We start from the raw sequence: 72,089 nt of genomic DNA, 5'->3' as shown, positions 1-72,089 counted from the left end.
AGGATTAAGCCTGATTCGGTAGTATCGACAGCGAAGAAAAATTTCGCGAAGGTGCTTAGGGTGGTCCTGACGTTTGGCTGAATGAGCAGGGAGATCATCCAGGTAAGGCTGTACAATGTGTCGAATGTCATGGAACGCATCAGACATTGCACGCTGGAAGGTAGCACCGGCATTTTTAAGACCAAAAGGGAGCTTCTTATAGGCAAAAGTGCCCCATGGACAGATAAAGGCAGTTTTGTGTTGATCAACGGGAGCAATATTAATCTGGTTATAACCAGAAAAACCGTCCATAAAAGAATACATTTCACTTCCGGCACACTCGTCAATAATTTGATTTTGACCTTTTCATGTTTTAAGAGTCGAGAAAAGGACAAAAAGATGACTCTAGTCTCCTTCGAATGTTTAATGAGCACGAAGTGACAAGACGCTCACTGGCACCTTTTCTTTTAAGGAGTCCGAAAAGGATCAAAAGTGACTACTCTGGAGACTCTAGGCAAAGGGTTTACCAAACAATCCATAAAACTGCTTATACACCCTGGCAATCAGATGAAAACCAAGGACTTCCCGTACTGCAGTCAATCTTCCCGAATGCTGTGTTCAGTGCATTACGGCTTGTAAGGCGGCAGACTCGGCTTCCTGTGGATAAAGGATGATAACCTAGTGGGGTCTCCCTTTTATACGCGACGGTACGTGGGAGCTCAGTCCGTACTGGTACTTGTTGTCTCTCAGGAGGAATCACCCAACCATCAGTGAGGCAATAGTTACCAGGTTTTACGACGCCGGAACACGTCTCTAGCCTAGACCTCTAGAATATGTGCGTTAGATTCCAATGCGTTGTTAGATTCATTCGGTTTATTTTACAGTTGATCTTCAATTGAGTTTCAGTTTTTGGTCCTACCGTATGTGATCTCTCAAAACTTCCTAAATGCAAACTATATGCCAAAATTATATCATTTCGTTCAATGAATTCTAACTACAGGAGGGTTGAGATTTTCAAACAAACAAAATGAACAATAAACAAGCAACAAAGATCCTAATGCAGCTAATAACAAGAAATGAAACTTTTTCTTTTCTTTTCTTTTTAAAAGCAACAAATAACACTAAATGCTAACTAATATAATGCAAAAAGATCTTTTGTTTTTTCTTCTTTTAAAATGGCATAATGCATTTAAACAAATCTCAAGAGATATTAACAAGCATGAACAAACAAAATTCACTCAATGCAAAGAGAACCAAATCTGAAACACCAAGATGAACTGTTAAAACAAGGAAAAGCACACAGACCTTCAATGAACCATGTGATCTAAGTTCAAATGAAGTCAAGCAAAATCCAAACAAGCTAGAAGTGAATTGCTCGAAGCACAGAATAACAAGCTTAAACAACTACTAGACGGGTGCGGAAAACAACCAAAAAGTTGACTGGATAATCAAACCAAAACTTCCCACAGAAGGCTCGACATGCAAAGCCACTAGGTACTCTAGGGCTAGGATACAAAATCGATAGAAATAAGCAAACAACTGAAGGATAAAAGTAACAACGAGTCAAATAGAGGTCCAACACACTCCAGAAGCTGCAAAAGATATACAAAGACAAAAATCTGAGTTTAAAGAGCTTCCAACAAACACACTGGCAAAATTCACAGGACTGGCGCGACTGTCAGCCTGCAACTTGCGCTATCAAGGAATTGGCGCGAGTTGCTGTTGTGCAACATGCGCCAACTGGCGCGACTGTCAGAGAGAAAAACGCGCCAACACAGTTTGCTGGCCCAAAAAATAAATAAAACAGCCCAGGGTCTGGTCAACAGTACTTAGACAAATCTAACAACAAGAAACAACTTTACAGCTGACCCAGAAAGCTCATTTATGCAAGCAAGCAGGAGAAAACTAACATGCAAGACAAACTCCAAGCCGTTCGGTTCATAAACCAAACCGGAGATTGATTGAAGTGGCATTGATCTACTCCGCTAATGCAAAGCAATAGCGTTTCAAAGGCTGCCTGGCCGTGCTTCAGACTCCGTCCAAGGTTTATGAATCAAACAACAAATAGCTCCTCCCCAGTGGAGTCGCCAAATTGTTGGAGAGGTAAATCCCCTCTGCGGACAGAGGCGATCCCACTAGCCCAAAATGGGTCTAGCAACAATCAAATCACGCTACTATGCAAGTTCCTAGTTGCATACTGAAAGTGGATTACGAGAACCAACCTGGAGTCCAACGCTAATGTCGAAGAAGAGTTGATACTCCCGTTCCCTTGCTCCGGCAGGTCACAATCCTTGCGATCCCCGCGTATGGATACCTGCACATGCAAAGAACGAAGCAAATACAAGCATAAAATCCACTAAAATACAACTATATTTCAGTCAGAAAAGAAATAAACCAAACATTATCATGATGAACAATGAGATTGGAACCATAACAGTAGTCGTTTATTAATGAATAATCAACAGAGAAAGATACAACCAAGGTTCTGACGTTGAACCTCTCCTCTGGCTGGGCGAGCAACTATGTATGTCTTGCAATAGACCTTCTCTCTCTCAGACTTCCGGCAGCATAACCTCCCTATGCTTCAAGACTCTTACTATCCCTCAAGACAAGCATAATCACAACTAGCATTACTCAAAAACTAGCTTGTCTAATGCATGAGGACAGACTTTTATAGATGGAGAAGGGAGGAAGATACAATGCATCAGGACACCCATTGTGGATTGGCATTATCTCCGAAAAGCCGCTGTGGATAGATGTCAAGGATAGATGATGACTCTCGACCTCTATCAGATAAAATTTATCCTCAAAATAATTCGTGATCTGAAGGGAAAAAACATCTGGGCGCGCGTTTGTCAAAAATCATTACCAAACTTGGTTGGCGCGGGTGTTGTTCTGAGACAGAGCGCCAATGGTCGCACCCCCTTTTGAGGATCTCAGTGATTGGCGCGGGTAAGACATTGTGGACCCGCGTTAATGGGAAAAGGGCACTTTTCAGGGATATTTTGCAGAAGGTGTCTTCAGGGAACATAATGCAAGTGTTTTTAGGTTATGTCACTGTTCACAGGTCCCGAAATGCGTCCTCCAATGTACGGAAACAGGGGTAACAGGGATGGTGACCAATGGTGACAAATTACTGTGTAACACTGAGCATGGGAATGCCTGCCTCAGCTAGACCATGAAAATAGTATGAAAAAATAATGTATTGTATTGTATCTTATTACAGGTCTCCTCCCAGCATTGAATGAACTTCGGATCCTCCTAATAAAGCATTTCACCCGATAAACGACCTCATACTTTAGGGGGCAACTGTTATAGACATTTTTGTGCCTTACAGCTATAAGCATGAAATGTCCATAATTCAAGGGATCCAAAGTCCCTAAAGATGATGTTACAGCTCCTAAAGGAACAAGGTCAACCATTGACAGCTTCTCCCAGAAGTTCTCCACCAAAAACCACTCAGAAACAGTCAATTCAGTATCAATTCAAGAGCTCCACTAGCTGCCTGCGTTGCAAAGCACCCAAATGCACTGGCTAGGTGCGTTGCAACGCACTTGGATGCACTACCAGGGTGCTCTGAGCGGGAAATGATAAATGGCAAGCTCATTCAACGAGGTGGAAAGACCATGGAAGCTTCCAGAATCTTCTCCAGTGACACTTGCCTCAATGAATTCGACTAGTGATGAGTAAGAGGCTCTCAACCTCCAAGTGGAAGCAAGAACTGACAGAGAGAAGCCACAAGTCAAAACACAAGCTGACTCATCCTCTCTGCTTACATCTATATATGGATCCCTCATCCCAGAGATCCAGAGGCTGGAATTTTGTACTTTGCAGAGAATTGCTGTTGGTTTGAGATTGAGATTAGTACATTGGGTGGTTTATGCTTTGTTGGAGGAGAGGAAGGGATTCCTTTGCTGGGAGGTAGATGCTGGATCGGAACTCACTTGGTTGTATCTCCTCTTGGACTTTCTTATTCTATCAATAAACTATTTGAGTTTCTCCTACATGCTGTGTAACAATGATGTTTTGTTATGCTTACATGTTTAGCTTAATTCGATCTTGGGCTTTTTATGAATGTATATCTATATCTTCGTGTAGTTTCTCTCTCTTGTGATCTTGCAGGAATTCGGTGAAGCTGGGCCGGTGAAGGAGCAAGGAGCTGGAAGCCACTGAAGAGAGGAGTGATTGGATCAACAAACTAGCGGAAGAGACAGGTTAGTTACATCCTTTCTCCTCATTTACATTTCATAAAGAAGAAATACTCAATTAGTTTTCCTTGTTTGTTGCTAAGGCACTATCACACCTTAGAGTGGGATAGGGGCATTCCGAATGGATACTTTTCCCAACAACACTTCTTACCAGAATAAGCCTCCTCGGGTGTACTCATGCCAAGTATCCTATGAGGACAACGGTTCTGCACATATAGTACCGTATTACATGCTTCTGCCCACAAGTGAAGGGGTAGGCCCTGATCATGCAACATCGCCAATGTAGCACCCACGATCATTCTGTTTTTCTGCTCAGCAACCCTGTTCTGCTATGGGTTATGGGGAGCTATGAGCTCTCTTCGAATCCCTTCTGCACTGCAGAAATCCTTGAACTCACCAGAGATGTATTCACCACCATTATCGATCCTAAGATCCTTCACCTTCTTCCCCGACCCCTTCTCGACTAGTGCTTTGAACTCACAGAACTTTGAGTATGTCTCACTCTTCTTCTGCATGAAGAAGATCCAACACTTACGAGAGAAATCATCAACAAAAATCACATAATACCTGTGCTTTACTGTCGAAGCTACTGAGAAAGGTCCACACACATCTGTGTGAATTATCTCAAGGATCATCGTGGTGCGACTATCCTTCTCGTGAAAGGTGGCTTTCACAAACTTTCCCAAAGTACACCCCTTGCACTGATCTGACTGCGCAAGAGTTCCTTTAGGAAGCCCTGTAGAGATCTACTGCAGTATCTTCAAGGCTCCATGGTGAAGGTGACCCAATATCCTGTGCCACAGTGTTATAGACATTTTTGTGCCTTACAACTGTAAGCATGAAATGTCCATAAACCAAGGGATCGTAAGTCCCTAAAGATGTTGTTCCAGCTCCTAAAGAAACAAGGTCAACCAATGACAGCTTCTCCCAGAAGTTCTCCACCAGAAACTGCTCAAAACTAGTCAAATCAGGATCAATTCAGATGCTCCACTAGCTGGCCGCGTTGCAAAGCACCCAAATACACTGGCTAGGTGCGTTGCAATGCACTTGAATGCACTACCCAGGTGCGTTGAGTAGGAAATGACAAGTGGCAGAGTCATCCAACGAGGTGGAGAGACAATGGAAGCTTCCAGAATCTTCTCCAATGACACTTGCCTCACTGAATTCGACCAAGGATGAGTAAGAGGCTCTCAGCCTCCAAGTGGAAGCAAGAACTGACAGAGAGAAGCCACAAGTCAAAACATAAGCTGACTCATCCTCTCTGCTTACATCTATATATGGATCCCTCATCCCAGAGATCCAGAGGCTGGAATTTTGTACTTTGCAGAGAATTGCTGTTGGTTTTGAGATTGAGATTAGTGCATTGGGTGATTTATGCTTTGTTGGAGGTGAGGAAGGGATTCCTTTGCTGGGAGGTAGATGCTGGATCGGGACTCACTTGGTTGTATCTCCTCCTGGATCTTCTTATTGCATCAATAAAACTATTTGAGTTTCTCCTACATGCTTGTGTATCAGTGATGTTTTGTTATATTTGCATGTTTAGCTTAATCTGATCCTAAGCTTTTTATGAATGTAAATCTATATCTTCGTGTAGTTTCTCTCTTCTGTGATCTTGCAGGAACTTGGTGAAGCTGGGCCGGTAAGGGAGCAGGTAGCTGGAAGCTGTCGAAGAGGAGAGCGATTGGATCAACAAACTAGCGCAAGACACAGGTTAGTTCATCCTTCCTCTTCGTTTACATTTCATAAAGAAGAATACGAAAATAGTTTTCCTTGTTTGTTGCTAAGGCACTATCACACCTTAGAGTGGGATAGGGGCGTTCTGAATAGATACTTTTCCCAAAAACAAAATGGCGACTCCGCTGGGGATCGTGTCTAGTTAGTTTTGTTTGTGGTTTTTTTTGTTGTTTGCTTCATAAACACAAAAGTAGCATCGAACTGCATTTGCCATTATCAAATGCAAAGTAGCTGCTACTTCAACCCACCCATTGGATTTGTTTATGATTTGAATAGCTAATCCACAAATGCTCTAATTGCCCTTTGTGATAGCTCTTAGTCCTCCTTTAAATCATCCCTCTGATTGTACCTTACTGATTGCTTTTTTTTTTTAACATGATCGTCTACTCTTATATTATAAAAAACTGCATTGAGCAGGAGCTGTTACATAAGATGCGGGAAGAAGGAGAGAAGAAGTCCAAAATAGGGTCGCAGCCCTTGACTTCTGAGAGTTTAACTTAAAGAAAATATATTGAAATAGATAGCGACTGTACTGTCGGACAAAAAGGCCAGCTAGAAGGCAAACTTTGCTTGACATATGATTATCTACCAGAACTGATTAACCGAGTCTTCCACCTGGAGCTCCCTTTTGCTTGCCTTGGTAGATGCCTCTGCTTGCATACTCTCTGCGAGATTCTTTATGTGGGTGATGGCCTCCTCCAGGTGTTGACATTTCTCCTTGAGGCTTTCAATCTCCATCTTTTGTTTTTCTAGCTTTTTCCTCTTGGACCTGCTGTCTGCGTGGAAGTCATCTTTGAGTTCGTTGTGGTGTTTGATGAACCGCGCAATCATGAAGCAGTGCTCTTTACACAGAGTGCATGTGTTGTTTCCAAGCACTCGGTCCAGCGGATTCTCTTGCTGCTCATGGCCCTCCTGAGCTTCTTTCTGCTTTCTGTTTTCAGAGGGTTCTGCCATTGCTAAGAAGGAGTGAGTTAGCAAACAAATATTCTGGAAATGACACGGATTATACCTGAGTGCTGTGGAGATAGCGGGCTTTTCGTGGTTGCTCTGATGACTGCCTCGCTTGGAGCTGAGAAGAAGAGCACGGGAGAGAGACAATAGTGACCTGAAAGCGCGCTGGTTGCTTCTGTTGTTAATGACAAACAGGCTCCTTTCTGAGCGCACAACTGCCCAAGCCTGATTCTGGAGAAGCAGGGAGTTCTGAGACGATCTGGAGAGAGGGAGTGGTTATAAAGGAAAAGGGGATGCCAGCCATGATGGGAAGGCGAATTTTTTTTATTTAAGAGGACTGCGCGCATATCCTGCTCCAGATTCTTGAGGCAGTCGAAGAGGAGGAGGAGGGGACGTTTACCAGAAATCATGGGGAGGAGAGCACTGAGTATGCAGGGATGCTTTGTACTGATCGCAATGGAGCGGAGGAGAGACAGATTAGTGGAGGCGTAGTGAGGATCGAGGAAAGAGTGACTTATGAGATGACTGCTGTAATGACAAGTTCTGAGGGTGCGGATCGGGTGGGCTGTCTGACAGCTTGATCTCCTATGGGATTGCCTTTTCATAGGTCCTTTCATTCTCACGAACTTGTCCTTGTTGCCTGTTGACAGCCTTGGATGCTAAGGAGTCTGCCTCTGCATTATTTTCTCTTAGTACATGTAGGAAGGTTGAGTCTCCCATGTGCCTGAGATTTTCGTGAATCCTGGTCTTGGTGTTGTTGAGGCTTTCCTTAGTGAACTCCTTGCCTGTAATCATAGCGGCGATGATGATGGCCGAATCCCCCAGAATTATTACATTCCTGATTCCCAATCTGGAACAAATTGAGGTGCCTAATAGGAGGCTATAGGCTTCTGCAGCATTATTGGAGGCATTCCCCAATCCCCATTCGTAGCTGAGAATGGTTTTCCCATTGTGGTCTTTGATTATGCCCCCTGCTCCGGCTTTTCCAGGATTGTTCTTCGAAGCGCCATCAAAGAGAAGGAGAGGGCGCTTCTGATTGAGGATCCATTGTCTTACCTCTTCCTTGGATCCTCTGAGTTTCCAATTAGGCCGATTCTTATAATCTTTGGCCTGAGGGGGGTGATTTTGGGAGTGATTGAGGTTGAATTTATTATACCAATTTCTCTCTTCTTGGCCCCAGCTCGTCTGATCTGGAAGAGCTATGAAGTTTGTACTGAGAGTTTCTGAAATGCTGGCGATTGTCTTTGCAAGGATATTGGCCATGTGAGGCTGTTTGTTGTTGAAAACATGGTTGTTTCTAGCTATCCATAGATGCCAGCAGAGGGTGGCCGGGATGCATTTCCACACTCTGAGTAGATTGAGCTTGCCTTTCCTGGAGTAGGGGTAGCTTCTCTTCCAATTTTTCTGAAGATTGAAGACCTGATCAAAGCTTTCACGGGCTTCCATGGGGCTTATCACCTGCTTCCAGCAACTCTGAGCGAAGGGACAAAGAAGAAAGGTGTGTTGGATGGACTCCTCCTCTGCTCGACAGAAGCAGCAAATCGAAGGGCCTTGAATCCCTCTTTTCCTTAGGTTCTCAGCTGTAAGGATTTTCCCTTTAAGAAGCGTCCAATTGAAGTATTTCACTTTTGGAAGGCATTCTAACTTCCAAGCAGCTGTGTGGAGATTCCAGCTTGCTGAGGGGGATATGTTTTGCAAGGTTTTGTATCCTTCTTTCACCGTGAAGTTCCCTCCACAGGAGTCCCAGATGTATCTATCTTCGATCCCCTTATTGGTTGGAGCAGAACCAGAAAGGGATTGCTTAAGATTGTGCCATAATTCTCTGAGGTCAGGGGGGGTTTGCAGATCCTTCCAGTCGAGCCAGCTGTTTTGATTCCAAGCAGATATGTCAAACAAAGAGGTTAACTTTCGGTCGTCCATCCATTCATGCAGGGGCCGAAGGCCTTGGAGGAGGTTTCTTGGTTTTGAGCCCATAATTCTGTCAGTCCAGATCTTGGTGTCCTTTCCATTACCTGGGAGTTTGGAAGCATTTTCTCTAAAGTGAGGCAGAACTTTTTTGATAAGTCTCCACATCGGGGTGCAGGGCCTGTCCACAATTGCTTCAGTGAGAATGTTAGAATTCGAGCCTCTGAGGTATTTTCTTTTTATGGTCTCCACCCACCACGATCCATTACCTGAGAGAATCTTCCAGATCAATTTGAGCCCCAGAGCCTGATTGGAAAGACTTGGAATTTTAATGGAGAGACCTCCTTTTTCATAAGGGAGAGTTACCTGATCCCATTTGACGAGGCTGAATTTCTTGGACTCCTGTTTTCCTCCCTGCCAAAGAAAACTTCGCATGATGAGTTCCATATGCTTATGAATGCTGGCCGGAGCCATGATTACCGCATACTGGTAGATTGGAAGGGCTGAGAGGACAGCCTTGATGAGAATGGTTCTGCCTGCTAGATTGAGCCAAGAGACTCCCCAACTCTGGAGGAGACCTCTCATCTTTTCTATATGTTTTATCCAGACCTCAGCTTTGACAGGTTCTTTGGCCAGAGGCAAACCCAAGTAGGAGAAAGAGCTCCAATTCCTTTGCAAAGGGATGTCCAGAATCAAGGCTATCCTTTGTTGAATATGAAAAGGGACATTCCATGTGTATATTTTGCATTTCCTGTTGTTCAATTTACCCCCAGAGACTGTGAGGAAGGCATCCAAAACTCTTTTAAATCTCCTTGCCATTAGACTGGAGGCTCCCCCAATTAAGAGTGTATCATCCGCGAAGAGCGAGTGATTTATCTCCTTTATCCCTCTTTCTATGCAGATTCCCGTGATCTCTTTATTGCTGCGAAGATGTTCTAGATGAATACTCAGGGTCTCGGCCATGATTATGTATAGGAAAGGGGAAAGAGGGCAGCCTTGTCTCAGACCCCTGGTGCTTCTGAAGTAATTGCTAGGTCGACCATTGATCAAAGGGGCGGTCCAAGGGTTAGAGATGCATCCATTGATGATGCTGATGAAGTTGGTTGAGAACCCAAATTTTTTTAGTGCTGCAGTTAGGAAAGAGTGATCCACCCGGTCGAAAGCATTAGCCATATCTAGTTTGATTATCATTCCTCTCTCTCCTCTATTAAGGCTGCTGTGAATGGCTTCCTGGATTAATATGACATTATCTGTTATTTGCCTGCTTGGGACGAAGCCTCCCTGGTTTTCAGAGATTAAAAGAGGGAGAAATTTCTTGAGTCTGTTGGCGATTATTTTTGTTATAATCTTGTAGGAGACATTGCAAAGTGAGATAGGGCGAAACCTGTCAAATGAAGTGGGATTTGCTTCCTTAGGGATCAGAGCAATGTGGGAAGATTTTGTGTTTTCTCCCAGCTTGTGATTTCTGAAAGCATTCTTTATCATTCTCACAAAATCCTTTTTAATTATTTCCCAGTGCTGGCGGTAGAATGCAACCGTAAACCCGTCCGGGCCCGGAGCCTTATCTTGCTGCATGCTGAAGGTCGCCACTCGTATTTCCTCTTCTGTGGGATCTTGCTCCAGCTCTCTATTATGGTTCTCTGTCAATTTGCTCTCTATTGTGCTGAGGAAGTCTGCGCTGTCTATTTGTTGAGGAGCTGCTGTGAGGAGGGCCTTGAAGTGATTATGGGCAGCATTTTTAATTTCTTCTTGATCCTTCAGCACTTTCCCATCAGCCTCAATTTTATCGATTTGGTTGCCTGCTCTCCTGAGCTTAATATTGTTGTGGAAGAAGGTGGTATTTTTGTCCCCGGCTTTCAGCCAGAGACAACGGGATTTCACTCTTTGTTCCTCTTCCTCCACTCGGTTTTGGCGGTAGAGTTCCTTATACATATTTTTCTCCTGCTCTAAATCCTCGGCTGTGTATTGTGTGTGCTCTTTCTCTTTGTGCCAATGCTCCATCTTTGTAATCAGGTCTGTTTTTTTTTCCCCTCAGAGATCGCCGCCTCTTTTGCCCACTGCTTTATGGCTGTCCGTAATTGTTTTAATTTTGATTCCCAGACAAAGTAGGGCGATCCTATTACTTCCCTAGCCCACTGATTTTGTACAAGGGTGCGGAAGTCTTCATGGAGGTCCCAAGTTTTATTGTATTTGAAGGGGAGTGGCCCCAAATTTGTTCCCTTATCCAAAATGAGAGTCACAGGCTTGTGGTCCGAAGCTGAGGCGTGGATTAAGTGGCTCCTGATGGACTGAAAATTTCCTACTATTCTTTCCTGGAGCAGAAACCTGTCCAATCTCTCCTTGATATTGTGAGAGCCTGATCGTTTGTTGCTCCAAGTATATTTTCCATTTGACAGAGGGATGTCGATCAGATTTGATGACTGAATAATGGATTCTAGCTTATCTCGTGAGGAATCTGCATGGTAATTTCCACCAAATTTTTCTTCCACATGTCTAATTAAGTTCATGTCTCCCCCAAGAATTATCCGACTATTTTGAACAGAGAGGAGATCTGCCTCTATGGAATTCCAGCAACTGGCTTTGTCCCTGTAGTGATTTGGGGCATAAATGTTGTAGATGTGGTAAACTTCCTGAGTGCTTTTATTTTTCAAGTCTGTTCTGATCCACCAGTTGCATAGTTGTGAGTTGATGATTTCCCATTTGTTCTTGCTCCATAGTGTTCCTATACCTCCTGAAGCCCCATCTGAGCCTTTTGATAAACCTGAGAAATTTTTGAATTGTTGAGTTTGATGTTGAAAGTCCTGCTCGGTGATTTTGGTCTCCTGGATAAGGAGAAAGTCTGGCTGCTCCTGTTTTAGTAAGTCCTTGATTGCTTTCAGTTTTGTGGAGGAGCCCATCCCCCTACAGTTCCAAGAGACCAAGATCATTATTTACCGTTTGTTGGGTGGGATCCGGACTTCTCCTTTGCCTTTTCTCCACTCCCTTTTAACTTGCCTAGATATGAGTCCATAGGTTGCTGTGTTCCCGTTGCCATCTCCTTAGCAGCTGTTTCATCTCTGAGCTCTTTGTTTGTCTTCCTGCCAACTTTTCTCGGGGGATCTGAGGGCTGATTGGCTTCTTTCGCTTTGTTTCTGGTGAGGATTCTTTCAATGGTGGGGGGGGGGGGGAGGGTTCGAGCGGGGAGAGGCTGGCCGGGGGGACAGAGGGGGGGAGGAAGGTTCTTCGGCAGATAAGGATTCGAAGGGGTTGGAGGATGAAGGGAAGGCTGAGTTGGAGGGGGGAGGAGGGGGGGGGAGGTTTGATGCCGGAGGGGTTTTAGAGCTGATTCCCTGATTAGGAGAGGGCTTTTTTCTTTTTACATGTTCCCATGTTTCCTCAGCATTTTCCTCAATATTTGCAACTTCATTAGCTTTTAACTTACTACATCTATTGGCGAAATGGCCATACTCGTGACATACCTTGCATTTGAAGGGGAGCTGCTCGTAGTCCAGCTGCTGGATGTGCGTCCATTGGTCCACCTTTATCTTTATGGCTTCTGGCAGGCCTTTCCCTAGATCTACTTCAACGCAGATCCTTGCGCACACGTGCATGTTCTCGCTTGGTTCAGATCTGTCAATATATTTTCCTACTGCATTGCCTATTGCTTTTACTGATTCCTCCCCCCAGCAGTGAAGCGGCAGATGAGGGATCCGTACCCAAACTGGAACTGCATTTGGGATATCCATTTCCGGGTCGAAGTCCGGAGTCCTTTTGTTCAAATAGAGACCTCTTGTGTCCATGAAATAAGGTCCATTACAGAAAATGAGGTTCTTGTCTTCTTTTGACTCAAAGAGAAAAGTATAGTATCCACGTCCACAGAATCTGATGGTGATCTTTCCTTGAATCATTGCGCTCCAGTTGCGCTCCACCCATTTTTGTACTGATCTCGGGGAGGGCCAGAGACCGGTGAACTGACCAACAAGACCTCTTTCTGCAAGAGCTATTGCCGATTTCCTTGGAAGGGAGGGAGGTAGAATGACCTCAGGGATTTCGTCCAGCTTTTTAATGAACTTAGTTACTGAGGGGCGAGGTCTGTCATCTGAGGGTTCAGAAATTAGTGAGGCGAAGATTTCTTCAAGATTCTCTGAGGCTGGGGGAGGGGGGGCGGGCCCTGCCATTGCAGGCCCGCGAGAAGCGCTGAAAGAAACAGAGCGGGAGGAGGTGCTGGGACCCCGAGGGCAGGAGCCAGCGCAAAACGACAGGCACGGGAGGGGATCGAGGGTCAGAGGCCCAGCCAGGCAGGGCCTGGGGGGCGGAGGCAGGAGCGCGCGGGAGTTTCAAACCAGAGCTCGGGCCTCAGCGATCGAGAACAAGTTGTAGTTCCCTTACTGATTGCTTTTACTCGGCCAAAATCCATAGATTAAACTGCAAACCGTGACCCAGAACCCGGATAGAAGTCTCGTTTCTGCCCCAGCGCAGGCTCTGTGAAGAGGTTCTGCATTTCAACACAGGTCCCGAGAGGGCTACCTGCGCTGCAATTCAGTTTCTCTGTGCAACAGGTGCGCTGATCAGCCCTTGCCCTGTGCAGCTGAGGTTCTTTGCTTCATTTTGTTCAGTTTTATCTCTGATTTTTGCACCCTGTTATCAGTGTGTGTACCTATCTGAAAACCCCTTTTCTCTGCCTTAATTCCGCCTCCTTTGTACAAAAAGACTGTAGGTGTTCTTTGTGTATTTGTTACATCATTTACAGTTTTCCATTGAAAAGTAAAATAGTCATACTGTCGTCCTTAGATTTAGATCTGTCGTAAGTGTCGATTTTGATCTTAGGAGAAAGTTTCTTTGTTGTTGACAGTTGATTATACTTTTTACTTTTGCTTTGGTTTGAATTTGTCTCTTTCTAGTGTCAAAACGAGTGTTTATTTCAGAATCATAAAGTGTCGTAATCTTCTCTACCCTTTTGATTTCGGAAAAGAAGCTTGTTTGTGTTGTTCACTTGAAAGCAAATTCAAATTTGTACATCAACTTTCTTTTTAGGCATCAATATTAAGAAAGTGAAAACAAATACATGCATTTGTGCATTTGCATATTGATAGTTTGTATGGTTTGATTTAGGAAAAGTGCATTTACAGTGTGCTCTTTGCTCTTTGAGAAAAGATTGTGTCTTTCTTTTCCCCTTGTAGCTAGGATTTTCATTGTTGAAAAGAGATAAATGCTTGCTTATCATCTTTAGATTTCATTTAGGAATTACATCTACATCTCGTGGTGATCCAAAAAGGCAAAATTCTAAGAAATATCAACTTAAAATAAATTGAATGAATCTAACAACGCTTTGGAACTTAACGCACAACATAGAGGTCTAGGCTAGAGACGTGTTCCAGCGTCGTAAAGCCTGGTAACTGTTGTCCTCACTGATGGTTGGTGATTCCTCCACTGTGAGACGATAAGTGCCAGTACGGATTGTGCTCCCACGTACCGTCGAGTATATATTGGGAGACCCCTATAGGTTTAAAACCTTTTATCCATAGGAAGTCGTGTCAGCCGCCCTACTGATCGCAATGCACCGAACACAACATTCGGTAAGATTGACTGCCGTACCGTAAAACGTATTCTGCAGTTTTGTGATTGGTTTGGCACACCCTCTACCTAGATCTCCAGAGCAATCCCTTTCGTTCTTTTTTAGACTCCTTAACAGAAAAGGTCCATCTGAGCACTTGTCACTTCAGGCTCATTAAAAATCGAAGGAGACTAGAGTCATCTTTTGTTTTTTCTCGACTCTTTAAAATTGAAAAAACAAGTTGTGTCCAAGCGTCGTAAAATTTATTTTAAACGGAATATTAATACCCTTTTCCTACGTTGATCTTAGGTTGAGAAAATGGAGTCTACCAACCAAGGAATTCCCCTTGGTGGAAATCCTAGTCCCTTCTCCTCTTGGGGAGATGTTGGTGCACCCCATATGGCCACATTGTCACTTCCAGGACTGACAATTGGCTTGCCGGTCTGGCTCTTCTCAACCAAGGTCGTTCAGAACACCACTATTCCTGAACAATCGAATCAGCAGTTAGACCAGTCCAGAGTTACCCACCAACCTTCTACTTCTTCTAATTCTTCCTCTCCTCCTTCTTCTTCGCTTGATGGGGCTGGCAAAGCCGAGAGTCAAGTTCCTAAGGAGAAGAAGGAAAAGAAGAAGAAAGAGAAAAAGAAGAAGGAGCCAAAGGCGAATGGGGGAAAACGAGTGTCGTCTAACGAAAATCCACACACTGCACTGACCAGGCCTAAATCGCCATGTGTCATTTGCAAGGGAGACCACTTTCACAAAGATTGTCCCTGCATCCCTCGGATACTAAGGGACTGGTCTCCCCGTGTGCACAATCCGGTGGCGTCAACCTCAGATAGCCATGTTGAAAGCACACCGTCAACTAGCGAAGTGAAGTCCCAGGACAAAAAGGGAGAGCTAGATCTCCCTGTAAACTGTGCGAAGGCGATCACGCCATCCACCGTTGTCCCTTCTTAGATGAAGCTAAAAGAGTTTTGGATGATCGTCCGGTTTCACCGTTACGACTTCCTCCTGGATATAAAAAATTCTTGCCGAGTCCTTCGTTAGTTGAGAATCCAGCTGGCCTGCTCAAGTGGTCAGCTGAAGCACCGGTCATTGAAGATGAACCAGCTGAATCCATACCCGACGAAAGTCAAAAGGTCGAGGCGGCAGTTGACCCGGTCTTGCCTTCAGAGGTTTTATCTTCGAATGACACAGTCACTGAAGAGAACAAGGATGACACCGTCCAAATTCTCTTCATCAACACAAACTCTGACGAACAAGGGGGCAACCTACCCATTCCTTTATCGCAGGAAGGAAGTTCGTCAGAGCTGTACCCGGCCGTCTACTCAGTCCCACCACCAAGCAACCTAGTTGTCTCCTTCGACTGGGATCAACTAGGCAGACCCCGTTTACCAGCAAACATACCATTCAGAATTATCGTCCAAATATATAGAATGGTCATGGCTGGTACCATCATAGATGAGGGGGCTTCTGTGAGTATCCTTTCCTCTATTGCTTGGAAAGCGCTTGGTTCACCACCGCTTTCGCCTGAGATGAGAAATCTGACAGGCTTTGATAAAGGAACCAGTCGACCTTTAGGGATCCTCCCCAATGTGCCCATAACATTGAAAGGGAAGACAGTTCAAATGAACGTAATGGTCGTTCAAGGACCCTTGGATTATAACCTACTCCTTGGACGAGACTATATTTATTGCATGGGAGCCATCGTCTCCTCACTCTTTAGAGTAATGTGTTTTCCGCACGAAGGAAGAGTGGTCAAGCTCGTGGACCAGCTTTCATTTCCCGGATCACGCATCGCAAATAGTCATATACCATCCCTAAATGGTCTCTTCACGCAAGAAATGTCTCAACCTACGGTCCGTCCTCCCGATGAGTGCGAGTAATTCAGAGGGATATGACTGGAACCCAGGGGGCATGCGTCCTGGTCTGCTTCGGCAGGAAAACTTCGGGTATAGGGTAGGTTTCCGCGGGAGAATATGACTAGTCTGTACCCCATCCGTGATTGAGATAGGGGTTATTCTAGAATAAGATTCTCTTGTCAAAGTTATGTGTTTGGCGCTCGTTGTCACTCACCTTTGTTTATCTCGGTAGACATCGCCGAAGAAGTGTTTTGTTTGAAAGATTAATAGAACAATCTTTGGGTGACCTGAAAGAGGTAGGCCTCTCTCGGTAAAACAATTGTTTTGGCGGAAGTGAAGTAGAGGTAACCTTGAAACTCTGTTTTATACCTGGGGGCATGCAAACCTTTTGGAGTGCAAGCAAGGGGCGGCTATTTATTTTTTTAAATTTTTAGGTCCTCCCTTTAAACCTGTAGGCTAACCCTTTAAACTCGTAGGATTAGTTGTTTCCTAACTTGCATAAAGAAAGGATGTGGGGCAAAAATCTAAATGTTGCCGTTTTATATGAGACATTCTTATCATATGACTGGATTATCGAGCAGTTTTAGCACGTAGTTCATGCTCGTTAAAAAATAAACATAAGACCGAGCAAGTGTTTCAATCCGCGTTTAAGCTCGTTAAAAAATGAACTATCCTCCGGTAAATAACCACTGTGAATGAAGATTTCAGCCATTAAAACCTTGGTCGTGTTTGCACCGTCACCTCCACTTTTCCATTGGCCGATCATTCACCTCCATTTGATTGTTTACCCATTTTGAGGAACAGCTGCGAAGAGTGATTTCACTAGCCATCCTTGTGACACTGCCGTGATTGGAAAATTCCAACCATTACCTGGAATCAGCTGCTACCCATTTTATCACTCGTTCCTCAAAAGACGAGTCTTCTTTAAGCTCTTTTCATCTGACTCATAAAATATGAAAAGATTGCCGAGTTTTGGCCTTCCAGCTCGTTAAAGTGACCGGAAGTGCTATCCCTCCTCTAGATTTTAATCTTTTTGGACTTGAGGGATTATTGCACAAAACGATCGAGCGCTTGCTTTGTTCGGCTCGTTAAAACTATCGAAAATTCATCCCTTCTGTATTGTTTTATACTTTTTCGGACTTAAGGGATTAGATGACGAAAAAGGAATTTTGGAGTTACCTTTACGTACCTTTTCAGACTCTCTAAAAATGAAAAGGACCGAGTTATCTTTGTCATTAGACTCGTTAAAAAGATTAATAGCGACAAACTTGTCTTTAGACGAGAACGAGTTTCACTATCGCTAGGCTCGTTAAAACATAGCGATGGGTTTGCCCGAAGGGCAAATTATAGAACAAGCATATGTTATCCTCCTCAAGCTTGACAAAAATAAAGAGGTACTGGTCAGCAATGACTGGGGAAAAATTGGGAAGAAACTCAAAGAATCTTTGTTGGTAGCAAGTCGCTCTTGAACATGACACTTCCACTCCGTGCCTGAGTCGGGCTGGGTTGTTTCATTCACCAGTCACATCACCATGGTCTCGCCATACCATCCACATTTGGGGTAAATGCTACCAATCCATCACATAAGTGTCACCGACATGTTCAAGAGAAGTCATCCAGAGAAGTCACCCGTGTCCCATCCACTGCCATACATTATACTTCATCCTTTCATGACCGCCACCCTGAACCATATATCATCAGATTGTTTTCACCTCCATCAAAATCATTTGCTCCGTTCCGTGTCATTGATGCGGGATTCATCAAGGCCCTCCTTTGACGGATCGCTTCTTGTCGACATCAGCTCATTATCCAAGAAGTTGATCTAGGGACACCCCATTCAGTACTTTGAAGCTTGCATGCCTCAATGGCAAGTTTCTCACTTCCGGCGACAGGTATACATCAATGACCTTCGACCGAAAGATTTTGCGTGGTGTTCGACGCCAAGTCCTTTATTCACACCACGTGAATTGTACTGCAGTACCTTGAGGGTCATCATCCTTATCGGTGATTCCTCTCGCGCTTGTTAACAGTTTACATCATTGACTGGTAATCAAGCGATGTCTTTCCTGTTGGAAATAATACTGAGAGGGGGGTGAATCAGTATTATCTGATCAATAAAAATTTTTCAATGCTCAGAAACATATACACTACTTCAGTTAAGTGAACCAGCGTATACACGCTACTGTGTCTAAAGAAACCAGCGTATAACCATAAATCTTATAATTCAGTTAGTTTATCTTCATTTAAATGCATTAGGACATTATTCACCATATTAAGAGTAAACAGATGCAGTATAACATAACAGATCATCACACAAAAGCCACACACATGAACACCATGATATAAGGTGGAAACCCAATGTGGGTGAAAACCACCTGCTGCAAGTCGTCTCTATCTTTCTTTAATAAGAACTTCAGTTTACAATCTTTTGTACTGGTGCAGCCTTATACTAGTACGCAGGCTACAACCTGCAGAAGGCTTCAACCTTCTCTCATTCTCCAAACTTCCTTGGAAGGGAGCTCCAACCCCCTTTGCTCTTGTACTAGCTAAGATACTAGTATGTAGGTGCAGGCCTACAATCTTCTTTCCTTCAGGTACCACTTTTCATACATTTTCAGACTAGATATTCCTGAAGCACAACATTACAATCTGAAGACCACAATTCATTCAACTTTCATAGCAGATTACAAAAACAACCAATACTCGCATCAACAATCTTTGAATCACTGAACCACTGAAACCCTGTCAAACCCAGTCACCAGAACACAGAGCAGACTACAGAACTCTGCAATAACAGTCAGACCTAGCTGCAACCCAAAAATCAAGCTCCAAAAGATATACGCTACTTCAATGAAGGCAACCCCCGTATACACGCGGTTTTACCGAAGACAACCTGCGTACAGATCTAAAAATAATTTTTCATAACTTGCAGCTGTACCAGATATCAGTTATACCCAGAACATAACATTGCGTCAGTATGCAGATCTAGAAATACGCATAATAAAGATAGTTCATTTCAAACCATTTGATCCCGATCTCTCCTTAGATCTTGTTCTCCATCAACCGATGAGATCTCTCCTTAGCTCAGAACAAGCAATACATCATCAACCAATAACCTGCATACTGGATCTAATACTTCATCAGATATTCAAGCCTTTTTCAGATGCATTTGCCTAATGATCTTCTTCTCCTTATATAGCCTTAGGCCTTGCTCAATACCTCAGGCCAAAACCATAGTAACACAATACCATCAACTTCAAAACTAGGGATCAACACGTCCGTCGAGACACCAAGGTCCAAAACCATAGGCACAACTTCCAAGGAATAACCGCCGTGGACCAAAGATAAGTTTTCCACATACACGCGCTTTTACTGAAGCCAACCAGCGTGTACACACGACTTGGTATATAGTGAACCTGCGTATACGCGACTTGGTATATAGTGAACCTGCTTGTATACGCGACTTGGTATATAGTGAACCAGCGTGTATATATTTTTCTTCATACTTGTAGACTGATCATCAATTCCTTGCTGCTATCCTTCTGCACTATGATTTGTTATCAGTGTGATTTTCCATCAAGGACAACACTTGTCTCATAATGCCAATAATCTCCCCCTTTGGACTTGATGGCAACAACACCAAATCAAATCACTCTCCCCCTTTGTCATCAAGGGCAAAGGGCTGTGCTCCCCCTGAGTACATGCTGATATCTTTGCTTGGCTGTGCTGAAACATGCTCCCTCTGACTGTAGGCAAGATCTGCAAGATGTTCTTGAAAAGAACCAAGACTTATACACCATAAGGGACCTTCCTATCACCAAAAGACTCAATACATACATCCATACTCCCAACCAAGAGGGGATACATTAGAACCAACCAATTATATTACATCATTCATCCCAGGCATAGTGGGGAAACCAACATAGGCCGTTACATGACCTTGACACCATAAAAGAGATATCACAGAAGAGATACATGACATAGAGACAACAAATCTAGACCAAGACTTATGAAAGTCACAAGCAGCATCTGATACACATCTTTTAGATCAGCAACCAAGATTTCCTTCTGAGCTCCTTCTCCTGAAACCAACAACAATTGTGTACTATAACCAAAAGCATCTAAATGCCAACAATGCTTTATGAGACTTTAAGCTGCTCCCCCTGAACCTGTGCCTGTTGCACCCCCTGAAACTATGCCTGAAGAATTCTGGCATACCCATCTCAGACCTTCTCCAACTGGAGTCTGCGTTTGCTGTTCAGAACTCCATATACGCGACTTCTCCTGCATAAAACAGCGTATGCACGCGGATATGCTTTCTGCAACACGCGTACACCATACACGCGACTTTCCCAGCATAAATCGGCGTATATACGCGGATATCCCTTACGTAACTTGCGTATACCAACTTTTCTGTAGAACAGACAAGCTTCAACAGCAGGATGAAGCATCAACTACTCCCAGCTTTTGTCTGAGATATTCAAAAGTTTCCCTGGGCAGTGGTTTTGTGAGAATATCAGCAACTTGTTCCTTAGAAGGAACATACTCCAGCTTGACCTTCTGTTCAAGCACTTGTTCCCGAAGAAAATGGTACTTGATTGGTATGTGCTTGGTCTTTGAGTGCATGACTGGATTCTTTGAAATGCTGATTGCACTTGTATTATCACATAAGATAGAGACTGGTGGAGTGCAAGTGATTTGAAAATCCTGCAAGGTCTGCATCATCCAAAGAAGTTGTGTGCAACAAGATGCCGTAGCCACATATTCTGCTTCAGCTGTAGATAAGGCAATCGAACTTTGTTTCTTGCTGAACCAAGATACTAATCTGGAACCCATGAAGAAAGCACCACCACTTGTGCTTTTCCTATCATCCACACTTCCGGCCCAATCTGCATCTGTGTAAGCATGAAGAGTGAGATCTGTATCTCTAGGATACCATAAGCCATAGTTTTGGGTCCCTTGAAGATACTTGAAGATTCTTTGACTGCCTGAAGATGAGTTTCCTTTGGGTTGGCTTGAAATCTTCCAACAATTCCTACTGCATGCATAATATGTGGTCGGGTACCTGTCAAATAAAGCAAACTCCCAATCATGGATCTATAAGTGGGTTGGTGAACTGCTGCTGATTCGTCATTTGCACTGAGGCTGCATCCTGTAACCATGGGGGTACAAACTGGCTTTGAATCTTCCATGCCATACTTCTTCAAGATCTGCTTGAGGTACTTGGTTTGAGACAAGAAAATACCTCCTTCATTTTGTTGGATTTGCAATCCAAGAAAGTATGTCAATTCTCCAAGTAATGACATTTCAAATTCTTTCTGCATAACCAAGGCAAAGTTCTGACTCATAGCCTCTTCATTGCTACCAAAGATAATATCATCTACATACACAACAAGTATTAGCAATTTGTTATTTTCAACTTTCATATAGAGATTGCTATCTGCTGATCCTTTTGAAAAACCTTGTTTGTGAAGATATTTGTCCAAACGATAGTACCAAGCCCTTGGAGCTTGTTTGAGACCATAGAGAGCCTTTTTCAATCTGCATACAAGGTTTGGATCATTCCCAAGAATGAAACCATCTGGCTGTTCAATATATACTTCTTCTTCTAAGTCTCCATTCAGAAAGGCTGATTTCACGTCCATTTGGAATACCTTGAAGTTTTGAAAGCTTGAGAGAGCAAGGAACATTCGGATGGCCTCAAGTCTTGCAACAGGAGCAAAGGTCTCTTCAAAATCTATTCCTTCTTGCTGCGCATACCCTTTACAAACAAGTCTGGCCTTGTTTCTAATTACTTCTCCATTTTCATTCAATTTATTTTTGAAGACCCATTTAGTCCCTATGACATTTTTATCTTTTGGTCTAGGAACCAATTCCCAAGTATTGTTCTTTTTGATCTGCTCAAGTTCTTCATCCATTGCTTTGACCCAACATTCATCTTTACATGCCTCTTTCACATTTTGTGGTTCAGTGGAAGAGAGTAATGCCAAATAGCTTGAAGCTTCTGCAATTCTTCTTCTTGTTTGTATTCCTGCTTCTTTCTGCCCCACAATCTGAGATTCTGGATGATTCTTTTGAACATATCTGGATGGAGTCTTCTCTTCTATTCTTGTCTGCTCCTCTGGTTCTTCTTGAGGTTCTTCTTCTTCATCATTCTGCCTTTGAGGGTAGCCTTCATCTTCTTCAATGTCTTCATGATGAACTTGCCTAGGAATATATCCCTTCTCATCAACCACTACATCAATGCTTTCAACAATTCTGCCAAGTCTTTTGTTGTAGCACTTGTATGCTTTGCTATGTGGAGAATAACCAAGAAGAATGCCTTCATCTGCTCTTGGTTCAAGTTTTCCAAGTTGCTCATCAGTATTCTTAATATAACATTTGCTCCCAAAGATTTTGAAATGCTTCACCGAAGGAGTCTCACCACTCCAGAGCTCATGAGGTGTTTGAGTGCTGTTTACTCGGACATTTGTTTTGTTAAGAATAATAACCGCAGCATGTGCAGCCTCACCCTAGAAAGTTGCGGGAGTACCTGATTCATCAAGCATAGCACGAGCCATTTGTTGGATTGTTCTGTTCATTCTTTCCACAACCCCATTTTGCTGAGGAGTTCTAGCTGTAGAGAATTCTCTTCTTATCCCATGTTCTTCATAGAAATCGAAAAATTCGTTTGAGGTAAATTCCCCACCTCTGTCAGATCTGAGGCACTTAATTTTGTGTCCTGATTCATTTTCAACCAAAGCTTTGAAGGATTTGAATTTTTCGAATGCTTCATCTTTGTGCTTCATAAGCCCTAACCAGACAAACCTGGAGAAATCGTCAATGAATAATATCAAATATTCTTCTCCTCGAGGTGTCCTTTTCCTAAATGGACCACATACATCTGTATGGACTAGCTCAAGAGGTATGCTGGCTGATCCTTCCTTCTCTGGAAAGTTAGTTCTGGTTTGCTTTCCAAACTGACAAGATTTGCATATAGTGTTGTCTGGAATTTTGATATCTGGAAGACCACGAACTGCCTGATATTTGTATGCTTTCCTTATTTGTGAAAAGCTTAGATGCCCCAACCTCCGATGCCATAGCCAGTGTTCATCATCCTTGCTCAAATAGCATTGTTGTGGTCCTTCTTCAAATATGTATAGATTATTTGGAGTCCTTCTTCCTTTGATCACTGTTTTACCTGTATCAAGGTCACGAACACAACATCCATTTGATCTAAATATTACCTCTGTTCCTTGATCGCACATCTGACTGACACTCAGAAGATTATGCTTCAATCCATCAACATACAAAACATTTCCAGCTTTGACCTTCTCTTTCAATGGAGCAACACCTTTTCCTTTTATGGCTGCAGAGATATCGTTTCCAAAAGAAACTTTCTTCTCCTTTTCTAATGCGGTATATGACTCAAGCTTTTCTTTGTCCCCTGTCATATGCTTCGAACATCCGCTGTCAATGTACCATAGACTTTCTTGACCTTCTGCATAAAAAGCTATCCCACATCTTTCTGGTTGCGGTTCCTTTATTCTCCATGTTCTGAAATTTGAGGTTTGTTCCTTCTGAGTTGTCTTCCGGAACCTGCTCCTGCATTCAGAGTCTTCATGACCAAAGTTATTACAAATAGAGCATTCAACTTCATTTTCAAGAACCGAAAAGTTGTTATAAGTCCTTTTCATGGTTCCAGTCATTCTCCCTTGCTTTTGAGCTTCTCTAGTCATGATTGTCTTGTAGGCAACACATTGAGCTGCTTTGTGACCGAAGTTATGGCAAGAAAAGCATTGGCCATTAAAGAAACTTCTGCGATAATCAGATCTATCATCCAACCGATTGTAGCTTCTATTCACATTCATTCTTGGAGCAAATTGGGAAGATTTTACTTGAGGCTGATTGTAGCTTTTGTTTGTCCTTGAGGCAGTTTGTCCCCGAATTTCTTGATGGTGTTTATTTGTTCTTGAGATAAACTGTCCCTAATTCACCTAATGACTTTTATTTGGCCTTTGCTCACTTCTCCTTGCCGCATCAAGATAGCTTTTAGAGGTAGATGCTTGAGATGTTTCTCCATTATATCCAAGACCTGTCTTGATCAGAGGAGATCGCTGCACATTGATAATCTCATCCAAGGTTTCAGATCCTTTAACAAATTTAAGATTAATCGCTTTTGTTTTCTCAATCTCCTTTCTAAGACAAACAATCTCACATTCCAATTTTTCAAGATGTTTTTCCTTTTCAGCTAGTTGACATTGTAGAGAATCAATAATAACACTCTTCTCTTCTAAGCAAACTTTGAGATCTTTCATTTCTTCACAAAAACCTTCTACATCTATAGCATCCATATAGTCATCATCTTCAAAAGCCATTAAAAGTTTATATCTATTACCTTGTTCATCTTCATCACTATTTGAAAGACCATCACTATCTTCATGAGTGTAATAGCTTTTCTTCTTTTCATTTTGTTTCTTGTTCCATTTAACAGGTTCCTTTCCCTTGTCATTCTTATCTTTTTGAGGACATCTGGCAGCATAATGACCTACTCTTCCACAAGCAAAGCATTTAAAAGGTAACTTACCTCTGAACCTTCCAGAACCCCTTTGAAGATTTCTGACAAAATTTGATTCCTCTTCTTCATCTTCTGGCACGTGACTTGCTTCATAATAATCTTCTTTGCCTGAAGCCTTGAAGGTAGCTTCTCTTCTGTCTGATGGACCTCCCTTTCTCATTTCATAAGCGGTTAGAATTCCGTGAAGCTGAGACATAGTGAGAATTTGCAGATTTTCCTTTTCTTCTATGGCAGACACTTTAGATTCAAACTTGGGGGACAAAGATCTTAGAACCTTTTCAACCACAATAGCCTCTTTTATTTCTTCACCCAAGTTTTTCATGCAATTAACAATCTCATCTACCCTAAGGAAATAGTTAGCCACACTTTCATCATTATACATTCTGAGAGTCTCATACTTAATCCTGAGAGTTTGAAGTTTAGCACGCTTTACCTGTTCGTCTCCTTCATAGCTCGTGACAATTTTGTCCCATATTTCTTTTGCAGATTTATAGTGCATTACCTTCATGAATTCTGATTGAGATATACATCCCAATAGAGTATTGACTGCTTTCGCATTTGTTTCATATTTCTTTTTCTCGGCTGCATCTGTAGGAGTAGCTGAAGGAAAAGTGTAGCCTGTCTCTACGATGTCCCAAACTTCTGTACCAAGAGATTGAAGATAGGCAGTAACTCTTACCTTCCAATAATTGAAGTTTGTCCCATCAAAAACCGGTGGCCTGATTGATGCTTCTCTCTCGTAGTTGCTCATGATGAACGATCTACCTTCAAGCGATCAAGCTTCTCTGAAGGACCGACTCTGATACCAATTGTTGGAAATAATACTGAGAGGGGGGGTGAATCAGTATTATCTGATCAATAAAACTTTTTCAATGCTCAGAAACATATACGCTACTTCAGTTAAGTGAACCAGCGTATACACGCTACTGTGTCTAAAGAAACCAGCGTATAACCATAAATCTTATAATTCAGTTAGTTTATCTTCAGTTAAATGCATTAGGACATTATTCACCATATTAAGAGTAAACAGATGCAGTATAACAGAACAGATCATCACACAAAAGCCACACACATGAACACCATGATATAAGGTGGAAACCCAATGTGGGTGAAAACCACCTGCTGCAAGTCGTCTCTATCTTTCTTTAATAAGAACTTCAGTTTACAATCTTTTGTACTGGTGCAGCCTTATACCAGTACGCAGGCTACAACCTGCAGAAGGCTTCAACCTTCTCTCATTCTCCAAACTTCCTTGGAAGGGAGCTCCAACCCCCTTTGCTCTTGTACTAGCTAAGATACTAGTACGTAGGTGCAGGCCTACAATCTTCTTTCCTTCAGGTACCACTTTTCATACATTTTCAGACTGGATATTCCTGAAGCACAACATTACAATCTGAAGACCACAATTCATTCAACTTTCATAGTAGATTACAAAAACAACCAATACTCGCATCAACAATCTTTGAATCACTGAACCACTGAAACCCTGTCAAACCCAGTCACCAGAACACAGAGCAGACTACAGAACTCTGCAATAACAGTCAGACCGAGCTGCAACCCAAAAATCAAGCTCCAAAAGATATACGCTACTTCAATGAAGGCAACCCGCGTATACACGCGGTTTTACCGAAGACAACCTGCGTACAGATCTAAAAATACTTTTTCATAACTTGCAGCTGTACTAGATATCAGTTATACCCAGAACATAACATTGCGTCAGTATGCAGATCTAGAAATACGCATAATAAAGATAGTTCATTTCAAACCATTTGATCCCGATCTCTCCTTAGATCTTGTTCTCCATCAACCGATGAGATCTCTCCTTAGCTCAGATCAAGCAATACATCATCAACCAATAACCTGCATACTGGATCTAATACTTCATCAGATATTCAAGCCTTTTTCAGATGCATTTTCCTAATGATCTTCTTCTCCTTATATAGCCTTAGGCCTTGCTCAATACCTCGGGCCAAAACCATAGTAACACAATACCATCAACTTCAAAACTAGGGATCAACACGTCCGTCGAGACACCAAGGTCCAAAACCATAGGCACAACTTCCAAGGAATAACCGCCGTGGACCAAAGATAAGTTTTCCACATACACGCGCTTTTACTGAAGCCAACCAGCGTGTACCCGCGACTTGGTATATAGCGAACCTGCGTATACGCGACTTGGTATATAGTGAACCTGCTTGTATACGCGACTTGGTATATAGTGAACCAGCATGTATATATTTTTCTTCATACTTGTAGACTGATCATCAATTCCTTGCTGCTATCCTTCTGCACTATGATTTGTTATCAGTGTGATTTGCCATCAAGGACAACACTTGTCTCATAATGCCAACATTTCCATGTTCGACTTCAAAACATTTCTCACATGGATCGACTTGTACTTCGAGTGAAGATCGGACGAGATTGAAGACCCCAGATCTAGTTTCATCCATCCGGGCTGCGATATATATTCAGGAAAAATAAAGACATTGACATGTACAGCATTACAGCACAGATAATCATCCTACTAAAAGGATGATGACTTCATCAAAATCATCAGTCTACCATCAGACGATTGTCTGTCCTGTGTACATAAAAAATGAATTTATAAAGCTGAGCATGGGAATGCCCGCCTCAGCTAGATCATGAAAACAGTATGAAAATAATGTATTGTATTGTATCTTATTACAGGTCTCCTCCCAGCATTGAAAGAACTTCGGATCCTCCTAATAAAGTGTTTCACCCGATAAACGGCCTCATACTTTAGGGGGAAACTGCTATAGACATTTTTGTGCCTTACAGCTATAAGCATGAAATGTCCATAAAGCAAGGGATCCTAAGTCCCTAAAGATGTTGTTCCATCTCCTAAAGAAACAAGGTAAACCAATGACAGCTTCTCCCAGATGTTCTCCACTAGAAACTGCTCAAAACTAGTCAAATCAGGATCAATTCAGATGCTCCACTAGCTGGCTGCGTTGCAAAGCACCCAAATACACTGGCTAGGTGCATTGCAACGCACTTGAATGCACTACCCAGGTGCGTTGAGCGGGAAATGACAAGTGGCAGAGTCATCCAACGAGGTGGAGAGACAATGGAAGCTTCCAGAATCTTCTCCAATGACACTTGCCTCACTGAATTTGACCAAGGATGAGTAAGAGGCTCTCAGCCTCCAAGTGGAAGCAAGAACTGACAGAGAGAAGCCACAAGTCAAAACATAAACTGACTCATCCTCTCTGCTTACATCTATATATGGATCCCTCATCCTAGAGATCCAGAGGCTGGAATTTTGTACTTTGCAGAGAATTGCTGTTGGTTTTGAGATTGAGATTAGTGCATTGGGTGATTTATGCTTTGTTGGAGGTGAGGAAGGGATTCCTTTGCTGGGAGGTAGATGCTGGATCGGGACTCACTTGGTTGTATCTCCTCCTGGATCTTCTTCTTGCATCAATAAAACTATTTGAGTTTCTCCTACATGCTTGTGTATCAGTGATGTTTTGTTATATTTGCATGTTTAGCTTAATCTGATCCTAAGCTTTTTATGAATGTAAATCTATATCTTCGTGTAGTTTATCTCTTCTATGATCTTGCAGGAACTTGGTGAAGCTGGGCCGGTAAGGGAGCAGGTAGCTGGAAGCTGTCGAAGAGGAGAGCGATTGGATCAACAAACTAGCGCAAGACACAGGTTAGTTCATCCTTCCTCTTCGTTTACATTTCATAAAGAAGAATACGAAAATAGTTTTCCTTGTTTGTTGCTAAGGCACTATCACACCTTAGAGTGGGATAGGGGCGTTCTGAATAGATACTTTTCCCAACGACACACAACTCGCCATCATCCCGGCTCACCAATCCTTCTACCTTGCATGTCATTGCTGTGCAACCATCTACATGCAACTGATAAAGGTTCCTCACTCGAACCCCTATCTTACGGGTTTCTCCAGTTGTCTTGCTGCGCAGGAAATCCTTTCCCTCGCTGAAAACATCGCCATAGAGATAAGATTCTAACATCGCCACAGAGATAAGATTCTTCTTCAATCCTAGAACATGCATCACTTCCTTCAATACAAAGGGTTTACCAGACTCCCTCTCAAAGGAAATGGTACCAATACCGGTCGCACTGTATCTACCATCATCGTCCATCTCGATGTGCACTCCAAGATCTTTGCCCTCTAGATCAGAAAACAAATCTCGATCTCCTGTCATGTGAAAAGTGCACCACTGTCCAAGAACCATACCGATCCCATCAAACTTGATACCAAGCATGCGATCAATGAAAAATCAAGCTCAAACTGCGAGGCTAGAGCCTCCCCTGCTGCAGATCCAGCAGCTTGCTTGTTCTTCTTCTTCTGCGAACAATTAGTGGCATAGTGTCCGTGATGGTGACAGTGAAAACACTTCACCTTGGACATGTCCTGCTTCTTTCCTTTCGCACCAGACTGAGAATCTTTCTTGCTCTTCCCCTTCTTTGCTTTGGCAGCCAAAGTGCAATTTTCTTCATCAGGTCCCTTTGATGAAGATCCGTCCCTGGTATTCCACCTGATCTCCTCCTGCACAAGATCTAACCAAAGTCTCTCCCATCCTGGAAATTTCTCCTGACCATTGACAGAGTCCTGATAAGAATGCCAACTCTTCGGAAGACTAAGGAGAGCCAAGCTCACCAAGTCCTCATCATCGACAGTCACCCCCACACTTCCCAGCTCATCTCTGCACTGAGTGAACTTTGTGAGATACTTGGGAATACTGTCTCCCTTCTCACATTTGATGTTTCTGAGTTTATCTTTGAGTGCCATCTTCCTCTGATCGCTCTTGTTTTGGAATAGATCTGTCAAATCTTTCCACATCAAGTATGGAGAAGCCTTACCATGCAGGCTGGACACAATGTGATCCTTCACGCCCTCCAACAGAATCCTTCGACAGTTTTCTGTCTTCTTTTTCCAAGCATCAACCTGCACAACATCAGTAGGCTTTGGGACATCAGCCTCTATGCAATCCTTCAGCCCATTATCATCGAATACTGCCTCCATCCTGTCCTTCCATGCAATATAGTTTGAGCTGCCCTCAAGAGCATACTCCAATTGCAATCCGTTGAAAGACATTGCCACGTTGATACCAAGAAAACACTACTGCAAATTCGAATTCCACCAGCTCCAAACTCAACCGCCTCTGATCTAGAATTCGTGAGAACAAAGTATTTCTCATACAGAGATTGACTGTATGGGCTTTTATCGGATATCTCACCTTCCAAAGGAAGGATGAATCCAGAGGCTACCTGGCCCGATTACAGACTCTGCCTGAAGAAATAGAATGTAAACACTTTTGAATAATAGATCTGATGATCAACAACTCTGATACCATGTAGAAATTTTGAATAATATGACACTTATTCATAGAGATTATCCTGATTATACACTATTGTGGAATACATGCATAATACATAACCTCCTCTACGTTGATCATCAATTTAGCAGCATAAAAAACAATGAAACATCAATCGCATGCACACATTAACACAGTATGTAACCCGGGGAAAGCATACACCTGAAAACCCCACACTATATATATATTAATGATTGAGAACATGTAAAAATACATAGTACAATACTCCTCACAAGTATCCAGCACTATCTCCACCTGTTACACACAAAACTAGCTCAGATCCGAACAAGTCACAGGTTCAAAGCTCCTCTGCTGCTTTGCCTGCCTCTATTGCACACAATACCAAGTGAAAATCACTCACACTGAAAATCACGTGAGCACAGGCTATTTCACTGGGCACATACTGGGCAATCATCATGGGCATACTCAATCCCTTGTTTGTGCAAGATCTCATGCACACCTATAGTCACAACTGATAGCAATCTCAACCTCTAACACCTGTCTCCATTGAACTGTACATGCACTGAGTTAACTGATGTATCCTTCAGTTGAATTATGAGTTAATAATTAGTGAATTAATTTAATCAATTAATTCACATCACTCATCACTAGTCTATTTGCAGTTAGACTAATTACAACTAGTTTAACCAAGTCAAACTGAACACAACTCCATCAACTCCACATCCAACTCCACAGAACTCAACCACATGAGTTCTAACTGATGTTCTGCATGCAATAGCTCAAATGACTCACAAGAAAAGAGTATTTCCTTCTGATAGCTGCATGTGCCACATCTGTAGCTCAAACTGAAGTGCTCCAAGAGGATAAGATAATGTTTATAGTCTAAATATTATTATGAGACAATAATATTTGACTTTTCTATTTTTAGCCTGGCAGTCTAAAAATAGACTTTGATCACACCACTATGAACCAGAAATAGAAGTCCATTTATTTTTCCCAACATGACCAATCATCCATAAACAACATCCTACAACTCATAGACCATGATCAATATGTCTAAAAATAGACATAGTCTAAAAATAGACTTTGCGCCATAATTTGCCTGCGGGCCCACTTAGTGAAGGCGACTCCTTTCCACTAAGCTCCATCATCTTGTTGCATTCTCAACAGTTTCTTGGAGTTTGATTAAGCACGCATAACCTAATCAGTTGTAGAGGGCCCCTGCGCTGATTGAGGTTTTATTTTATTTTGTTTTGTCTTTTCTAGTTAAACTGTAAATTCATCATTTCTTCTTACGGTGTTCATAATCATTTTCATACTAACCTTGTTTACAATGCAATCTTTATAATTTCATTACTAATGTAGAATAGCTTCTTTCAGTACAGAATAGCTTCTTTTTGTTCAATTTATTTCTAGTTTTTATCAGTAGTTAGAAGTTGAAATTCATTAGTGTAACGTAGTTTGTTTCATTTACTGTTTCACAAGTCTTTAAATTTTCAATTAGACTAATCAATGCCATTACAGTTCTTGCCATTTTATGACCAGTTTATCGAATCATGGTGATTAATGAATGTTTTTAAAGAGCCCTTCTAGTTGATAACTCATCTTAAACTAAGTGGTTGAATACGTCATTCAACAATGAGTCTTTTCTGAATTTTTGCATTTATTTTCTCTTAGAATAATGAAGTACAAAATTCCTCAAAATGTCATCACAAAGAGATTTTTCTCCCAAAATTGAGAGGCAGAGTAACTAAGCACTTCATTTAGTTTTGTTTCCATGATAGATTAGACATAAATTTCAATTTCATTTTTAGTTTTAATATTTCATTTGGTTTGGTAGATTAGACATTAGTTGCAATTTCACTTTCAGTTTTAGTATTTCATTTAATTTTGATTCTGTAATTGATTAGACAGTAGTTGCAATTTTACTTTTTACTTTTTTGTTCATGTTTTGGAAATAATGATAAGAACAGAAATAGAAACTCTGTTTTCATTTCTTGATTAAACTTTGCTTCCAAATCTTACTTAATCTCTTTTAATTCTCATTTCTTTAGGTTCTTAGCAATATTTACAGAAGTTAGATTTAAGATTTTTCTAGTTACATTGTAAATCATTAGGGACTAAAGGACCAAAAACCCCCAAAACAACATAAAACACAAAAAACAATGAAGTAAGAAGGGTTATCTAGCACAAATAGTGTAGTACATTTCATTAGTTTACGATACTTGAATTGATAATTTATGTAGAGAAATTTAGGACACTAAATTGACCAAACATTTTGGCGCCATTGCCGGGGAAGTGTACCTAGGTAGCCTTATCTCTTACATTCAAAAAAAAAAAAAAAAAAAAACAAAACAATGACATGCATAGAGAAAGAGACTCTAGGGGTAGATTTATAGCTAGGAGTAGAAGTTCAATTCCTACAACGCCACCTACTCCACTGAGAGCAAGAAAAGCCACACCTCCATCCCAGACTCATACTCCTAGCCATAGGACTCCTGAAATTTCAAGGGCAGAAATCAAATCAAAAGAATCTCCTACTTCTTCTACCAAGTCTATCCTAGGGGAGAAAAATTTTGAATCTCCAACAACAGGAATAATTTTTCTTACCTCCACAGGAGAACCCATTATAGCTAAAGAATTAGGAGTACCTGGTGGAGAAGAAGAAGTAGAACCTCTTTCACATAGTCCATTAATACAAGAACCAGAGGAGGAGGGAATAACCTTGTAGGTTGAACCCTATAATGACTCTGAAGAAACTATAATGGCAGAAGAAGAACGAGATGGAGAATTCTCATTGTTTGGAGGAGGGGGAAGAGGGAGAGGTAGAGGAGATAATGGAGGAGGTAGAGGTAATAATGGAGGAAATAGGGAAGTAGATAACTCTTTTGGATTCCCTATAGTGGATGAGGAAACACATACCACAATGAAAAATATCTCACCATATGTCCTCCCAAACTTCTATGGGTTGAGAAGTGAGGACCCTGAAACATTTTTGTTTGAGTTTGAAGTCTTGTGTAGAACTTATGACTATCTAGAAGACTCTCAAAAACTTAAATTGTTTCCTTCAACATTGAAAGGAGCTGCTTTGAAATGGTTCATGGGGTTAGTCACTCAATCCATTAGAACATGGAATGACATGAAAAAGGCATTTTTGGATAGATACTTGGATTATTGCATGCCTACCAATCATAAAGATGAGGTGTTTAAAATGATGCAAAGAGAGGATGAAAGCTTAGAAGATTTGATTGAGAGATTCAACTATAATTTTTTTTTTTTTAACAAAGTCGTTTACTCGTATATTATAAAACCAACAATCCAGTATTCTAGTACAGAAGGGGAAAGCTCTGAGAGCTGAGGTTCAAAAGTGGGTTCGCAGACCCATAATCCTCTAAGCTTCTCTTGGTTAAACACAAAACTAGAAACAAACGACTATATTGCCTGACAAAAGAGCCTCCTAGCCAACTGAATTTACACTGCATAAATATCAAGGGGAGTGCTGGGTGACAGAGTCATCCGGGAGCTGTTCCCTCCTGCTTGCTCTGGTTGAGGCTTCGGCCTGCTGGCTTTCAGTGAGGGAGCGAAGGTGGTCTATGGCAGCTTCCATATGTATGCAACGGTCCTTTAAATCTTCGATCTCTTTCTTCCTTTTCTCCAGTTTTTTGCGCTTGGAATTTCTGTCAGAGTGATAGTCCTCTGTCAGCTCCTTCATCTGTTTGTTCAGGGCATTGATCATGATTACATGGGCTTTACACATGGTACACTCCTTGTTATTGAAAATATTTCCCATGGGATTACTGGGCTGAGCCTGTTTGGCAGGCTGATTTTGCTGCTCCGCCATCCTTGCAATTTGGGAAACAGGATCAGCAGTGCTCCGAGGGATGTCTGAGGTGGCAGAGGGCGTGAGGACGATGCCACAGAGCTGCTTGCTCGTTGGGTTAAGAGACGAGGGGCTCAGATGATGAGTAAGGGCGCGTCTAAGGACATAAACAAAACTGTTAGCAATAATAAAAGCACAGTAATGAAGAAAATCGATTACCCAGGACAGTGGAAGAGCGACTGGATCCCGGATCGAGCGGGGCGCTTTCAAACGATGCCTGAGATTTGGGAGGTCAATGTGAGCTGTGGGAATCTGATAGTCTTGGCTGCAAACCGAGAGGAGCTCGGTATTTTCTTTGAACAAGATGCTGATCTTATGATCCTGAGAGGAGCCTTCTGACTGAAGCCCCCGCCTGTAAAGAGCCCTTCGCCTCTGTCTCAGATTGCCTTGAGTTGTGATAGTCCTGAGATACTCGCTGTGATTTATAAGAGCGAAGAGGGCTTGCTTGCGCTTGTTTCGAGCTGTGGTGTATCTGTTCTTGGTGTCCTTGAGATCTTTGGAGTTGATTTTTACCTGTCCTTGGAGCCTGTCACCAGCATGGGCGTGATCACACCCTCTGATATTGTCTGTGTTGTTCCTTGAGAGAATCCAAACCGTGCCTGCATTCCTCGATTCCAGAGGGCGATACGCTGTCCTATAACACCTGTTTTGACAGTCGAGAAGGATATGATATGATGAGGATAAGGTATACGCAGGCCAACAGCATTGAAACGGATGCCTGAGGTGACCGATTATCTGGTGCGAAGGGAGAGCGTCCTGTCTATGGAATATCCCTGTCATAAGAATCATTGTTTTCCTTTACCTGGCCCATGAGTCTTCCCGTGGCTTTGTTTGCCTGCTCATCCGCTTCCACGTTGTTGCTTCTTAGAACGTGCTTGAAAGTCACTTTGCTGATGCCCCTGATCTGATCCACGATTCTGCTAGATTCAACTATAATTTGAAAAGAGGAAAGATGAACAATTTAGATGAAGAAACTTTGAAATCTCTTTTATTAAAAGCCATTAGAGATGAGTGAATAGATATCCTTAACATGATGGGGAAGGGAGATATCTCTCAACTTCCATTGAGTGATATAGGAGAACTGTGTGTTCATCTCTCAAGAGGGAAATCTAAAGCAGGGAAAGGGCCGAGAGACGTTCTCTTGTTAGAGCAAGCAAATATACAACTGGTTCTGTAAGCAGGGAAGAAATTGGCAATATGCTTGATGAGTTTAAAATCGACATTCTAGGGAGCCTTTGTGAGCAACTAGACACCCTTAAAATTCAAAACAAGCAGAAAACAGAGGCTGATGCTTTAGCCATTTTTTGTCCAAAATGTAGAAAGAAACATGCTCTAAGGGAATGCCCTTTAGATGCAAAAATTGTAGAAACTTGTATGATCTGTTCGGAAAGCCATGAAACCAAGGGTTGTCCTTCAATCCCAGGTCTTAAGGTTGTCTTTCAAGAGGAAACAGTCCCAAATTCTGCAGAATCTCTTTGTTTTGTTGCAAGAAGACCTTGTTTGGGGCCACAAATCAGGGATTTAACAATCAAATGTATCTTCAACCCCCACCAAACTGGAATTCTTGGCAGCAACCTTGGCCTCAACCTTAATCTCATTATCAATCTCAATCGTGGGCACAAGGGGTACAAAATCCTTTTGGGATATTTTCTCAAAATTATCAATATCCTCCATCCTATTATAATTATCCACCCCCCACAAAATTAGCAACAAAATCAGCAGCCACAACTTCGAAATCAGAATCCTCAAATTTCATTGCCAGTTCCACAACAACCCCCACAACAAAGTCAAAATCCTCAACTCTTGCTGCCATTTCAGTAGAGATCAAATCAACTACCTGCCCAACCATTACCAAACCCCAACAATAAAAACCCTCAGAATGCTTACATGGTAGAAGGACAACAATTTCCAACTTATATGATTACTCCTCTAGATCTTAATGATGTTCAACTAAGATCTGGTAGGATATTAGAAAAGGAAAGACCTTCTGTAGTTATTCAAGAACAAGACACTTCTGAGGAAGATTCTCTAAAAGTCAATAAAAGTTTTGAGGAAATATCTCTCCAAAACCAAAACATTGAAAAAGAAAAAGAAAAAGAACCAGTGAAAACAACCCCTATCATTGAGCAACCAACATCTACTTCTACACCTTCTTTTCCCGAGAGACTACAAATTGATCTTGTTGCCCAATTATAATTTTACAGATGAATTGAAGAATGTTCGTATCAAAATTACTTTGCTACAAGCCATTAGAGAAATTCAAATTCTAGCCAAAATAATAAAGGAGATGAGCATCAAAAGACTTGGAAGAAAAGCAAAAGAAACAAAAAGAATTCACCTGGTAGGAAAGATAACATACATAATGATGGGAAAAATTGCCATACAGAAATATGTGGATCCAGGGAGTCCAATTTTCAAAACACATATAAATGGAATTGAAATTCCAAATACATTGATTGACTTAAGGGCATCAATAAACATCATGAGTAGACAAACTATGGAGTAACTTAAACTTCCTAATCTTCTTTACACACCTACCTTACTGCAACTTTAGATAGATCAGTAATCAAACCAAATGGTGTGCTAGAAGACATTTCAGTATCCTTAGATTCTTGGGAATATCCTGTTTATTTCATGATCCTAACTCCCAAGAATAATCTAGGAGGACACCCACTCATATTAGGAAGACCTTGGCTGGCCATAGCCGATGCTTTTATTAGTTGTAGATCTAGTGACATGTATATTTCTGATGGTAATTCAACAAAGAAATTTACTTTGTATCCTACAACAAAAGAAATCACAGAAATAGATGACAAGGAATGGATTGATGATGAAGATGATATTCAAACTCTCTTTACTATATCATAAATTAGTGAAGATAGTCAAATTTTGAATACATTGGAAAAGTTTGAAACATCTTCAGAATATGATCATGCACAATTTCAAGAAAAATCTAATGTTGAATACTTGTCATCTAGGCAGATGTCTCTCTATTCTATGGAAGAGTTTGGTATCTCTACAATTGAAATTTTTCCAGGTAGGACATTGAACATAAACAAAAACTTGGAGAAACTACAACAAGAAGAGCTAATCAAAACATTACAAAAACGTTTTGCTGCATTTGCATGGGAATACAACGACATGAAAGGCATTGATCCTAATACTTGCATCCATCATATCTATATTGAGGAAAATAGTAGACCAATCAGACAACCTCAGAGAAGAATGAATCCAAATCTTAGGGAAATTGTAAAAGAAGATCTCCAAAAATTACTAAATGTAAACTTCATTTACCCAATTTCAGATAGCCAATGGGTTTCTCCTTTGGTAATTGTGCCTAAAAAGAATGGTAAATGGAGGGTGTGCATTGATTACTGAGAATTGAATAAAGCAACCCTTAAAGATCATTTTCCTTTGCCCTTTATAGATCAAGTGTTAGACACATTAGCATGTAAGAAGTATTTCTCATTCTTGGATGGTTTTAGTGGTTATAATCAAAATCAGGTAGCACCTGAGGATCATGATAAAACCACATTTACTTGTCCATGGGGAAATTTTGCCTACCGAGTACTTCTTTTTGGGTTGTGTAATGCTCCTGCAACATTCCAAAGAGCAGTACTAGGAATCTTTTTTGATCTAATACATGATTGTGTATAGGTATATATGGATGATTTTACAGTATATGGAAACACATTTGAAGAAGCTTTGGAAAATTTGGAAAAAGTTCATAAAAAAGATGTAAAGAAACAAACCTTTCACTAAGCCATGAAAACTATTTTATGATGTTTACAGAAGTTATTGTTTTAGGACATCAAATTTCGAGAGATGGGATTAAAGTTGAAAAATCTAAAGTTGAAGTCATCTCTAAGTTATCAATTCCAAATTGCCAAAAGGATGTTAGAAGTTTTCTAGGATTTAAAGGATACTATAGAAGGTTTATAGAAAAATTCACTAAAATAGCATCTTCACTCTTCAAATTGCTTACAAAAGATTGTGAATTCAGTTGGAATCCTGATTGCCAACTAGCATTTGAAACCTTGAAAGAAAAAATTTCTGAAGCACCTATTTTAAGAGGTCCAAATTGGAAACTTCCTTTCCATATTTCCACAGATACTTCAGATACAACTCTAGGAGCTGTATTGGGACAAAAATATTTGATTCCTTATGCCATTTACTATACAAGCAAGAATTTGACTCCCACTGAGTTGAATTATACTGTGACTGAAAAGGAATTTTTAGCTGTTGTTCATGCAATTAATAAGTTCAGACACTATATAACAGGCTATGAAACCTTTGTTCATACAGATCACTCTGCAATTATATATTTGATGAATAAACCTATTACTAATGGTAGAGTTACAAGATGGATTTTACTTTTGCAAGAATTCAACATTACTGTGCTAGATAGACCTAGAAAACAAAACACAGTTGCTGATTTCTTGTCCAAGATTCAGAATATCAAAGAAGACTCTCCGGTTGAAGATAAGTTTCCTGATGAATATCTTTTTGCAGTAACTACTCAAACTCCTTGGTTTGCAGATGTTGCTAATTACTTGGTTACAGGGAAGTTACCTTCACATTTGTTTCCTAGAGAGAAAAGAAAAATTATTCAAGAAAGTGCAAGATATTCATGGATCACTAACAAATTGTATAAAACAGGGCCAGATCTTATGATCAAAAGGTGTGTCAGGGAAGAGGAAATGTTTGATATTCTCAAAGCATGTCATGATGAGCCGTGTGGTGGACACTTTGCTGACAAGAGGACAACCTATAAAATCCTTTCTTTAGGATATTATTGGCCATCCATCTTCAAAGATGCTAAAGAATATGTCAGGAGGTGTGACAACTGCCAAAGGGTAGGGAAACCTGCTCCCTCAAATGAAATTCCATTACAAACTCAGGTACTTATTGAACCCTTTGAAAAATGGGCTTTAGAATTTATTGGACCAATTAATCCTCCATCTAAGTAGAAAAAGTATATATTGGTATGCATTGATTATGTCACCAAATGGGTAGAAGCCAAAGAATTACCTTTTGCTAATGAAAAATCTGTAGTTAATTTTCTTTTTGAGGATATATTTACTCGTTTTGGTGTCCCAAGAGAAATTGTGACAGATCAGGGATCTCAATTCACATCCAATATGGTGGAAAGGTTTGTGGAGGAATACAAGATCAAGCATAGGAAATCTACTCCATATCATCCACAAGCAAGTGCTCAAGTGGAGTCTACAAATAAAGTGATTGAAGGAATCCTCACCAAGACTGTGCATGTACATAGAAAAGATTGGGCAGAAAAGCTTCCTGTAGCATTATGGGCCCATAGAACTACATGGAGGAACACAATGGGACATACACCCTCTGAAATTGTTTATGGGAAACAAGTTCTATTCCCAATAGAGTTCCAAATCAGAACTTTCAAGATGGCAGTCCAGTTGGGGATGGAATTATCAGAGGCTCAAAAGCATAGACTGGAGCAATCAAATGAACTTGGTGAAATTAGACAAGAGGTGGTTCAAAGGACTGGTATAGTTTAACAACAGAGGGCTAAATGGCATGATAAATACATCAAGGACAAGAGGTTTCAAGAAGGAGATTGGGCACTGTTATTTGATTCAAAGTTTAAAGATTTTCAAGGGAAGTTTCAAACTCATTGGCTTGGGCCATATGAGATTGAAAAAGTCTTTAGTAATGGAGCAGTGAGGATCAGAACAATAGATGAAAGTCAAACTCCTCTTCTTGTGAATGGTCATAGATTGAAAATATATCAAAAACCAATTTCAAAGGAGGAGTTCATCAAGATCTTCCAGAACAATTCTGAAATGAAGTTAGTGAAGAAGAATCCTTCTTCTCCACCAACTTAGTCTTTATTTTTCCTATCTAAAAATAAAAAAAATAATAAATAAATAAATTGTATAAGGTTGAAAACCAATCATTGATTGGCATGCTTATACAGAAAATACAGGGTGAAAATCAGAAGTTTTTGACACCCTATATTTTCCATTTCCTTTCTGTAATAAGTGGTGACAAAAAGCCACAGTCACTCTGCATTCTGTAAAATTCATTATCTCATCTCACTTCACTCTGTTTTACTTTTACAGTTTCACTTCATTCCATTTCCATATTTCACCAATAAATTTTTCCTTTTCTAGTATTTCTTTCATCTCCATTTTCATTTATCATCTTGTCTTATTTTCACTTACACAACCATTTCCATTTCATTCATTCATAAGCCATATTTCACTCTCTGTTTCATGTTCTGCAGTTGTTTTCACGTTCTGTAGCTGATTCCATTCCATAGCTATTCCTGTTCTGCAGCTAATCTGATTCTGCAGCAACAATTTGTTTATCAGTCCAAGCAGTTCATAATAAAATCATGTATGCAGGTAATTGAAGAAAAATCAACTTTGAAGACCAATCATGCCTAAAGTACCTGTGGAGAAAACATCAAAATATTAGCAAGCGGAAGGTAAAGGTTTTTTTTTTTTTTTTTTTTTTTTTTTTTTTTTTTTTTTTTTTTTTCCATAGAAAAAATTCAAACCTTTTATTAAGAAAAAGGGTTACATAAAGTATGTAAGTATGACGCCAAGCCTGAAACCGCCAGCAAAATAGGCGAGACTCAGCTAGCAAAACTGCTCGCTGACAGAAAAACCCGTCGCAGGAGGGAAGAAAACCTCCCTAACCACTCAAAGCATTTGAGCACAGCCCTAACGTCCCGCAGCTAATCAAAGAAGAGCCACCGCAAGGGGAACAAGCCACCAAAACCACCAGCAGCGATGGAAAGAAGGACTACGCGGATCCACAAAAAAAACAACCATCCAAAATATCTTTGAGGATTTTGAAGCCGCAACAAAAAATCTGGAACCACTGCCCAGGCATCCACAATAGGGAAGACAACCCAAGAAAAGCGGCAGGGGAGAAATATGAGAGATGGAGACATGGAAAAAAGAAACGAAAACACACACATATATTTACAGGAACAGAGGAAGCGTGAAGAAAGATTAAGAGAAGATGGGTTGTTCAACAGGCCGAAAAAACCCATTATAAATCTCCGAGACAGTCCACGACCCCATCTCACGGGCTACTCCTTCTTTAGAAAGACGGTCCGCTTCAGAATTCCTTTCCCGGTATATATGACTAAGAGAAATCTCCATGAAACGATTCCTGAGCCGAGAAACTTCTCTAAACAGAGGAAGCAGAGTAAGATTATGGCAGCGATGAGCCCCATTGAACCATTGAACCACATTCATGGAATCCCCGAAAAGCTGAACTTCTCGCACATTACGGAGAATAAGCCAGCAGAGGAGGAGATGAAGGGCTTTCAATTCGACAAAATTATTTGAACCCTGTCCCAGACCTACTGAGGCTTTAACAATCTTCACTTCTGAAAAATGTATGATCAAGCCAGCCCCACACCGACCATTAATATCCGAAGCCCCATCAAAATAAGCCCACGGCATAGAGTGTCTAATGACTTCTTGACAAACAGCTCTGGAGGAATTAGGAGCTTGAGGGATAGGAATGCTTTCATAGATGGCCGCTCCCTCAGCTGCAAGTCTTCCAATAGGGAAAGCTGTGTCCTTGAAAATAGCTTGATTTCTGGCCAGCCATGTCCCCCATGTAATGAGTAAAGGAATGGATCGTTCCCTTTCGTTTAATGAAGAGTTCCACCAGCTCTGCCAGGCCTCTAAGAGTCCCTGCCCTTCCCATCTATGAGGAACATTTATTAAGCTTAGCGTTGCTGCCCAAAGACTAGAATTGAAAGGGAAAAAGAGAAATAAATGCTGGGCAGTTTCGGCACTGTCTTTACACAGAGGACATCTACCAGGACCAATTCTGCCTCTTCTTTGAAGGAAATCCCACGTAGGAACTTTCTGGAAAAGGACACACCAGAAGAACAGTTTCGTTTTAGCAGGTCCTTTTAACTTCCATAAAGGTTTAGCCCACCAGTCCGGAATTTCCCACCCCTTTTGAGACATCATCCATTTGTAACCTTCCTTTGGGGAATAAAAGCCATTCTGAGCAAAAACCCATTTTAACTCATCCGGAGAGTCAGAAAGCCGCACCGAAGAGTTGACGAGATCCCTTATGTACCTGTCCCATTCCTCCAACCTGTCTTCGTTCAAATCTAAGTCTCGTCCTTTAAGCCACCCTTGATTCCAAATGGAAGAGGCCCTGGGATCAACAACCTGGTTTAAAGTGAATAATCCTCTGTCTTTTAAAACTGCAACCAAATCTTGAGATAGATTAAACCCCTCAGAACAGCCAATCCAAGGATCGCGCCCCAAGCGGATCTGAGTTCCATCTCCTACATACCAAGCCAACCCCTTCTCAATGATGTAAACGGAAGCGACCACTGCTTTCCAGACCACCGAGGAATTTTTGGACGACTTTTGCGGCAGTCTGATCCAATCTAGCGTTGATAATGGATCTATATATTTCCTTTTAGTCACTGTAGTCCATAGATTCTCCGCTGTAATGATCCTCCAAGCCAACTTTGCTGCAAGGGATTGGGAGAAATTGGCAAGGTTTTTTATACCCCAGCCCCCCCACTCTTTAGGGTGAGTAATTTTGTCCCATGCGATCCACGGGGTAACTCTCTCAGACTTAGACCCCGCCCACAGAAAACTGCTGCAAAGTTTCTCAATTGAGTTTATAATACCTTTGGGCACCCAAGTCAAGCTCGCCCAATATACTGGAATAGCCATTAAAACAGATTTTATTAAAACGAGCCTACCTGCCCGGGAGAGCCACTTGTGGCTCCAATGCTTCAATTTTGATTCCAATTTTACAAGGATCCACTGCCAATCTTTTATCCTGTAATTATCTGGCTTCAGATAGAACCCCAGATATTTGAAAGAATCCTCAAGCGTTTTAACTTCAAAGTTCAGAACCAAGGTCACCCTACGCACCTCCTCTCTAGCCAGACCAGAACAGGTAATAGTAGATTTTCTCTCATTTATACAAAGGCCAGTCGCTTTCAGAAAGAGGTCCAAGATCCTCTTAAGCATCCTGCAATCATCAAGGCTGCCATTGCTGAAGAGTATAATATCATCCACAAAGAGAAGGTGAGTGACCCAGAAATTTGGAGCAACTTCTATTCCTTTCAATAAACCTTGACTTTTTGCTTCATGGATCAAACGACTGATTCCGTCTGCTGCCAGCAAAAACAAGAGGGGAGATAGAGGGCAGCCTTGGTGCAGGCCACGTTCAGGACTGAAGAAACTGGAGGCTGCTCCATTGATTAGAACAGCTATGGAAGAAGACGAGACACAGCTCATAATCCATCTTACAAGTTCAAAACTAAAGCCCAGATGAGTTAGCAAGAGTCTCAGGTACAGCCAGCTGATTCTATCATAAGCCTTCGATAAATCTATTTTTACAACGACTCCTTTTTTCTTTCCAACTTTGAGACTGTGGAGCATTTCTTGAGCAACTCCCACAGCTTCATGAATTTGCCTGCCATCTAAAAAGCCAAGCTGCTCCGGGGAAATTTTTTTAGAAAGGAAGGGTTTTAGCCTGGCAGCAATGATTTTAGCAATAAGTTTATAAACACAGGCGCACAAAGAGATGGGCCTGAAATCGGCAAAAGAACCTGGGAGATCAGACTTGGGAATGAGAGTTAAAAAAGTAGCATTAAAGGGTTGATAGATAGAAACTGAAAGTCTGGATTCTTCCACCACCTCCACTAACTCGTCACCAATGAATTCAAAGAAATGCTGGAAGAATTCAACAGTCCAGCCATCCGGGCCGGGACTTTTTTCTTTTTGCATCGATTTGAGGACGCTTGCAACCTCCTCTTTTGAGATAGGTGCCATGAGCAAATCATTTTCTTCCTCCTCTATGAACCGAAGAAAAATCTGGGCAACCATTATAACTTCTGCGATTGTGGCTTCACCTGGGGCTTTAAAGAGGTGTTTAAAATAGTTTACCCCTTCAGTAGCCAAATCTTCAAAAGAGAGCGCTAAGTCACCGTTTGCTTTCTTCATTTCCCATATTGTATTTGTATTTTTTCTCCCTTTGGCATAATTCTGGAAAAACTTGGAATTTTCGTCCCCTGCCTGTAACCAGACTGCTCTGCTTTTTAGACGCCAGCTTTTCTCCCTGAGCTGCAGAATTCTCCTTCTTTCCATTTCCAACTCATGTATCCTCGACCGCGATGCACCTGTGCCATAGCCCTGACTGTCTGGGTCCTCAAGAAGGGCAAGTTCTGCGTTCACCGCTTGCATTATTTCTTCCTCCTTTAACTTCTTTTGAAGAGCCCAACATTTTGAAGCGGCCTTCATCGTTAATAAGTTTTCGATAAACAGCTGACTTCGGTTCTCATTCTCACTTACCACGGCTTTCCTCTAGGTTTTATGAAAAAGACTAATGTAAGATGCATCCAAAAGCCAAGAGGAGTTAAACTTGAAAGGGATACCTGGCTTATATAAATCACCTTTCACCTCCAGAAGAACCGAGAAATGATCAGAGAGGCCACCATCTCCAACCCAATGCCTGAATGCCTGTAGTTTCTCCGTCAACAAATCGCTTATTAAGAAGCGGTCTAATTTCTTCCCAATCCAATCATCGCCAATCCTGCGATTGCTCCAAGAGGGGCGCATCTTTGATGGGTTAACATCGACAAGAGGCGATAAGGCCAATTTCTGATGAATGAAAGCAGAGAGGGGGTCCGCTCTAGCATTAACTCCCCAGGATTCAGTCAGGCCCAACGAGAAATTGAAGTCTCCACCAATAATAAGATTTGGATGCGCCAAAAAGGACTTCGCAAAGAAAGAGTTCCAGAACTTCTCCCGCTCCGAATTAGGGCCATAGATATTCAGAAAAAGAAAAGGAATACAGAGTTCGTTGGAATAGAGTTCCACCGCCAAAACGTTTTCTGCTCCCCAAGATGAGATTTCACGTGCTACCTTCACATTAAACCCCAGTGCCGCACCTCCTGAGTGCCCATTAGCATCCACTGCGTGAAAACTCCATCCCGGCAAAAGTTTATGCAGACAGCCTATAATATCATCTCCTTTCCCAAGCGTTTCCTGAAGAAAGAGGATGTCAGGTTTATTCGCCCTAACCAGATCCTTCAGAGCTAGTTTTTTGGGGGTACTAGCAAGACCCCTGCAATTGAAAGATAAAATGATCATTTAAAACCTTCGGGAGGTGATTGCTTTGCTCTAAGCACCCCTGGCAGTGACAACTGCTTTCCTCCAGCAATATCAATGATAGCCTTCAGCTTGGCTTTCGATAAGTCTGACTTCCTCCCTCTTAACTTCTTTGGACCTATGGACACCTCATCCATTGCCAAACCGCCTGCAACTAGCTCTTTTCCTTTTCTGGTAGCTAAAGGCCTTAGATTGTAATGAGATTCACGTCCTCCATCTCCGGAATGCGTAGGAGCAAGAGGAAGGGGAGATGGAACCGACATTAAAACACTGTCAGTTGTGTTTAGTCCCTTCTTCGTGTCTGTCATATCTTTTGAGAGTTGACATAAACGATCTAACTCACCACTACACGACACATGCAAAGCGCTTGATAAGAGAGGGGATGAGTGTTTAGGGGGGGGAGGACAAGCCTGATTTAGTTCTTCCATTGCAATGACTGTTGAGACACCAGTTGCAGAGAGCTGATTTGAAACAGCAGCACTCGTTAACACCTCAGTCTGAGATATTCCAATGCCCTCCATAGGTTCTGATCCTATCTCTTGGACATTTGCCAGAGCTTCGGCCTCCTTGGACTGAAACTCTTCCTTCTGAGCAGTGATCTTCATTTGTTCCTTTTCCTCTGCCTTAAACCCATTTTTCCTCTGCCTTCGACGTCTACGATGACCACGAGGGCAATCCCGAGCCAGGTGACCGTATACTTTGCACCGGTGACACCTGAACGGGAGGTTTTCGTAGTCCAGGGTCTGGATGAACTCTTGGCCTCGATACTTTAAAAGTATATCACCCGCCAGACCTTCTGTAGGATTTAAACTTACCATAAGGCAGGCTGCGCTCCAGTCGTGTGAATGTAGATAGGATTTGTCAGCGTCAAGGAACTTACCCAGAGTATTTCCTATTGAGGAAAAAACCGAGTCAGTCCAGAGATGAATAGGAAGTCCCATTAGTTTGACCCAGACTGGAAACTCCTCTGATTTTTCTTTCTGGGCATCAAAGAGGGGCGTCCATTTCCTGAATAAGACAGGCCTCTTCCCAAGGCTCCAATGCTTTGACAACACCCATTCGACATGCTCCTTTTGTCCAAAGCGAAGACAAAACCATCCTCTGTCAAGAATCTTGACCTCCTCTGGTTGTCCCAGAGCTTCTTTCCATTCAGTCAGTGCCCATTTCTTAATGAAGGCCACCGAGAACTTCCTTCCACCAACTCTGCCGACAAGAAGGGTTTCCGATGCTTCCAACGCCCTGTCTATGTGGATATCCACTCCAAAGACACAACTGGGTCTTGCCTCCTTTTTCCTGCAAATTTTGGGCTTCTTCCTCTTTCCACCCAGATCCTCCGGCTTATCTCCTCCCTCTACAGCCTCGAAAGACTCAGAACGCTTTTCAGACTGTAGATAGCTGCCTTCGTTTGACTCCTCAGCCCTCCTGGAAACCCCACCCGCCGATCCTACCAGGTAACTTAGATTTTGACTTTCTTCTCCTGAAACTTTAACATCTGATCCCGGCTTTTCAAACGTCGAGGGCCGAGCAGAGCTAGGTAGCTGCCCTTCCCACATTATATTTCCCCCAGGACTCCGGGCGATGGCATCTGATACCTTAACTCCCGCATCCGCTGACCTTTCCACGTTTCCTGACAACACTGCCTGCATCGGGAAGAAATGTTGCAGGTTCTCCTCTGATTCTTCCAGACCCCAACATGCGAGGAGGTCTTCGGGTGACGGATCGATGTCCAAAGATTCCTTTTGGAGAAAGCACATCCGCACTTCACCAGCACCCAACGCCATCTTTGGCAGACAGAAAAAACAAACTCCCTAGAAGCTATCGCCTTCGGACCCATAGTGACTAACTCCAGGAACTCAGTCATGGCCGCCATGGAAGGCCGCGCGGGAAAATTTTTTTGAATAAACCCCCTGCATGCTCTCGGCCTCCTTCATCCCATTATCGGAAATTCACAATCTATCAACTCGACAACCCGCGGAAGGTAAAGGTTCCAAAGGTAAATACAAAAATTTATTTCAAAAAGCAATTTGAAAACATAAGCTTATATAACATATATGATCACATGTCTCTTTAATCAACCATCATGTGATTTGACCGCCACGATGTCTCCGCCATATCTTCCGCCTTCAATAAAAAATGGTCCAATGATTCCTTCATAACTGATCTCCGCTTCAAACTCCATAACTTGTACTTAACCGGTCCTCCACAGCTACACCTGTTAACGGTCAAATTAACGACGTGACCTACTTATCTACGACTCTCAAACCCTGACTGTTTATTTATTACATGCCAATTCTTAAGTTTTTCTCTCATATTCACGCAACCATACAATCATTCTATTTCTATATCCACAGTCGTTTTGTTTCCATATACCCAGTCACTCCATTTCCATATACGCAGTCATTCCATATACACAGTCTTCCTATTTTCGTATACACAATCTTCCTATTTTTGTATACACAGTCTTCTTATTTCCATATACGCAGTCATTCCATTTCTTAGACAATGAAAGTAATTTTGAAGGGTAACCAAGAATAGAGGATATGTGGCTTATTGTTAGAACTGAGCCCGTAGGGGTAAAATGCATGGAGAGATATCTGCAGCTAAAGAGAATGTTACAGAAGGCAGGATGGTTATGTTTTATTGAAAAATTTGATGGCTACCACAAGGAAATCACTAAATCCTTTGCAAGGTCATTTGATGGCACAAAAGTGGAAATAGGGGATATCAAATTTGCAGTCATCGAATCATTGATAGTAGAAGCAACATAAATCCCAAGACTAGGAGAAAGATGGTTTAAAAACAAAGAGTTTCATGATGAATCTTGGAAGGTGATTCTTAAAAACCCAGGTATGGATGTTACAGTCTTTAGAAAAGGGATTCCAATTTCAGCACTCAAAAACAAATGGAGTAGCATGTTGTTAATACTGCAAAAATTCATTACAAGTGAAGGAAGGTTTGGGTCTATGTATTTTTATCATATACGTTTGTTAATGAATTTTCTAGAGAATGGAACCCTCAATATTCCCTTTTTCCTTCTGAATAGTCTGAGAAGAATGGCAACCAATGTCCAAAAGAAAGTTGAATCAATAGAAACAACTCTATATCATCATGGATTAGTAAAGATTCTAGTTGAATTTCATTTGAGAAGTGTAGGGGATACATGGGAAGACTTCTTGGTAAGGAATTTCTTCCAAGATGCTCCAGATTTATCTGAGGGAAGTCCTGTTAAAAGAAGTAGAAGAAGAAATATCAGCATTAAAAGCTCCTCACAAAAAGATGATGCAGAGATAGCTCTTAAACCAGAGGTTAGGGAGCAGACCAAACAAAAGAGAAAAATGAAAGAAAGGGTTGAAGAAATCAATAAGGACATTCTTGAACCTTCATCACCTCAAGAGGATGAACAACTGCTCTCTGAAAGACTAACCAAGATCAAGGAGAAAATCAAGAAAAATAAGGAGAAAGGAAAGAGGAAAAAGGACACAAAAGAAGAAACCATAAACCTCCAAAACTTGAGGAGGAGCTCTAGAGTCCGAGGTAAGGTGAAGAAGGTGAAATCAAAAGAGGCCCAGTTTATAAAATTAGAGGAAGAAACCCCAGTTCAGTCCCCGGACAGTATTCCATTTGAACACAGTCCACAGAACTCTCCTCCATAGAATTTTGAAGGCAACCCAAGTAGAGCTCGTCCTGGCATAGATCCAATACAACAACAAATCTATGACTACATACAGTCATTAGAGAAAAAGAATACCTCAACAGATCCAGGAACTTCAGCTAATCCAAAGCAACCTGTCACCCCACAAGAAACTCTAATTAGCTCTCTCAAACAAGAAATTTTTGAGCTAGAAATTCTGAACAGGCACATCCAGAAAGAAAATGAAACCTTGAGGGAGCAGAACAAGCTGGAGAGAGCTATTCATGACAACACAATGCTACTGTTGTGGGGAAAAATGCCTATGCAGGACGATCCTATCCACCTAAGGTGTGACAGTACCTTAGCAACAAACAAGTACAGCTACACTGGTTTCTTCCTTTATGAAATGTGAAAGAGGGGAGATCGATAGACTTACCGTTGTCTTCCGTTTGTCCCTCGATCTAGATCCTCTTCTCTTTGGGTGTTCATAGCTACTTGCCTCCTCGCTTGCTCAAGAGAACAACTACTTGATTCCCACGAGATCACAAGAGAACAGTTACCTGTGACAAGAGAACAACTACTTGCGACAAGAGAAGAACACAACACAAAGGCAAATATTCATATTCATAAATGATTCAGGATTAGAAGTAAATCAAATACACTAATGCAATCATACAAAATACACCAGCATATAGGAAAGAACCAAGATAACTTTATTGATTGATAACAGGGTTCATGAAGAGATACAACCCAAAGGGCTCCAATCCAGCATCTCCTTCCCAGCAGAATGGAATTCCTTCTTCAGCTCCCTTCAAAGCATTAAACACCCAATGTTTCCAGTCTCAAACCAACAACAATTCTTTGCAATAACCAAATTCCAGCCCCTAGATCCCATGGAGGAGAGATCTATATATAGTTATTTTGGAGAGAGGATGAGTCAGCTTGAGATCTGAATAGTGTCCTCTCCCTCTCTCAGTTCTTGAGTCCACTTGGAGGTTCTTGCTTCCACTTGGAGATTTGGAACCTCTTACTCATCACCAGTCGAATTCCTTGATGCAAGTGTCATTTTGGAAGCTTCCTGGGCATTGACACATTGAGGAATGAGTCTGCCACTTGTCCAATTACGCTCAGCGCAGGTAGCCTTTGTTGGAGTTGACATTCAACGCAGGTAGATAGTGGAGCAGTTGACATTCAGCGCAGATGCTCAGTGGAGCAGTTGACATGATCCATAATTGGCTTGTTTTTGAGTGTTTTCAGGTGGAGAACTTCTGTGAATTGCTGTGGTTGGTTTGCCTTGTTCCTCTAGGGGTAGGAACAACATGTTTAGGGACTTAGGATCCCTTAGATTATGGACATTTCATGCTCCATGCTGTAAGGCAAAAAAATGTCTATAACAGTTGCCCCCTAAAGTATGAGGCCGTTTATCGGGTGAAATGCTTTATCCAGGAGGGTCTGAAGTTCATCCATTTGCTGGGAGGAGACCTGTAATAAGATACAATACAATACATTATGATTCATACTGCTTTCATGATCTAGCTGAGGCGGGCATTCCCATGCTCAGCTTTATAAATTTATTTTTGTACATAGAACAGACGATCGTCTGATGGTAGACTGATAATTTTGGCGAAACTATCATCCTTTGAGTAGGATGATCATCTGTTGCAATGATGTATATGTCAAATTTCTTTATCTTTCCTGAATATATATCGCATCCCGGATGGATGAAACTAGATCCGGGGTCTTCAAACTCGTTCGATCTTCACTCTAAGTACAAGTCGATCCATGTGAGAATTGCGCTGAAGTCGAACATGGAAAGACATCGCTTGATTACCGGTCAATGATGTAAACCGTTAACAAGCGCGAGAGGAATCACCGATAATGATAATGACCCTCAAGGTACTGCAGTACAATTCACGTGGTGTGAATAAAGGACTTGGCGTCGAACACCACGCAAAATCTTCTGGTCGAAGGTCATTGATGTATACCTGTCGCCGGAAGTGAGAAACTTGCCATTGAGGCATGCAAGCTTCAAAGTACTAAAGGGGTTGTTCCTAGATCAACTTCTTGGATAATGAGCTGATGTCGACAAGAAGCAATCCGTCACAGGAGGGCCTTAATGAATCCCACATCAGTGACACAGAACGGAGCTAATGATTTTAATGGAGGTGAAAACGATTTGTGACATATGATTCAGGGTGGCGGTCATGAATGGATGAAGGATAATGTATGGCAGTGGATGGGACCCGGTTGACTATTTCTGAACAACTTCTCTTGAACATATGGCAACACTGATGCGATGGATTGGTAGCATTACCCCAAATATGGATGGTATGGCGAGACCATGGTGATGTGACCGGTGAATGAGACAACCCAAACTGATTGTGGTACGGAGGAAAAGTGTCATGTTCAAGAGCGACCTGCTACCATCAAAGTTTTCTTGATTTTCTCCCAATTTTTCCCCAGTCATTGCTGACCAGTACCTCTTTAATTTTGTCAAGCTTGAGGAGGATAACATATGCTTGTTCTATAATCTGCCCTTCGGGCAAGCCCATCGCTATGTTTTAACGAGCCTAGCGATAGTGAAACTCGTTCTTGTCTAAAGACAAGTTTGTCGCTATTTCATAATTTTAACGAGTCTAACGACAAGGATAACTCGATCCTTTTCATTTTTAGAGAGTCTGAAAAGGTACATAAAGTTAACTCCAAAATTCCTTTTTCGTCATCTAATCCCTTAAGTCCGAAAAAGTATAAAACAATACAGAAGGGATGAGTTTTCGATATCTTTAACGAGCCGAACAAAACAAGCGCTCGATCTTTTTGTGCAATAATCCCTCAGGTCCAAAAAGATTAAAATCTAGAGGAGGGATAGCTCTTCCTGTCCTTTAACGAGCTGGAAGGCCAAAACTCGGCAATCTTTTCATATTTTACGAGTCAATTGAAAAGAGCTTAAAAAAGACTCGTCTTTTGAGGAACGAGTGATAAACAGGGATAGCAGCAGATTCCAGGTACAGGTTGGAATTTTCCAATCACGGCAGTGTCACAAGGATGGCTAGGCGAAATCACTCTTCGCAGCTGTTCATCAAAATGGGTAAACAATCATATGGAGGTGAACGATCGGCCAAATGAAAAGTGGAGGTGGCAGGTGCAAACACGACCAAGGCTTTAACGGCTGATGATATTACATTCACGGTGGTTATTTACCGGGGTAGGTTCATTTTTTAATGAGCTTGAACTCTGGAGGAAACTCTTGCTCACAATCGCTTTTCTATTTTTTAACAAGCATAAATTCCGCGTTAAAACTGCTCAGATCTTGCGTTTATTTTTTAACGAGCATGAACTTTATGCTAAAACTGCTCGAAAACCCAGTCATAAGATAAGAGTGTCTCATCAAGATTCTATTTTTTATGGAGCTTCATCTCACTAAGCTTTGCTTTTGATCCTTTCTTTATGCAAGTTTGGAAATGACTAATCCTACGAGTTTAAAGGGTTAGAGGTCCTAAAAATTTAAAAAACAAATAGTCGCCCCTTGCTTGCACTCCAAAAGGTTTGCATGCCCCCAGGTATAAAACAAAGTTTCAAGGTTACCTCTACTTCTCTTCCGTCAAAACATTTGTTTTAACGAGAGAGGCTTACCTCTTTCAGGTTACCCAAAGTTTGTCTCGTTACTCTTTCAAACAAAACACTTCCTCGGCAATGTCTACCGAAATAGACAAGTGTGAATGACTCTGGTGCCAAACACGTAACTTTGACAAAAGAATCCTATTCTAGAACAACCCCTCTTCCATCCACGGACGAGGTACGGACTAGTCATATTCTCCCGTGGAAACCTACCCTATACCCAAAGTTTTCCTGCCGAAGCAGGCCAGGACGCATGCCCCCTGGGTTCCAGTCATATCCTCCTGGATTACTCGCGCTCATCAGGAGGACGGACCGTGGGTTGAGACACTTCTTGCATGAATAGACCATTTAGGGATGGTACATGACTATTTGCGATGTGTGATCCGGGAAACGAAAGTTGGTGTACGAGCTTGACCATTCTTCCTTCATGCGGAAAACACATTACTCTAAAGAGTGAGGAGACTACAACTCCCATGCAATATATATAGTCTCGTCCAAGGAGTAGGTTATAATCCAAGGGTCCTTGAACGACCATCACGTTCATTTGAACGGTCTTCCCTTTCAATGTTATAGGCACATTGGGGAGGATCCCTAAAGGTCGACTGGTTCCTTTATCAAAGCCTGATAGACTTCTCATCTCAGGCAAAAGCGCTGGCGAACCAAGCGCTTTCCAAGCAATAGAGGAAAGGATACTCACAGATGCCCCCTCATCAATGATAGTGCCAGCCATTACCATTCTGTATATTTGACAAATAATTTTGAATGGTATACTGGCTGGCAACCGGGGTCTGCCTAGTTGGTTCCAATCAAAGGACACAACCAGGTTGCTTGGTGGTGGGACCGAATAGACGGCCGGATATCGCTCCGATGAACTTCCTTCCTGCGATAAAGGAATGGTGGCATTGCCCGCTTGATCATCAGAGTCAATGTTAATGAAGAGAATTTGGACGGTGTCGTCTTTATTCTCCTCTGTGATGGTGTCATTCGAAGATGGAGCCTCTGAAGGCAAAACCGGGTCAACTGCCGTATCAACCTTTTGACTTTCATCAGGCATGGATCCAGACGGTTCATCTTCAATGGCAGGTGCTTCGGTTGACCACTTGGACGGGTCAGCCGGGTTCTCAACTAGTGAGGGACTTGGCAGGAGTCTTTGATATCCAGGAGGGAGATGCGCTCGTGAAATCGGGCGATCTTCCAGAACTCTTTTTGCCTCATCTAAGAAGGGACAACGGTGGATGGCGTGATCGCCTTCACACAGTCTGCAGGGAAATTTAGCTTTCCCGCTCTGTCTTGGAGCTTCACTCCCACTAGTTGACAGTGAGCAATCAACATGGCTATCAGAGGTTGATGCTACTGAATTGTGCAAACGGGGGGACAAGTCCCTCAGTATCCGGGGAATACAGGGACAATCTCTATGGAAGTGGTCTCCCTGGCATATGACGCATGGCGATTTAGGCCTTACGAGTGCTGTGTGTGGATTTTTGTTAGATGACACTTGTTTGCCCCCAGTCGCCTTAGGCTCCTTCTTCTTCTTTTCTTTCTTCTTCTTCTCATTCTTCTCCTTAGGAACCCGGTTTTTTATTCGGCCAGTTCCGTCAAGCGAAGAGGAAGGAGGGGAGGAAGATGAAGTGGAAGGCTGGGAGGCAACTCTTGTCTGATCTAACTGTTGACTCGACTGTTCAGGAATGGTGGTATTCTGAACAACATTGGTCGAAAAGAGCCAAACTGGTAGGCCAATTGTCAGTCCTGGAAGCGACAATGTGGCCATGTGGGGCGCACCAACATCTCCCCAAGAGGAGAAGGGACTAGGATTTCCACCAAGAGGAATTCCTTGGTTGGTGTGCTCCATCTTTTCAACCTAAAGATCAACGCAGGAATAAAGGGTGATTGTTCCGTTTAAAATAAATTGTTAACGACGCTTTAGACACAACTTGCTTTTTCACTTTTAAAGAGTCGAGAAAAAGCTAAAGATGACTCTAGTCTCCTTCGATGTTTTAACGAGCCCGAAGTGACAAATGCTCGGATGGACTTTTTCTGTTATAGAGTCTGAAAAAGGCCAAAAGAAACTGCTCTGGAGCTCTAGGCAGAGGGTGTGCCAAACTTTTCGCAAAACCGCAGAATACTTTTTAGGGTACGGGCGGTTGATCTTCATGAATGCTGTGTTCACTGCATTGCGATCAGTAGGGCGGCCGACACGGCTTCCTAAGGATAAAAGATATATGCCTATAGGGGTCTCCCAATATATACGCGACGGTACGTGGGAGCACAATCCGTACTAGCGCTATCGTCCCTCAGGAGGAATCACCCACCTTCCACGAGATCGACAGTCACTAGGCTTAACGACGCCGGAACACGTCTCTAGCCTAGACCTCTATGTTGTGCGTTATGTTACAAAGCGTTGTTAGGTTCATTCAGTTTATTTTAGGTTGATCTTTTTAAAGTTTGCCTTTCAAGGTTCACCACGAGATGTATGATACAAATTCCTAAATGCAGTCTAAAGATGATAAGCAAGCTTTATTATCTTTTCAACTTTGAAAATCCTAGCTACTAAGGGAAAAGAAAAACACTATCTTTTCTCAAAGAGCATTCAGCACACTCTAATGCACTTTCCCTAAATCCAACATGCAAACTATCAAATGCAAAATGCACAATGCAGGTGTTTGTTTTCCACTTTCTTAGTATAAATGCATACAAAGAAAGCTTTTTGCACAACTTTGAATTTGCTTTTAAAATGATCAATACAAACAAGTTCACTTTTTCCGAAATCAGAGAAGATAGAAGAGATTACACTACTTAACGATTTTTGAAATAAAGACTTGTTTTGACACTTCAAAAGAGACAAATTCAAACCAATAAGCAAAAGTAAACCTATAATCAATCTGCAAACAGCCAATGAACTCTCTTCTAAGATCACAATCAATCAGATCTGAATCAAAGGCTACAGGATGACTACTTTACTCATGCAAAGGAAAACTGTAAATGACGCCACAAACACATAAAAACATTCACAGTCTTTTTGTACAAAAGGAGGCAGAATCTAAGCAAAGAAAAGGAGTTATCTGACTGGTACCTATGCTGGTTAAAGGCTGCAAAAAACAGAGATCAAAACAGGGCAATAGACAGCAGAGAACCCCAGCTGCACAAGGCTAAACTGGTTCAGCGCAAGTCCAACACTGTGGAGTTGACATTCAGTGCAGGTAGCCCTCACGGGACCTGCGTTGAAATGCAGACTGCCTTCACAGTGCCTGCGCTGAAGGAGAAACTCTCGTTTCCCCTGGGTTCTGGGTCACAAAATGCTCAAAAATCAACTGTTTCAGGCCAAATCAGAAACACAAGCAAGGTATAAATAGAGGGATGCTTTGAGAGGGTACTAAAGACTATCACAAAGGATCAACAAATCATTTGTGGATCTATTGTTTAGATCATAGACAAGTCCAGCAACTGGATCAAAGCAGCAACTTTCTACTTTGCATCCCGGAAAGATGCAGTTCGATAGTTGCTATCAAGTCTATGAAGTAAACAAATGACAGAAACACAAACGAAATGAACAAAAAAATTCTCCCCAGTGGAGTCGCCAATTTGTTGTGGGGAAAAATGCCTATGCAGGACGATCCTATCCACCTAAGGTGTGACAGTACCTTAGCAACAAACAAGTACAGCTACACTGGTTTCTTCCTTTATGAAATGTGAAAGAGGGGAGATCGATAGACTTACCGTTGTCTTCCGTTTGTCCCTCGATCTAGATCCTCTTCTCTTTAGGTGTTCACAGCTACTTGCGTCCTCGCTTGCTCAAGAGAACAGCTACTTGATTCCCACGAGATCACAAGAGAACAGCTACCTGTGACAAGAGAACAACTACTTGCATCAGTGAAGAACACAACACAAAGGAAAATATTCATATTCATAAATGATTCAGGATTAGAAGTAAATCAAATACACTAATGCAATCATACAAAATACACCAGCATATAGGAAAGAACCAAGATAACTTTATTGATTGATAACAGGGTTCAGGAAGAGATACAACCCAAAGGGCTCTAATCCAGCATCTCCTTCCCAACAGAATGGAATTCCTTCTTCAGCTCCCTTCAAAGAATTAAACACCCAATGTTTCCAGTCTCAAACCAACATCAATTCTTTGCAATAACCAAATTCCAGCCCCTAGATCCCATGGAGGAGAGATCTATATATAGTTATTTTGGAGAGAGGATGAGTCAGCTTGAGATCTGACTAGTGTCCTCTCCCTCTCTCAGTTCTTGAGTCCACTTGGAGGTTCTTGCTTCCACTTGGAGATTTGGAACCTCTTACTCATCATCAGTCGAATTCCTTGATGCAAGTGTCATTTTGGAAGCTTCCTGGGCATTGACACATTGAGGAATGAGTCTGCCACTTGTCCAATTACGCTCAGCGCAGGTAGCCTTTGTTGGAGTTGACATTCAATGCAGGTAGACAGTGGAGCAGTTGACATTCAGCGCAGATGCTCAGTGGAGCAGTTGACATGATCCAGAATTGGCTTGTTTTTGAGTGTTTTCAGGTGGATAACTTCTGTGAATTGCTGTGGTTGGTTTGCCTTGTTCCTCTAGGGGTAGGAACAACATGTTTAGGGACTTAGGATCCCTTAGATTATGGACATTTCATGCTCCATGCTGTAAGGCACAAAAATGTCTATAACAGCTACACTTGGGATTATGGTACAAGAATAATAGGAAGTTGAAAAGGAAAAATAAGAAGTTGAGCAGAACACTCATTAACCTCAAATACAAATTTCTTATGAGGAAGCCAAGGATGGTAGTCAGTGCAAAGAAAAGCAAGAAAAGGAAGTTGGATGTGTTGGCAGAAGTGTCAGAACAAATGCACTGGGAGGAAGAAGTTCACAATTTTGATTGCATGAGGACATGTAATGGTTTTGTAGTGGGGGTATGTTGAGCCTCAAAACTGCTCTTTCCCTAGCAACTCTTCTCATCCATTTTTCTTTGTTTTTCCATGAAGAAATGCATGCCTATCATCAATGACCAATATATATTGCCTTAAGGAGGAAATTTAATGATTTACATGTTATGATTTTATGTTTTTCTATATGAATAAATTTTTGTCTTTTAGCTATAGAACGCAGCGTATTCTGCGGCTACTTCCATGCTTTAACAGGTTCTGGGTGTTAGGAGGAGAAAATAAGTACATGGGCAACTTGGAAATCATCGTGACATGGATAGTGTCCTATTCACCTAGCCCAGGTCAAAAAAGAAGATGGTACAAGACTCCGGTCAATGGAGAAGTAAAATGTAGAGACCGAAGGAAACGAGACTCTGTTTTATGGATAATCAACACGTTTCATAGTGATGGGAAGCGTTATCTAAAACAACTTCCTGAACCCACGGACTCCAACAGCCATCTGTGTAACCGAATCCAACAACCATCATCTTGGATTTATGTATCCAGCAACCGAGGAAGAAAATTCTGTGCCTGTCTTCTATGTGTTTTTGGCTGTAGCTTATTTTTCTCCACAAACCGTTGCATAATTTTCTTATAAATACCAGTTTAAAGAACTCAGAAGGAGTTCAAATTTCCTCATGTATTAAGCTCAGATTACTGCTCTGTAATTTTAAAAAACTAATTTCCTGTGTTTTTTTAATATGAAGACTACAAGTTTTATGGATATGTGAAGGAGTTTCTTGGAGTTTGATTAAGCATGCATAACCTGATCAGTTGCAGAGGGCCCCTGCTCTGACTGAGGTTTTATTTTATTTTGTTTTGTATTTTCTAGTTAAACTGTAAATTCATCATTTCTTCTCACAGTGTCCATAATAATTTTCATACTAACCTTGTTTATAATGCAATTTTTATCATTTCATTACTAATGTAGAATAACTTCTTTCAGTACAAAATAGCTTCTTTTTGTTCAATTTATTTCTAGTTTTTATCAGTAGTTAGAAGTTGAAATTCAGTAGTGTAACGTAGTTTGTTTCATTTACTATTTCACTAGTCTTTAAATTTTCAATTGGACTGATCAGTGCCATTACAGTTCTTGCCATTTTATGACTAGTTTATCGACTCATGGTGATAAATGAATGTTTCTAAAGAGCCCTTCTAGTTGATAACTCATCTTAAACTAAGTGGTTGAATACTTCATTCATACAATGAGTCTTTTCTGCATTTTTGCATTTATTTTCTCTTAGAATAATGAAGTACATAATTTCTCAAAATGTCATCACAAGGAGATTTTTCTCCCAAAATTGAGAGGCAAAGTAACTAAGCACTTCATTTAGTTTTGTTTCCATGATACATTAGACATTAATTTCAATTTCACTTTTAGTTTTAATATTTCATTTGGTTTTGTAGATTAGACATTAGTTGCAATTTCACTTTCAGTTTTAGTATTTCATTTAATTTTGATTCTGTAATTGATTAGATAGTAGTTGCAATTTTACTTTTTAGTTTTTAGTTCATGATTTGGAAATAATGATAAGAACAGAAATAGAAACTCTGTTTTCATTTCTTGATTAAACTTTGCTTCCAAATCTTACTTAAGCTCTTTTAATTCTCATTTCTTTAGGTTCTTGGCAGTCTTTATAGAAGTTAGATTTAATATTTTGCTATTTACATTGTAAATCATTAGGGACTAAAGGACCAAAAACCCCCAAAACAACATAAAACACAAAAACAATGAAGTAAGAAGAGTCATCTAGCACAAACAATGCACTAAACTTCATCAGTTTACGACCTGGATTTATAATTTATGTAGAGCAATTTAGGACACTAAATTGACCAAACACTACTCCTTTATAATTTTTTAGTTTTTTAATCATTTTTTGATTTTCTTACTTGTTTAGTTTGGTCACTTGGTGTTAGGATATTCCGACACATAGGATATAGTTAAGTTCAACTTGGTCTAGTTTAGAGTTAGGTATAGAGTTAGGTAAAGTGTGTTTCTTTACCGTTGTACATATTGTAACTTACAATTCGACGGTCACGATATGTAGTGATCCGACGGTTCATTCTCTCCTCGGTATTACCGACACTTGATCCGTGGCTTGACACCTGATTGGTCCATGAGTTCTATTTAAAGCGCATGGAGGGTCATTGTTCGGGTAATCCGTGCATGAGAGAAGCTTATGTAAATTTTCATTCTTTGATTAATAAATTGCCTGTAGTACCCACGTTGGGACAGGCCGTGGACTGTTTCCCTCCTTGCACTTTGAGGGTTTTAACCACGTCAAAAATACTGGTGTATTGATTTGAGATCTGGTTGTGAGCGGTGTCCTTTTGGTGTTCTTTCTGAGGAACTTACCCTGTAAATTCCTACATGGTATCGGAGCTATTTGAGGGCCGCGTCCGTTGGTGATCCAAATCTGAAGCCGGTAGCACTGCATGCGGCTGTCGTTTCTTAGATCTGCTGTTTCTGACTGCTTTCGGGCCGAGAGGACTGCTCTGTTGCGTTCGGAGCATCTGTTCCAGTGAGGAACCCCTTTCGTTTCACGCGAAAAGGTTTCCGGTAGCCCTAGCTGCGTCATTTTTCAGATCGGGAGGTATACAGTGTTTTTTTGCAGTTTACTGTTATTTTCTCTCTGCTTATTTCGGTTTCGGTTTATTTAGCCTTTTTTTTACCGGATCTATACCTTTCATTTCTGCGTATGCTCTTTGCCCTGCGACTCTGTGTGATCTGGGCAAATCAGAAACAGAAAGGAAGGATTTTTCTCATGCGTATGCTCTTTTCCCTGCACCTTAGTGTGATCTCGGAAAATCAGAAACATTGAGAAAAATATTTAGTTTTTCGGCTAAAGCTAACTTTGAGATTTTTTTTTTTAAATTTCTAGTTTTTTGGCTAAAACTAACTTCGAGCCGCAAGGTTCGTTTTTCTTTGCATATTCGTGTTGGGTTTTGTGTTTTGTAGGGAAAAAGAGCTTTCTCAAGGCAAGCACGCAAACCAAGGCCCCCCCCCCTCTCTCTCTCTCTCTCTCTCAAATTTTTTGTATAGATCAATTGGTTCAAAGCTATTTTAAGAGAGTAGAGGTCTTGGGTTCAAGTCTCCATTTTGTGGGGGCGGATTTTTTCATTCCCGCACATTCGCGCACTTTGCTGGCAACTTCAACAAATTTTTTTCAAAAAGCCATAACTTCTTCATCCGGAAGCCTTTTTCAGAGCCGTTTTTTTTAAAACCGCCTATTTTTTCGAGATCTATCCATTGGAACACTTACTTTCAGCATCTTCAGCTTCATTGTTTTAAAAAAAATGGAAAGTCCATGCCAAGTCATTCTTGACAGCACTAACTACTTCCAATGGGTAGCCTACATGGAAGATTTACTTAGAAGTAAAGGTCTCTTCAGAATAGCCACAGACCAAGAGAAGAAACCAAAAGATGAAGACAAGGTTGCAAAATGGGAAAATAGACAAGATCAAGCACGTGGTTTGATAGGGATGTCTATTTCTCCTGATCTTAGATTCCACATTGCAGACTTGAGACTCCTCATGAAGCATTAGAAAAACTCGCTAAAGTTTTTGGGATTAAAAATGAAATTAGAGCCCATCAACTTGAAAATGAGTTGCTTACTTTGGATCCTAATAATTTTTCTTGCATTGAAGATTTCTTGTCCAAATTCAAGACCCTTAGATATCTCTTGGAAGGTGTTAAAGTTAAGAAAGAAGATGGTAACCTTATTTATTCCATCCTTACTAAGTTGGGACCAGCCTACTCTGTATTTGTTTCCACTTTCCATTCTACAAGGGAAGCTTTCATTTGTCAAGGAAAAGACTACAAGGCCCCTTCCTTTGACTCCTTTTGTGATTCCTTAATAAGAGAACAAGAAAAACTCTTACACCTTGGTCTTCTTAATCTTGGAAACTCTTCCACGAAAGCGTTAGCCGCCCAGCAGCAACCAAATTCAAAGAATCCTAAGAAGTCATATCCTCAAAAGAATGGTCCTAAACCATCTCAGCCTCAAAATGAAAGATCATTTCAGCAAAATGATAAGACCAATAAAAACAAATGGAAGAAGACTGATAGACATTGTAACTTTTGTAATCGAGATGGCCACTTAGAATCTAAATGCTTTAAGAAGATGGAAGCCTTGGAAGCCGCAATGAAGAAACATAACATCCATGTGGAGCCTACTTCAACTTCAACTTCCGGAATGGCACTTTCTGCATGTCATTGTCAATCATCTCAGTCTGGTTATGCATTAAATGTATCTTCTTCTTCTTCTCATTCTCATGAGTGGCTCATTGATTCTGGAGCCTCTTGTCACATGGCCAAAAACCAAGCCATGTTTTCTTCTTTAAATGATTGTAACACCAAAAATATATATGTTGGTGATGATAGATCTCTTAATGTTGTAGGGACTGGAACTGTTCATCTAGACAATGGTCAGTTTAATGATGTATTATGTGTTCCAACCTTATCCTGCAACCTTCTATCTGTCTATCAGATAACTCATTCAGGTGAAGGTAAAATTGTTGAATTTTCACCTCATGATGTTGTAATCAAGGATCTAAAAGATCCTAAACAGATTCTAGCTACTGGTCTTGCTGATGATTCCAAAAGGTTGTATAAGTTTCACAACTTTGGGTCATCAAATCTTCCCTCAGTATTTGTTGCTCATAATGATGAAGTGAGCAAACTTTGGCATGAGCGATTTGGTCACTTAAACTATCGCTCCCTTCAGCATCTATGTAAAGAAAATATGGTGACAGGTCTTCCTATGGTATCTTGCAGAGATGGTGTTTGTTCCGGATGTGTACTCGGAAAACATCATCGGGACAGTTTTGACAAACGTGCCTCTTGGCATGCCTCAGCCCCTTTACAGCTTGTGCACAGTGATTTATGTGGTCCTCTTCCTGTTGCTTCATTCTCTGGCTGCAAGTACTTCTTAACTTTCATTGATGATTTCTCCAGACGCACTTGGGTATACTTCTTAAAACTCAAGAGCGAAGTATTTAACACCTTTTTGGCCTTCAAAGCCTTTGTTGAAAAACAATCTGGACATCAAATTCTTAAGCTAAGAACTGATAATGGTGGAGAATATGTTAAAAACACATTCATCAACTTTTGCACCGAAAATGGAATTCAAATGCAACATACTGTTCCATACACTCCACAACAAAATGGTGTAGCTGAAAGGAAAAATCGCACCTTAAAGGAAATGGCTAATTGTATGCTGCAATCTAAAGGACTCAGTCTTAGTTTTTGGGCCGAAGCAATTAATTGTGCAAATTATATAATCAATCGCACTCCTACTAAGGTTCTAGAGAATATCACTCCAGAAGAAGCTTGGAGTTCAATTAAACCAGATGTAAGTCACTTTCGTGTGTTTGGAAGTGAAGCATGGGCCCATATTCCAGATGAAAAGCATAAAGCTTTAGAACCTAAGAGTGAGAAATGTACTTTTGTTGGATATTCTGAAGATGTAAAAGGCTATAGACTTATTCCATTTAAGTCCAAAAATGTTATCATTAGAAGAGATGTAAAATTTGATGAAAATAAATCGGCCTGCGAGCCTAGTCCGGCGGATGTGCCACCTCTTCCTATCTCTTCTACTTTTGAAAACATTTCTTCTTCAGATGATGAAAGCGAGGATGATAATCCTCCCCCACCTTCTCAGGATCCTCAACTTCCAAGATGGGTCCGTGCTACTCGGGATGCAGCAGGTGATCTTGCCGGTGATCCTACAGATCAGCGACGTACACGTTCTCAGTTTGAAAGAGCCTCTTCTTTACTGGCTCAAGCTCCAGTAAATCATGATCCTGACACTTTTGCAGAAGCTTCAGGCCATCCACATTGGGAAGCAGCTATGAATGAAGAATATCATTCATTGATGACAAATGATACATGGGATCTTGTTCCTCTACCAAAGGGACGCAAACTTGTTAGATGTAAATGGGTTTACAGAACCAAGTATGGACCAGATGGGAAAGTTGATAAACATAAAGCTCGTCTCATTGCTAAGGGCTTTTCACAGGTTGAAGGCATTGACTACACTGAAACCTTCTCCCCTGTTGCCAAAATGAACTCTATCCGCCTTGTTCTTTCCCTTGCTGCCTCTTTAAAATGGGAAGTCCATCAGATGGATGTTAAATTTGCCTTCTTGCATGGGGACTTGCAGGAAGAAATCTATATGGAACAACCCATTGGCTTCATACAAACAAACTCCAGCCTTGTTTTTCGACTTAAGAAATCCCTTTATGGCCTCAAGCAAGCTCCTCGGGCTTGGTATGCCAAAATGGATAGCTTTCTTTTAGAATCTGGCTTTTCTAGGTGTCATTCTGACAATACTGTCTACACCAAGAAAGTGGGCAACTCTCTTATCATCCTTGTTCTTTATGTTGATGATCTTATTCTTACTGGTAGTGATCCCAACCTTATAAACCATGTGAAGTCCAGCCTTAAAAAGAAATTTGAAATGACAGACTTAGGACACTTACACTATTTTCTCGGTCTTCAAGTCTTGCAATCCAAGGAGGGTATTTTCCTTTCCCAGTCCAAGTATGCTTGTGATATTCTTCGTCATTTTCACATGGAAGACTGTAAGCCAGCCCCTTCTCCTTTTCAGTCTGGAGTCAAACTTTCAGTCTCTTGTACTTCTCCTGAAGTTGATGCTACCTTATACCATCAACTTGTAGGAAAACTCTTGTATTTAACCCATACTCGTCCTGATCTTTCCTTTGCTGTTGGCCTTGTTGCTCGTTTTATGCAAAACCCCTGTGAAAGTCATTGGAAAGCAGCTAAAATAATACTTCGTTATGTTCGAGGTACAGTACAGTTTGGGATTCATTACAGTGCCAAAGCAGCTCCTCTGTTAGTTGGTTTCACTGATTCTGATTGGGCTGGTGACCCTGATGATCGGAAGTCTACTGCCGGTTATGTCTTCACTCTTGGTTCAGGACCTATTACATGGGCTTGTAAGAAGCAGGCTGCCATTTCTCTTTCGTCAGCAGAAGCAGAGTATCGTGGTGCCGTGGAAGCTAGTAAGGAAGCCTTGTGGCTTCGTCAGATCCTATCAGAGTTTGGCTTTGAGCAGCAACATCCAACCACACTTTGGTGTGATAATCAAAGTGCCATTCAGCTATGCAAAGATCCAGTCCAGCATCAGCACAGAAAACACATCGAACTACACATGCACTTCATCAGAAAGCTCATTCATGACCATGTTCTTGAAGTGCAATATTGTCCAACAGATGATCAGGTTGCAGACATCTTCACAAAGGCTCTCATAGAGGCGAAGTTCACTAAACTTCGATATATGCTTGGAGTTCAGGAAGTTGTCACTAAGGGGGGATAGGCTCTAGTGCCTCCTTCCTTCTCCTATTGTGTCATATTTGTAAATCCTTCAATCCTATCCCAAGTTGTTCTTAAGGGGGGATGTTAGGATATTCCGACACATAGGATATAGTTAAGTTCAACTTGGTCTAGTTTAGAGTTAGGTATAGAGTTAGGTAAAGTGTGTTTCTTTACCATTGTACATATTGTAACTTACAATCCGACGGTCACGATATGTAGTGATCCGACGGTTCATTCTCTCCTCGGTATTACCGACACTTGATCCGTGGCTTGACACCCGATTGGTCCATGAGTTCTATTTAAAGCGCATGGAGGGTCATTGTTCGGGTAATCCGTGCATGAGAGAAGCTTATGTAAATTTTCATTCTTTGATTAATAAATTGCCTGTAGTACCCACGTTGGGACAGGCCGTGGACTGTTTCCCTCCTTGCACTTTGAGGGTTTTAACCACGTCAAAAATACTGGTGTATTGATTTGAGATCTGGTTGTGAGCGGTGTCCTTTTGGTGTTCTTTCTGAGGAACTTACCCTGTAAATTCCTACACTTGGATCATATATATGTCTGGTTGTTCCTTGGCTAAAATGTCTCGAGCTGCATTGACTTTAAAGGAGGTGCCAAGGCCACAACAATTCCAAGAGACCACTATCATTATTTACTATTGTGTTGGTGTGGTCCTCCCTTTCCTCTTTGCTGAGATTTTTCATGACTTCTTGTTGGTTTCCCAAGGAATGAATCCATTAGTTGTTGCGTTCCTAGTGCCATTTCTTTAGCTGCTGCTTCATCTCTGATTTCTTTATTGGATTTCCTTCCCACTTTTTTTTGCTAATCCCAGGCTTGGGGGATTTCTTTGGCTTTATTTCTAGTTAGAATGCTATCCATTGAGGGAGGAGGTGGAGAGGATATAGGGTTGGGGGAGGATATGAGAGCTAAAGAGATGGGGTTTGAAGGTGGGGATCTGGGAGAGGGTGGGCCAAAAGAGTCTTCTAATGGCTCAAAAGGATTCAGAGTTGTGTGATCAGGAGGAGTAACCTTCGTTGGAGGCTGAGAGGTTGTTTCATTTGCTTCTTGGGACTGATAGATATTTGATGCGGTCTGCTTATTGGTAGGTTTTTTCCTTTTCACCTGTTCCCATGTAGGTTCTTGTTCTTCTACATTTTCATGCTTTATTTTTTTAAGACACCTATTTGCAAAATGGCCATACTCGTGATATACCTTGCATTTAAATGGTATTTGCTCGTAGTCCAGCTACTGAATGTGCGTCTAGTGATCGACCTTGATCTTTATTGCCTCTGGGTGGCCTTTTCCGAGATCTACTTCCACATATATTCTTACGCACGTGTACATGTTGTCTTTTGGCTCATATCTGTCAATATATTTGCCCACTGCGTTTCCTTTAGCCATTACAGATTCATCTCCCTATCAATGAAGAGGAAGATGCGAGAGCCTGACCCACACAGGCATTACATTTGGGACATCCATCTTCAGATCAAAGTCTGGCGTCCACCTGTTCAGGTATAAACCTCTAGAGTCCATGAAGTAAGGTCCGTTTCTAAATATTAGATCGCTGTCCTCCTTTGTTTCAAAGAGAAAGGTGTAGTATCCCCTTCCATAGAAGAGTATTGCTATCTTGCACTGTGTGGTTGCATTCCAGTTTCGTTCCACCCATTTTTGCACTGATTTCGGTGAAGGCCATAGCCTGTGAACTGTCCAACAAGTCTGCGTTCTACTAGAGAGATGGCTGCTCTTCTTGGAAGTGATGGAGGGAGAGAAATATCTGGGATACTTTCAAGTTTATTTACAATTTTATTGACTGATGGCCTATTCCTTGGAGCTCCATTCTCTGCGATCAGAGATGCGAAGGCTTCTGCGTTTTCTTCATTCCCTGGTTACGTGGAGGAGTGGGGATCTCCCTCCTCCTCAGAGAGCTGCATGGTCTGGTTTGCCTCAGCAGTAGGAGGCTACCGAGAGAGGGATCTACAGGGGCAGTGGTGGCTAGGTCAGTGCAGGCTCGGGCTGGGCTATTGCGTGTGTGAAAATTTCTAATTAATATTAGTCCATTAATAAGATTAAAAAGTTATCAGAAGTTCATAATATTGATATCCAATTACAATGCTATAAATAGAGAACCCTTCAACTCTCATAGGTAAAAACAAGATTCAATCCAAGTTTTATGGGTCGTATAAGGTATGAGGAAAAATGGGTGATCTTGATTATGCACCATACATTCCTAACCACAAAAGACTCCTTTTGTCTTTCATTCCTCTTGCTTAAAAATAAATTGGGCAATGAGTTGGTTACTAAAACAAAGATCCCATTAACCAATGAAGAGTGAAAGATGATATTAGAACTAGATGGAATTTTGTAGGTAGATGTGAAGAATATTTTCCTGATTGATCTGAAAATGGGGCACTTAGGCGTCTTGTCTAACTTACAAGAACCTCTTCCACTTCCAAAACTTAAATATTCCCAACTCCTTATGATTAACCAATGAGTAATTAAATATGTTCTTGAAAATAAGGTGTATGCTTATGTCTGTTTTAGAATTGTTTAGGTGCTTTTAATAGGCTGTTGTTATGCTTATAAAACATATATATAACAATAAACAATGCAGCAATAAAACAAAACACAAAGAACAACAATTTAATATGGAGTTCACCCAAAACTCTTGGGCTACATCTCCTTGAGCTCTAGTCAACTCAACTAGGCTCTCTGGGATTATGGCAAAGTCCTTTTGACAAGCTCTTGGCTCAAATCCATTGTTTTAAACAGAAACAATGAGTTTAGATACCATTTTATCCCTTGCTCTTGAAGCTCTCGGCTCTGGCTCTTGGCTCTAGCTTCTTTGGCTTTCTGCAACCTTCAGCCCTCTGGCTTTTCACTTGAACTTCAAGTGACCCCAAAGGCTCCCTCATCTACTCTGCGTAGTAGCTTTTCAACTCTCTCTGCTCTCTTGCAACGACCTTCTGCTACCTTCTTCCTCCTTCTGCTCTCAATTGTGCTCTCTAGCTCTTTTGAGGCATCTTCCGGCTTTTGGCTTCCCGGGCCATTTCTCTGCGGTTCATTGTCCCTCTGCAGCTCTGTCGCTTCTAGAATGCATCATTGCTGTAAAAACGCTTGCTGCAGCATGGCATTATGATCTATAGCTGTTACAGAAAGAATCAGGGCCGTCTTATAGGCATAAATCCAAGAATTGAGAAAATTTAATTACACAGACATTTTATGGGAAATACATTATCAGACGTGTATTTCAGACGTGAAACTCCCTTTAATCGCCCCTAAATCCCTATCGGGTCTGCCCCTAGGCATTAAATCGCATCACATTAGTGTATTGGGAAAAATCCCAAATACATGGGAAACACTGAAAATCTCGACAAAATCCTTTTATCGGACTTGAAATTATATCGCGTCCACCCTATAATCATATCGGGTCCGCCTTTGGCTGCTGACACACTCTACACCGTTGATCTGCGGGATCTCTGATCCAACGGTCCATATGCAATTTCGGGCGGCTTAGGAATACAGAGGTTACCCGCCCGAAAAGGCGATTTTCCTCTCTCCTCCACCAGCCACGTGTCGACCAGTCAGTGGGATCAGGTGGAGCCAACCCAAAACCATTTACCGCTTGAGGCTCGCCCGAAATCCGCCGTTATAGAACTCAAAATCATAGCAATTGGGCTTATAAATCCCCTTCGGGTCTGTTTTATCGCTTCAGCCGTCATTTCTTTGTATTTCAATTTTTTCACCAAAAAACATTAATACACAGAAAATCCGAATTTCTAGATTTCAAAATTTGTACATTTCGCTTATGAAATCCATTGGGTTTGGAAATCACCAATCTCTGATTCAATCCTAGCCGTCCATTCCTCTCATGATCCAATAGCTTAGATTTCATGTAGCGATCGCTAATTGCATGTCGCATTGCACACGGCCCAGGGATTTTGTACTTCGCCGATGCCAATTCGCCGATCCGCTCATCAACGATCGGCATATCGCGTGATCGCAATTGCCGATTCCATGGTCCCGATATCGCATGTATGTATGCCTCCGATCCGATTGATCGAATCGGTGGATTAGAGTTTCCTCCGCCTTTGATTAAATCTGGCCTTTGCCTTTTTTCGATGCGATTTCCCTTTTTAAGGGTTTTTTTCCATTTTTAGGGGTTTTTGCCTCTTTTTCCAAAGAAACAGGGCATCTTCTGCATGCGATAACTTCTGCATCCTAAGTCCATTTTAGCCCATTCAAGTTGCAGTAGATTTAGAAGGAAAAGATCTCTACAATGGGGCTATTTCTAGGAACTTCCTTGGACTTTCATTTTTCCTCTGTGAGGACCACTTAGACTTAGGAGTCTATCCAAAATCCATTTTGGATCACGCCTTCCCACTAAAATAAATTTTGGTCTCCAAAAGACTGATATATTGATCTGAGCAGTAAATGAGAGTAACAACACCCTCTTCTTTTAGCCTCCATACACTGTCCTTGCATAGTGTCTCTGGACCAAAGTCTCTGACTACTTTCCTTTCTGGATGTGCTAGTTCTCCTGGGAAGAACTGTCTTCCTTCTTGCCTTCATGCAGAACTTCTGCTGAAATGGTCATAGAAGGGGGTTTGAACTTCTTTTCCTTGATCATTGATCCAAGGTGGCTCAAACAAATGTGAAGTCATTTGCTCCACAAAACTTTCATTTGTACCTGTTTTAAAATATGTCAACAACAACTGTTAACAACCACATAAATAGAGACAACAACTGGATGGCCTAAACTCCTGCTTCAACAAAAGAAACATATTTCACTTCTTGTGAACACCTCCATGTCTTACATCTGCATATAAATGATGGACTAAACTACAAGCACACAAAACATGCCTTTAAACAAATGACCCTTCAAGTCAAGCATGTAGAAAAAGACCATTAGGACTCTTTTTCCCAAAAGATGAAACACTTCATCATTATATCCATTTGGAGACCAAGTTAACTTCTCCCAAGTCAACATGGCATCACATGCATGTCAAAGCAATCAATCCTGCAAGCTAAGTACAATACATGTTCACAAACAAGGAAATCATCAACATCCCCTTGTTCATGCATCTCATGCTCATGCATGCATTTCATCCTTCAACTCTCACTTAAGCACACTCTACTTTCGAAGCTAAAATGAAATATAATGTTGCAGCAAGAAATGCAACCACATGCATCAATAGACATGCAATTTTAATCGGATAAGAACTCTAACCATTTCTTACCAATCCATTTCAAAAGTACTACCTTTGTCTGCACATCAACATCATCATGTGAGTCATCCTGAGACACATCATCCATGGAATCTTCCTTTCCATGCCTGCCATCTTCTCTTTCCACTTTCTTCAACTTTGGTGGAAGCATTGCTGGATTCAAAGTCCAACATTTTGCAGCAATATGTCCTTGCTTATGGCTGTAAGTGCACTGCATGTGCATCCTCTTGACAACATGATTTGCCTTGTCCAATGGGCCTTTGGCTCCTTGCTTCTTTTCCTTAAAAATTTTCCTGTGTGTGGCCATCCTCTTCCAACATCTTTAAACATTATGGTCATCCAAACCACAAAAGGAACAAGCAATTCCTTTCCCATCTCTATGTGAAAATTTATCATGCTTTGCAAAATCAAAAGGAAAATGTTTAGAACCAGATTTATACCTGCCTCTTTCACCTTCATTTCCTTCATGAGGAGGTGAAGAAAATGAAGAAGTGGCTCCTTTTGGAACACCATCAATCTCTTCAAGGCTGTCAGAGTCTCCCAAACTCTCTGGTTCAAGTGTGTGCCTCTGAACACCTACATCCTGCAAATGATGTTTCAAGCTATTGCATTCCTCCTGAATACAATCTTCACACTCTGCAATGCAACTCCTCCTTGGAGCTATTTCAATGGCCTTCATGGCAACTTTAAAACACTTTCCATAATATTGTCCATAGCCAAGACCCAAATACTTAGGCCTTTCGTCAACCATTATTGGTTCAACAATACCTTGTGCATGCTTTCCCAATCCCTTTCCTTCATAGCCCATCTTGGACATTAGCTTGGAACCTATGCCTTTGTTATGTTTTTCAAAAGAACCAACATAAGCATCCTTAGAGGAATTTGAAGAAAAACTGGAATGGTTTACCTCTTCTTCAAGCTGATACTTGATTAGGGCTTCTTGGGCAACAAAGAGCTAGGTCTCCAACCCATGCATCCTTTTCAGGTTCATATTGGCAATATGAAGTTTCCTCTCCATTTCCTTCAATCTGTCAGAAAGCATCTGCTTCTCTTCCTTCATGGAATTCAACTGCTCTCTAAGTATGTTGCTCTTCCTTCCATCCTCATACATTTCTCTCACCATTTCCATCATGGTGGACAATTCTTACTTCATGCCTTCATCAAAGAGTCTTGTGATGAAGAAAGAAGAATTTGAGGACTCACTTGTAGAAGTTGTCAATATACCAATGAACAAAAGAACTTCAAACAAGACTACTAAAGAGCTTATTCAACAACCTTTTGCAACAAACCTCTTGTGCTTCCAAGATTTCCTTGAGGTCCTTTGGGATAGAAGAATGCCTTTAACCATTCTTGTCCTTCATGGACTGCAAACTAAAACAATAGTCAGTCTACAAAACAAGCATACAATCAACCTTTGAATGTTTAAACACCTTTTAGACAAGCAATCTTTGCTCTGTCAATCAAGCATGCTGATATAACCTTCTTTGAAGGTGTGGTCAGTCAATCTCATTTGCTCCGATACCACCTGATCTGAAAATGGGGCACTTAGGCTTCTTGTCGAACTTACAAGAACCTCTCCCACTTCCAAAGCTTAAATATTCCCAAGTCCTTATGATTAACCAATGTGGAATTAAATATGTGCTTGAAAATAAGGTGTATGCTTATGTCTGTTTTAGAACTATTTAGGTGCTTTTAATAGGCTGTTGTTATGCTGATACAACATATATATAACAATAAACATTGCAACAATAAAACGAAACACACCGAACAACAATTTAATATGGACTTCACCCAAAACTCTTGGGCTACATCTCCTTGAGCTCTAGTCAACTCAAGTAGGGTCTCTGGGATTATGGAAAAGTCCTTTTTACAAGCTCTTGGCTCAAATCCATTATTTTACACAGAAACAATGGGTTTAGATACCATTTTATACCTTGCTCTTGAAGCTCTCGGCTGCTGGCTCTTGGCTCTGGCTCTGGCTCTCGGCTCTAGCTCTGGCTCTTGGCTCTGGCTCTGGCTTTTCGTTCTAGCTTCTTTGGCTTTCTGCAACCTTAAGCTCTTTGGCTTTTCACTTGAACTTCAAGTGATGCCAAAGGCTCCCTTAGCTGCTCTGTGCAATAGCTTTTCGGCTCTCTTTGCTCTCTTGCAACGACCTTATGCTATGTTCTTCCTCCTTTTGCTCTCAATCGTGCTCTTTGGCTCTTTTGAGGCATCTTCTGGATTTTTGGATTCCCTGGTTGTTTCTTTGCGGTTC

The 72,089-nt window shown here is 41.4% G+C and overlaps 3 protein-coding genes across 3 annotated transcripts; all 3 read right to left on the bottom strand.

Moving 5' to 3' along the window:
* Positions 1–10,786: 10,786 nt before the first annotated feature.
* LOC149148435 (uncharacterized) lies at positions 10,787–11,674 on the bottom strand. The gene has a single exon (XM_089442174.1). It carries the CDS (start codon positions 11,672–11,674, stop codon positions 10,787–10,789), a length of 888 nt encoding a protein of 295 aa, XP_089298300.1.
* Positions 11,675–40,938: 29,264 nt separating this feature from the next.
* LOC149148434 (uncharacterized) lies at positions 40,939–44,223 on the bottom strand. Its single transcript, XM_089442173.1, has one exon. It carries the CDS (start codon positions 44,221–44,223, stop codon positions 40,939–40,941), a length of 3,285 nt encoding a protein of 1,094 aa, XP_089298299.1.
* A 63-nt stretch (positions 44,224–44,286) lies between these two features.
* Positions 44,287–45,075, bottom strand: LOC149148433 (uncharacterized). Its single transcript, XM_089442172.1, has one exon. It carries the CDS (start codon positions 45,073–45,075, stop codon positions 44,287–44,289), a length of 789 nt encoding a protein of 262 aa, XP_089298298.1.
* Positions 45,076–72,089: the final 27,014 nt, after the last annotated feature.

The sequence above is a fragment of the Pinus tabuliformis genome, chromosome 9 (assembly GCF_031772625.1).
Source record: "Pinus tabuliformis cultivar Carrire ecotype Pingquan chromosome 9, CPIR1, whole genome shotgun sequence".
NCBI classification, from domain to species: Eukaryota; Viridiplantae; Streptophyta; class Pinopsida; order Pinales; family Pinaceae; genus Pinus; species Pinus tabuliformis.
This window is presented reverse-complemented; position numbering and strand designations above follow the sequence as displayed.

Excerpts from the sequence above, each read along its gene's own strand:
- LOC149148435 (XM_089442174.1), bottom strand. The coding sequence starts at position 11,674 with ATGGGCTCCTCCACAAAACTGAAAGCAATCAAGGACTTACTAAAACAG.
- LOC149148434 (XM_089442173.1), bottom strand. The coding sequence starts at position 44,223 with ATGAAGGCCGCTTCAAAATGTTGGGCTCTTCAAAAGAAGTTAAAGGAG.
- LOC149148433 (XM_089442172.1), bottom strand. The coding sequence starts at position 45,075 with ATGATCATTTTATCTTTCAATTGCAGGGGTCTTGCTAGTACCCCCAAA.